Genomic DNA, 69199 nt, shown 5'->3' with positions numbered 1-69199 from the left:
ACCGGTTTGTCTTTTGAATTACTGTCTCTTTCTTGTCTGTTAACCAAAGACCTTTAACATGATGCACTTGTGTATTTTCCTGTCTGAATACTCTTACTCTTGTAGCAGGTAACAGGTTATGAATCAGACTGTGTTAAGATCTCTTTATTGCTAAGTGGAAAACTGGAGAAGAGGAATATTAACTACAAAGTACTTTCTTCTTTAGCTAGTTTTCTATGTTAAGTATGTTGAAATGCAAAGTCGTTCTTGTATTGCAGGCCCAGCATAGAGACACGTTCATTGAAGAGCGCTATGGGAAGTACAACATCAGTGATCCATTAATGGCTTTGCAGAGAGATTTTGAGACCCTGAAAGAGGGGAATCATGGTGAAAAGCAACCAGTATGCTCCAATCCGTTATCTATTTTGAAAGTGGTAATGAAACATTGCAAGAACATGCAGGAAAGAATGTTATCCCAACTAGCTGCTGCAGAAAGCAGGCACAGAAAGGTAAGTTTTGCTTCAAATAAGCTGTGCAGAAGTAAATAGTTGCATTTTGATAATATGTTAACTTCGGCAAAAGCACTTAAATGCCTTGAGTTTTGGTAACTGAAAGAGCTTTGCACCTTTGTTTAAACTTCTCATTCAGTACGACATAGCTGCTAAGCTTATTGTAATTCCAAAATTTGAAATATACGCAAGGTGTTTTTGTTAGGACACACAAAAAAGGAACTAGCTTATTCACAGCTGGGTGGTATAGTGCTTACCAAAATGTAAGAAAGGATTTTTGAAAGATTGAATTCTCAGCAGACTTCTCAAGCAGACATACCACTATTCTGCTTGTGACTTGTTCTGAGTGATTGTTTAAGAGCTGGTACCAGGTACTTATGGGAGTGCACTTCCTTGTGCTTTCTTAAGAAAGTATGGCATGACCAAAACTTTTTCATGCTATTTGGCCTCTTTAATAAAGCACCTATTATTGTTCATATATAGCTTTAATATGTATTGACACCAATGAGGTGCTTGGTCCACATGTCAGACTGTACTTCCACAGAGGTTTGCTCCCTGGCATACCATAGTTTACTAGAGGAATATAAAGCTGTGGACAAATCTGAAAGCAAGAGTCCACAGAACTCTGCTTCTTGGAGTATTGGTACAACATATTCCCTTTATGTAGCTAGTTAGCTTTAAAAAAAACCACATTTACACATTTGTTTTGTCCTGCAGTAAATTTAAACAGGTCAAAATGATTAAAGTATTTGTCCCTGCTGTGTAGTCAGGGCAGAGAATAATTGCCCAAGGGTCCATCACTGGAAGCTGTGACTGGGAGGAGCTCTCTGGAGCATCCCTGCAGTCACCTGCATTGCAGCACTGTATCTTAATGTTTTCACATGCTGCTTTTCCATCTTAAAAAAAAATAGCTGGGATTTTTGCTTTTACTTGCGTCAGTGGCAGACTGCGAGGTGATGCTGTTACACTGATGTCTAGAAGCTATCTTTTACAATGTCAGTTCTAGGTGTACTTTTCGCTAGTGCCTGGGCCAATACCATCCAGTATTTTTTCAGGTATGTCACTCTTGCTTTGATTAAAACTTACTAAATCATGTACAAAGATCTCAAATACAAGTAGTCACATTCTGTTTCTAATCAAAAGGTTTGAAGTTGAAACATCTGTTTCATTGCTCATCAGCATGTGGGTTAGTTTATTTTCCCGTAATCTGTTTTGATGGGGATAAGATAGAGCAAGTTCCTTTCAGCCTGTGAATAATCTGAAGCATTTCTGTTGCAGAAACCTTACTATGACATAAGCAACCAGCCAGCTTGACTTTTACATCACAGCCACTGTGCTTAGGGTGGGCAGCTGGAAGTATCTTCAGCTTTCGGTTTGTCCTCCAAGTCACTCGAAGTAACAGCAAGGCTGTGTGTTTCAGTTTTCAGCCAAGTATCTAGCTAAATCATGCTATTAAAATCAGATTATCTTTTTTTCCCCTTCTCATCTATCCTTCCTGTCTCCTTCTGTAAAAATGTTCCTTGTGTACTTAAAGATAATTAAGCATTGTTTGGAAGCTTAAATTTCAGGAAGACTGAGGAGCTGCTAAATTCATGGTGAGCATGTGTTGGAGAGCCCAGAGTTTTGGTGGTGAGATACAGCAGAGTCTCTTGGGAAGTTTGTATTCTGGCTTTTTTGTTGAGTTAATAGAATTTCAATTATTCATGTAATTCAGCGTTAAAGCTGAAGGAGCTCCTTAACTGGGTCCTTGTGGCAAGCAGTTTCATTTCAAGAGCTCATCTTGTTCTTAAGTGGAAGAACAAATTAATGTTCTTTAAAATAAACTTCGCACTGCAGTCCTTAAATCCCCGTAAGAAACTGGGGGAGAAGCCTGTATGTGAATTACTGCTGAAGCCGTAGCAAGGATCATTTTGCTGTTAGTGCCCCGTGTCTTCTGGATGTGCAGTCTCTGGGGCAGTGCCTCTGCTCCTGCTGGGGTTTATATTAATGGTCCTGCCAGGAAATTCTGATGAGGGCACCATGCAACCAAGGACAGATAACGTGAACTTCTCAAGGCTATTCTGCAGTCTGGAGGAAAAGCATGCAATTTAGCTATTTAATAGTAAAATGAAGATGCATCCAGTGTGAGGTTTTCTTAACTTCTTTTGCAAACTGACTCAACTATACCAATAATGTAGTAATGTAACTTGTCCAAAAGCTACTTTTATGTGATTTTTTTTTTTTCTTTTTTTAGTTGAATTCGGATGTCTGAGGCTGCAGGGGTTGTACTCCTGTGTCATTTGGCTTTGGACCATGTGCAAAGGCAGTGATCTCTCCCTGCTTGTGGGTGTGCCTGGGCATCAAAGTGATGGTTGTTTGTTTGGCAGGTGATACTGGACCTGGAGGAAGAGAGACAGCGGCACGCCCAGGACACGGCAGAGGGGGATGATGTCACCTACATGCTGGAGAAGGAGCGGGAGCGGCTCACCCAGCAGGTATGCTTTGGTAGCTGGTAGTTACCCAACCCACGGAAAGCCTGGGCTCCTGGGTGGTGAACTCGGTAGTGATGTCTCATTGCACCTTCGTGTTGAAAGAGTAGTAGGGACCTCCCTCCTCTGTAAGGCACGCCTAGCTTTTATCATTTTGATATGAAAAACAACCTTAATTTGTCAGTGTGTTTTGGTAGCTGAGCAGTGCTAACAGCTATTAATAGGCAATCAAATGCTTTGAAGTCCTGCTTCAACCCGAAATCGGAGAAGTTCTCAAGAACAGGGCTGCAATTACAAATGATAGGGCTCTCTAGTACTCAAAACACAGAATAAGGCATGAAAGATCTCCTGGGAGCATTATTCAGAGGTGATAATCAATATTTAAGCTACTGTTTTCTGTTACTAAAGCACTGTAGACTTTATTAAACATACATAACACATCAGCATTTTAAAGTCTAAATGCCTTTAAAAGGCAAACCAACAAAGTAGTAAATGAAGTGGAAGGAAGCTTTGCTCCAGATCGCTTCTTCAGTCAGTGCGTGGCAGGCTGGGTGTATATCTCACTAAACATTAATTGAATTTCATACGTGATAAAACTACTAGTAAGTATTAATTCTTAATACGTGCAGCTTGAGTCATACAAGACTGTCTTGCAGATATCTGGGGCAAGAACTTTGTTCTTGGCCATTGCCATCTTTTACCATGTAATTTCTCCAAGATACATAGTAACCCTATTCCCTTTGGGGGCATTATACTTCATTTACTTTCAGGAGGTGTTGTGGTTCATTTACAGTCTTTTTTGTTCTTATCTTCCAGTTGGAGTTTGAAAAATCCCAAGTGAAAAAATTTGAAAAAGAACAGAAGAAGCTGTCAAGCCAGTTGGAGGAGGAAAGGGCACGCCACAAGCAACTGTCTTCCATGCTTGTAGTGGAGTGCAAGAAAGCCACTGCCAAAGCAGCTGAAGAAGGGCAGAAGACAGCAGAATTGAGCTTGAAATTGGAAAAAGAGAAGAGTAAGGTGAGTAAACTGGAAGAGGAGCTGGCATCCAAGAGGAAGCGGGGTTTACAGATGGAAGCACAAGTAGAAAAGCAGCTCTCAGAGTTTGACATTGAAAGAGAACAGCTGAAAGCCAAGCTGAACAGAGAAGAAAACCGTACAAAAGCACTCAAAGAAGAGGTAGAATGTCTGAAGAAAGCCCTGAAAGAGCTGGAGGCTTCTTGCCAGGAGCACAGTCCTACTGAGCCTTTGCAGCCAAGCCCCTCGGTGATGTCCAGAGGTGTTGCAACTGACAGTCCCACAGTGAAGTCTGTGTCTTGCCAGACAGAGTGTCTGCATGCAGACCGAGCAAATCCTGCCAGCACAAGCAAAGCTGTACACACCACGTTTCCCAGCCCTACTACACCTACTCATTCCTATGCAAAATCCAATGGTCATTGTGATACAGACATGCAGATGGGTAGTGAGCTACTGCAGACAAATGCAGCAGAGAACCAAGTTCAAAAAGAGAAATCAGCTGGTGCAGCCTCGGAAAATGCAGTTGAGAATGGAAGTTCTCCTGTAAGAATGGAGTCCCCTGTGCATCTGATGTCCCAGCTCCCTTCTAGTGGGGTCTCCCTGTCTCCCAGCGGCACAGCTGCCTCCTCTCTAACATCTTCTCCCTGTTCCTCACCAGTTCTGACTAAACGCTTAGTGGGAGCTTCAGCAAGCAGCCCCGGTTACCAGTCATCCTACCAGGTGGGGATCAATCAACGTTTCCATGCAGCTCGGCACAAGTTTCAGTCTCAAGCTGAACAGGACCATCAGTCAAGTGGTCTGCAGAGCCCACCGTCACGGGATTTGTCTCCTACTCTAGCAGATAACTCTGCTGCCAAGCAGTTGGCCCGCAATACAGTCACTCAGGTCCTTTCCAGATTTACCAGCCAGCAGGGGCCTATTAAACCTGTCTCCCCTAACAGCTCACCTTTTGGCACGGACTATCGAAATCTGGCAAATGCTGTGAGCCCCAAAAATGAATCTGGTCACTCTCCAAGCCCTGGCAAGGTTTCCAGTCCACTAAGCCCGCTGTCTCCTGGAATTAAGTCACCAACCATTCCTAGAGCAGAAAGAGGGAACCCTCCACCCATTCCTCCAAAGAAACCCGGCCTTGCTCAGTCACCTGCTGCTCCTACTCCACTAACCAAAACCTCTTCCCAGGCATCCTCTCTGGGTGCCCCCATGGACGTGGCAAGTAGCTGCTCTAACAATACTGTAGTGTCAAATGGCAAAGACATTGAGATACTCCTGCCAACTAGCAGCTAGTCTCCAGAAAATGTGAATGTGACATTCCATGGCTTAGCATCCTAGAGCTAAGACACTGTTTTTCCACTCCATGTTATTTATTTCCATAGTAGCAGATTCTGTCTGTATAAAGCATTTAGTATATTTTTTTCTTTTTTGAATAGGTAGGAAAATATTTTTGTTTATGAAGAAACCTTAACTACAGCTATACAGTAGCCTCAAAATGTCTCATGGCAACAGTCAAATCATTAGAGATAACAAGAACCATAATCATGTGGTGGGACCTAACTATCAAACTCTAATGGGACTGGAATGCTACTTTTAAATTATGCAGAAATAACTTTTGCAGACTTTTTACTCCAGATGAACATTTTATAAAAAGTGCCTGAACTAAGCCTGCAATATGAATGTGATTCTCCGAAAAAGGTGAGGAGGGGGACCATCTAGCTGCAGAGACAAATTCTTCTGTGAGTCCTGAATGTTGAAATCAACACTGTTTTTAATTCTTTCCATTTGCTAAAATAAGTTAGCAAATGTGCTTACAAATTCTGTAAGGTGACCACCAGACTGAAGCAGCCAGCCAGACTTTATCCTTTAGGACATAGCTCCTAGCTATTTGAGGAAGCACACATAAGTTTCTTGGGGTAAAATTTAGCTATAATACAATCCAGATTACTTTTCTGTCGGTGTTCATTGTCCATGTAGTTCTTTTTGCTTTCCTGTAACACATTCTGCAGAGATGCCTGTGTGCTTTAAATGGCTAAACTCTGGTTTCTGGTGTGTCACCTTGAATTTTCAAGCTCTTCAAGCATTCTACTGTTGTGTGTAGAACTTCTGAGAAAAGGATCTTGCTATTACTTGACAAAGATCTCGCTATTACTTGAAAAAAAAATCACTAGTCCATATGATACAGGTTTTTTTGCAGCAGTAACATGGGATTTTCTACTATAAACAAAAGCAATAATTTTGTTCGTCATCTCTATCAGTTGTGTGTCTGGCTGACCTGGATTTTACCCACTAGTTAGCTATGGGATCTTGCTGGCTTTCCTTGGCTGCAAATACGGAACCAAATCATCACTGTCGTGTAATTGAGTACATATGTATGTGTAAGTACTTTCACAGACATACATACTGAATACACAATGTATTAGGAAAGTCTTTATCTGTTCTTGATGTTCTGCCTAATATGAAGAAAATGTGGGAATTCATTGAAGTTAAAAAACATCACTTAGTAAGGAATTGCCTGAGTTTGAGGCAAATCACGTGTGAAAAATTATTTGGGCCCAAGAGGGGAGAAGCAACTGACTTCTGTGCAGAAATGTTTGCTGTAAGAAGTGTAGTCCTCGCTGCAGTCGTGCTGCGTGTGCTGCCCATCGTTCAGCAGCACAGCGCGGTTGGTTTTCTGAGTCACTGCGGAGAGAAATAGAAGACAAACACACCACAGAACAGTGGCAGAGGCTGAGAGCACAACCCTGAGTTAATTATCTCAGGTGTTGTGTGTGAACTGATCCTAAATTTAGAAACTGGACTTGCTGCTCGGTGTCAGTCAATGATCAGCATTTCCGTCTGCAGCAGTGTCACATTTACGCAGAGCACAGCTTCCCACTGCCAGAGACGCTTTCTCCTATGTCATTTTTCAATATTTAATTAGACAAAATACATCCACCTTTATTGTCGGAAGGATCCCTGCGGCAGCTGGGAGGATGCACTACTGTACATGACCTGATAGGTTCCTTCTAGCTTTGAGTCTGGTTTTGTAGGACATCAGAGCTCTTGTGCTGCTTTGAAGTGGCTGTTGTCTGAAGTGACCCGGCTGTTCTCTCCTGCACAGCCATGGCAGGTATTTAGACTAGAACAAGAGGTTTTTACAGACCTTTCAGCAGCCTTTTAAATTGTGGTATTATGTGCTATTGTTCCTAATCTGGTGGAACAGGCTGTGTACTAACAGTAGGGAGACAGAGACAGCCTAGAGATAAATGGGCAGTGACTCCTTTGGAAGCACATTTATTACTTTTTTAACTTTTAAGTATCCACAGCAGATTTTTTCCTCTTGATGAGAGTAATTGTAAAAACTGATGGGCAGATGGATTTTTGGCCCAGGTATCACTTCCGATTCAAAAGTGAGGCTTTTGTATACACTGCTTTAATGTGTTTCTTTGCTTTTGCATTAATCTAAATGGTATTATCCCCTTTCTTTATCAATAGCTCTATAGAGAGAGATATACTATGATGAAGTCTATTAGGGAAATGCACTGAGTACTTGTTTCTTCTAAAATATAATATGGGAAGGGGGTATGCAAAAGAATGTATTTTTGCTAGTAGCCTATCTTCTGAGAGAAACTAAGCACAAGATATTAAAATGGATCCAACTGATTCAGTAAGACATTTAGAGTTAGTATTTAACTGTTGATGTAGATTCTGTGTGGAAGCAACTAAGTATTTCTTCTATAACTCACATCTGTTATAAGCAGACATTGTTGCAGAGTTTGTCACTGGCTAATGGAGTATAATGAAGTGCAAAATGTATACACTAGTATTAATTCATTAACACTTGTAAATTTGTAAAGCCAAATGTATCAAGCTGAAGTCTTTAATCATTTTTATAGCTGATGGCATTAAACATGTTAAACATTCATATTATCAATAAAGGATTTTATTTTTAAGATGTGCAAATTGCTTAAGAAAATGTTTGGAGTCAGGACTGTGTGTGGACTGAGGCTGCCTAGCCAGAAACAGTCCAGGTGGTGACAGCTGGGCGTCTGTATTCATGTGGAAACTGAAGCTTTAATGTATGCTCTGAAATGTCAGAAGAAAGCAAATTTCTTTGGAGTACAATAGCTAATGAGCAACTGTGGCTGGCTGCAGTTCGGGCTGTATTGCTTGTCCATCTCCCCCCGCCTGAAACTGGCAGTGCTGCCGCTGGGGAGGTTCCCTGTGAGGCGGCACAGCAAGCTCTGGACAACTGTGGCTTTTAGGTGTTTTTAAATAAAACCAATTTTCCTAGAGTACCTCTTTGCCATACTGTTATGATATTAAACTGGTGATACTTTGGGGGTATTACACTAGTAAACACTTTGGGGTTTGGGGGTCAAGTAGGTGTGCCAGTGCCCTGCTGGTTTTTTTTCAAGCAGGACACAGAATTTCTCATGGAAATTCCCTCAGCAGCATCAGCACTCTTCTGCCACGGAGGAGCATGGCTCAGCGATGTCACAGGGTACAACTGAGAGTGTCCCAGCCCAGTAAAGGCACTGGCTATGGAAAAGTCCCCTTTGTCTGGGAAGCAGCACATCTGTGTGAGGAACCAGTGTGGTTCTTCCCTGGAGAGCTGGGGGCTGCTCCAGGTGCCTGCTATGGAGAAGAGTCCACAGTTGCTTTGTCTCCCTGATAAATACCTCAATAGTGACCTGATTTGCTTATCTTTACATCGGTGCAGTTGAACAGGTTTTGCAACAACCTGGGAAGAAGCTCTCTGTTCATCTCTTCAGGCCTGATGACATTTCGGAGGAGTGCTGTGTGAGTGATGGTACCCGCTTCAGTGTGAGCGCGGTGGCCACCGAACAAGCACTGGTGCCTTCCCATAACCATCCTCCCCGCTGATGCCGGAGCTGAGGAGCCCTGTCCAGGCAGGACTGGGAACCGGTGGGTGTCTCAGCCACGGCCCTGCTCGCTTTTTTTATAGCGGCAGCGGTGGAAGGTCCTTGCCCAAGTCTGGAATGCCTACAACCCCCTTCATAAACACCACCGGGCTGTGTTTCTCCCGCCCTCTGATACGCCGTGGTGCGGACAGTGAGTAAGGGCGTGAATCCGACCTGCAGCTGTGCGTGAGGCTTAAGCCCGTCACTAGTGTGATGAGCTGAACCCGGCCTCGTGTCCCCCCCGCGGCCATTTTCTGCGGCTCAGCTCCTCCAACACAAGGCATCTCCTCACCCCCCCCTCGGCGCTCCCCCCACGCGAGTTCTGCCTTGCCGGGCCCCGGCCGGGGGGGGGGCACGACGCGGGGCTGCGTGTTCGGGGGGGGTGAGAAGAGGGGCCGGAGGTTTGGGGGGGGGGGGGGGTGACCTCTTCCCCTGCGCGCTGCTCCGCGGAGCGCTACCGCCCTGCAGCCCTGACCCGCCCCCCGGCCCCCCAAGCGCCTCCTCGCCCCCCGCCGGCCCCGAGGCTGGGCGGTGCGGGGGGCCGGGTTTGGAGCGGGGGTGGGCGGGCGGCGCCGGACCCTCCGCCCAGGGCCCCGGGGCGGGCGGTGCGCGGCGGAACGGGGCCGCTAGAGGGAAACCTGCGCCCGGGAACGGGCCGGGAGGCGCCGGGAGCCGCTCCCGCCGCCCGGCGCGGCCCCAGCCCGCCGCCGACAGCGGCAGCGCCGTGCCCGGGCGGGGGAAACCGGCTGCGCCTGACCCGCCGCGGGGCATCCCTCATCGCAGGGCACCCTCCGTCGCAGGGGACCCCCACTGCAGGGCACACCCCGCCGCGGGGCATCCCCCATCACAAAGCACCCCCCGCCGCAGGGCATCCCTCATTGGCACCCCCAATCGCAGGGCATCCCCCATGGCAGGGCACCCCCAATCGCAGGGCATCCCCCATCACAAAGCACCCCCCCGCCGCAGGGCATCCCTCATTGCAGGGCACCCCTCATCACAGAGCACCCCCTGTTGCAGGGCATCCCCCATCACAGGGCATCCCTCATTGTAGGGCACCCCCCATCACAGAGCATCCCCTGCCACAGGGCATCCCCCGCTGCAGGGCATCCCCCATGGCAGGTCACCCCCCATCGCAGGGCATCCCCCATGGCAGGGGACACCCACTGCAGGGCACCCCCTATCGCAGGGCATCCCCCATCACAAAGCACCCCCCCGCCGCAGGGCATCCCTCATTGCAGGGCACCCCCCATCACAGGGCATCCCCCGTCGCAGGGCACCCCCCACCACAGGGCATCCCCCATCGCAGGGCACCCCCCACCACAGGGCATCCCCTGCCACAGGGCGTGCTCCATTGCAGGCCATCTCGCCAGGACAGCCACAGATTTACTGTGCTGCCAGGACGCGGCACCTCTTCCCAGTATTCCCAGCTCTCTCGGCAAGAGCTGGCTCCCTGCTCTGTCCCCAGCAGGAGCTCAGCGCTGGAGGAAGACTCTGGCACCCAGCTGCTGTCCCAAGAAAACGTGGCAGCTCCCCAGGGCTGCTCCTGGCTGCACACTGCAAGTCCTGCCAAGGCGCTGGCTTCATGTGTCGCCTCCCATCCCCAGCTGCGAGCTCCTGCAAGCCCAGATGAAACGGCATGGGACAGAGCCCGAAAGCAGTGCCTGCACGGCTGGGGACAGGGGCTGTGGGACCATCATGATGCCAAAGCGCTGGCAGGACCATGGCTGCCCAGTGGGGAGGGCAGGACGGCTTTGGGCTGCTCAGCTGGGAGCAGTGCTGCCTGCTGCGCTGCCAGAGCAGCAGAGCTGCTGTGCGTCGCTGCTGGCCTTGTGCTTGGCAATTTTCCTCCGAGGAAAATGGGCGATCGCTGACCAGCTGATCCCATCAGCACTACTGTTATCAGAATAATCGCAGAAGTGCCAAGAGAAACTGTAACTAAATAGGCTCAGCAAAACCAATCTAGTCCTCCCATCAAGTGCCAGGAGCTTTGGTTTGCTAGATTAATTGGCAAAAGAGGGATGGATTTGTCTGGGGCCAGCTCACACATGCTGGGGGCAGCTCTGCACCCACACCTCTGCCCAGGGCTGGGAGCTCGCGCTGCAGGGTCAGTCAGCAGCCCCAGTGCACAGGCGTGTGCAGTGCCCAGCCACGCTGCTCCAGAGCATCTTATGGGTGAGAAATGCCCAGGGGTGAGCAAAACCCTGGAGAAACAGTGGGGCAACGAACCGCACTGCCGGGGAGAGAGACCGGCCAGGGAGCCTGCCGTGGGGTGTTGGGGGACACAGGGTGCTGGTGAGGCTCTGTCGGGTGGTGGCGAGAGCGGGGCCGGTGCGAGCACATCAGGTAACCGCAGCTCCTGGGAGCATCCCCGGGGAAGCATGTCTGTGCCCCAGATGCTGCCAGGAGAAAGAGCTTTTGCTTTGGTGTGCATTCACCTTGTGGCATCGGCTTCAGGCTGTCGCGGCCATGGTGCCCGCGGCCGCGGTTTGTTTGCACAATCCAGCCCATGAGCTAGACCTGGCTCTCGCGCTCCGCCAGGGCACACGCAGCCAAGGAAGGCTTCAACCGCTGAGTGGTGTTGTGAAAAGTTTTCATGCTACAGGTTTAGCACAAGCAAACATGCCAAGAAGCTGAGGTCTGTTTACCCCACTTTCCTGCCCTGCTATTTCAGCCTCGGCCACCACTGCTGATAACCCCTGGGCGCCGTCCAGGCGCCGCAGTCACCGCCACGGCCTCATCACCCGTCAGCTGCCAGCCACGGGCAGCAACCCACTGCGGCATTTGCAGCAGCAGGTTAAAGGGTCTGGGAAAAATCAGTTTGGGGGCAATCATCTCTTTTGGCATGAGGACAGTGAAAGTAGCAAACACAGGGCTAGATTTGGAGGTCGAAATGCCACGTGCCTGGGTTTCAGTCCTCTGCTTCCCGTTTGTGCATCCTGCTGGTGTGTGTTTCCCGGTGCTGGATCCTCTGCTCGGCCCTGTGTGTCTGTACCTGCTCAGTGGTCACAGGCAGCTCCTGCCCTGTAGCCGCAGGGTTGCAAACTGCCTTCGTAAAATCAGTGTGCATGGCTGCAGCGGTGTTTGTAGAGATGTAATTGCAACACAAACCACATTGGGTTCAGCTAATTAGGAATCAGTGGATGTCCAGCTGAAAACACATTCCCCCGCGGCTGCACGACTCCAGCTCCACTGGGCCACTGTTCCCACGTACTGCGTGCCTCGAGTCTGCTCTTGGCTCTGCCTGAAAGACCCATGGCTGCAAGGGGGTGGCGAGGGGCCAGCTCCATGCCGAGTGAGCCAGCACGGTGGGTCGGGCGGGTTGCTGAGCCCCTTGGAGAGTCATGCTGGATGTACCCGGGTGATGCTCTGGAAGCTGAAGCTGGTGCTGGATCCAGACTGGCTACTCTGGTCCCAGCTCACTCCCAAAGCCAGATGGGTCTCGGGCCACGCAGGGCTCACCCCCGGGGCAGGGGGCTGCGGAGCTCCGGTCCTCTCCGCCGCCCTCCCATGGGGTGAATGGCTCTTGAGTGCTGCACGGAAGAGGGAATCCAGCTGAAGAGCTGATTCTGATGGTTTTCATCCAGCTCTGAAAGCAAGAGGGGAATTTGTTTCCTGTGGAGTCCGAGAGCTGTTTACATGTTAATGAAGCAGCTCCATGTGCTGCTCGGGAAGAGCTGGCGGAGCAGCATGCTCGCTGGGCCTGGGCACAAACTTGCCACGGGCAGAGACCCCCCCCCAGAGCCCCCACGCTGCCCAGCAGTGCCCAGTGCTCCCTCCTGCCCCCCGCCCTGGCCCAGGCATGGATCTGCTGCCGCCAGCATCTGCAGCCAGGTGCCAGAAATGGTGAAACGTTATCCAATGCATGGAGGCCGGCAGGGCTGCAAACCCCAAATAAATCCTGGTGACTTGGAAGATGGAGTATGGGGTCTCCAGGGTGTCCTGGAGCCACAGCTGCCCACAGCCACGTTTTGGGCCAAGCAGGAGCGCAGTGCTCAGGTCATGTAATGCAAGGTGACAAAATGGACCAAGACAGACACACGGCCTGGCCACGAGCGAGCGGGGGGCAGGACTGGCCCCCTCTCTCCCCTACAGCCCACTGCAGCTTCCCAGGCGGGTTTCTTGGAGCCCCTTGGTGTGCAATCTGCCCAGATCCCACTGAGCTTCCCAAAAGCACAGCCCCACCATGGCCCGGGAGCAGCCCCGTCGGGGCAGCGTGGCCAGCGCGGGAGCCTGGCTCTGCCACAGCTGCCTCTCGTCTGCAGGAGCCTCACGGGCAGTACAGCCTCCGCCGGGTGATTAATCTTTTGTCACGGAGGAATAGGGAGAACCAGCGATTAATAAACCCCCAGCTTAGGCAGTAACACGGCTCTGCCGTCCCCGCCGTAAACATCGCCCTTTTACTGACTGTGACTCGGGATGTGCCGACTGCCGGGCACGGGCGCAGCGCAGATGTTTTTGTAGGGGCTGCCCGCGGAGACCAGGGTCAGGGCTGTTTGACGAGGAGGAATCGCCATCGGGAGGATGTTTGTTTTTGTAGCAGCTGGATGTGTCTCGGGGAGGGATGGGAACGTCTTCTGTCACTCGTGGGCCAGGAGGAGGCTGGCAGGGCAGGGATAAAGCTCCTGACAAGTTTGGACTAGCGGGCGAGTTAATTAGCTGAGAGATGAAAATTCACAGCTCTGCTCTTGCAGGGGCCGTGAGCTGCCAGAGATGTGTTTATGCGAGGGGAAAGCACCCCCGTGCACGCTGCCCCGCCGCCCGGCCCCCGCCGGTGCTGAGCCCCAGTGAGCTGCGGCAGCGCGGGACTCGGCAAAGCGCCTTGGGTCAGTAACGGGTCCCCGTTGCAGGGACAGCCTTCACGGCTCCGCAGAGCCACGTCCCCCTGCCGAAGCCATGGGGCAGCGCTGCGGGGCAGTGGGCATCCCCACTTCTCCACAGCCCCGGCGTGTGCTGTAGGAGCAGGTCATTGCCGGCTGCCCGAGCACCGCCGCGGTAGCCTGGACGTGCCCCGTGGCCGTGGGCGTTGGGGTCTGGACACCCGGCGCTGCCTCGGATATTAATGTGCAGCCGAGGGTGGAAAAGAAACCCAGCACGGCGAGAACGGGCCCTTGTCAGCTGAGAGCCCGGGCTGGGCTGTGTCTGATGGTACCGATTACCCAGTGATAGACAGAGATAAATGCATACAGCTGGAGGCAGAATAAATCGATGCTATACATTGTATAATTGTCTTGAAAATAAGGTAATGACTGGCTCTTGGAATGCTTTGATCTTATCAGAAAGACAAGGAATACACTAATGGCTTTAATTAGACTTTGGGGATGAAATGAATTCGGCCTCCTGGGTGAGCTGGTTTCTGGAATTGACCACTGGTGGGGATAGAAAGGCTTTAATCAGATTTAGGCTCTTTAATATCCACAATAGTGTGTGTCTGCATGTGTGATACAGACCTACTGTTATGCCTGTTTGGGGGGGGGGAGGTCTGCAGGCTACGTGTGCTTGGGCTGCCTGTGTGTTTAGGAGTCTTTTTTCAATGTACTTTTCCATTTGCTTTTGAGCTCTGCAGAGTCTACTATTTTTATTTATTTATTGACTTCTAAAGGAAGGTTGAAAACAACTTGTCAAAAGGCAGTGGAGAGCTGGTAATTGTTTAATTTCCCAACAGCAGGGTCATGGCAGCTGCTCCGGCAGCAGGGCAGTGCGCTGGCCACGCTCGAGCATCCAGAGTAGGCAATCGCCAATTACCGCGGCTTAATTATTGCATGTAATGGCTGCAGTCGAAGCAACAGAAAAGCTTCTTATCTCTCTAGGAATGCGTCTTCGTGTTGTCCCCCAGAACATGTAAAATAAGCGTTATTTAATGCGCAGAGGGTGAGCCTGCTCTGACTCAGCGCTGTGACTCACCGGGTGAAGCCGTTGCTCGTCAGCCGGTGGTCACGGTCCAGGCTCTGCGGCGCTGGGTGGGGAGGCGCGGGCGGCCGGAGCGGGCTCTACCCCACGCTCCCCCAGGTCTGCAGCACTGCCGGGGTTCCCAGTCTGCGTCCCGGGGATGCGAACGGGGCTGGGGATGCCACGGCTCTCGGGGGGGTTCTGCCTCTCCTCCCCCCGTGCCCGTGGCGGGACCGTGTCCCGGGGTGGCCCCAGAGGGGCCCCGTGCCGGCATCCCTGGGCACCCGAGGGTTTGGCAGGGGCTGGCAGTTTTCACGGGCTGCACCTGACCTTCCCCTAGTTATTTCCTAGCAAAACTGGACTGCCTTCTAAGCAGCAGCAGCCCAGATGCTGAAGCTAAACATGCAGCAGTTAGTTATTCTTCCTAGGCCGTGTTTATGTCTTCCCTGTTGTAAGTACAGATTTGGATTATTTTGGTAGGTTGACATTAGCTATCGTGTTTCCCTTATGTTAATTTGTTGGGCTTAGATGAGCTCCCGAAAAGGATTTAATAACAAGAGCCATTGCCAATGAAAGCACAACCTTGTTCAACAGTTACTGTACAGCCAAATATTTTTAACGCCAAGCCTCCAGGCGTGGTATGAGCTCCTTGTAAGTAGCTGAGGTTTCGTATAAGTACGGGCGAGAGCGCAGCGAGGTCAGTGCTTGCCCCGCAGGAGCAGGAGGTGGCTCCCAGCCCTGCCGGGGCACGAGCCTCCCAGGACCATCATGATGGGGAAAGCCACGAAGCCGCAGCACCTCGGCCTCAGACGGAGAGCACCGATATTTGGTGATTCTGGCTTAAACAACAGGGCCACAGCAGCAACCCCCAAAACAGTGAGCCAGGCTGAGCCCCCTCCTTTCCCACATCCCCAGTGATGCCCACCCTGTATCCCTCATCCCAGACAGGTTACCCTGCACCAGCACGGCGGCAGGACCCCCCCCCAGGTCCCCAGGGCTGTGGGGCCAGACCATCCCACCATCGCAGGGCCGTGGACGCCCTCGTGGCTGTCCCGCCGCCAACACCGCCCGGGGGGAGAGGAGGATGCGGGGATGCAAGGGGAGGAAGGGCCGAGAGCCCCCGGGGCCGGGCAGCGCCCAGGGACCTGTCTTCCCAAACCGCCCCACCGCCAGAGCCGCCCCACTCGCTGTGTTGCCCCAGGATGTGACAAATCGCCCGTGTGTGTGGGAAAGCTCCTCGCCGCAGCACAAACACACACATGCTTAGTAACATAATCTCTTAAAAGCAAAATCCCAGAAATTCCTTTTTCTTCGTGGAAAATGTTGCCTGGGGGAGAAACTCATAATGAAGGATGAAAGCTTAATCCTTGAGGTAGAGCAGGACTGGGGGGGGCGATTATAAACATGACAGTTGTTGCTCAGTGAGTTGGAAAAAAAAGGTGAAGGGATAAAAGTTGCAGTGGGGCAGGACAGCACAGGCTGCAGGGTCTGGCTGTGAGGAGCCCAGGCAGTGCTTCCTCCCGACTGTGTCACATTTATCATTTCAGTGCTGGCCATGACAAATGCACAGGTTATCCTGGCAATTTCAGGCACAGAAAAATGCTATTGCGCTCTGGTGGGTGAAGATGTGGGGAGAGTAAATTGTGCTCCGTACCTCTGTAATTCACCGGCAGGGACAGCCCTGAGTTACCGGCTATGAGCACCATCAACACTGGGAAGGGGCTTTAATCACGATCAGGCTTTGACCATTATAAAATAAAACACCAGTGTGCCTGCAGATTGATTTTTCACGTTTTCTGGGCCACCAGCACTGATGCTGGCAGGCATGTGACAAAGCTCCGTGTGCAGGCTCCCCAGGCCAGCGGGATGGCGTGGACCTCCCCGAGCGCTGGAGGATCCCGCGGGGGATGCGACAGCGCAGCCCACCCTGCCCACGCGGCGCAGCGTCGGGGACGGCCACGGGGACGGCACCCCAAGGGCGGGCGCTGGCCCTGTGATGGAGGAGCATCCCCACGGCCCCTGATGCACCGGGTGGGGGGAGGCACGCATTGTCCCCAGGCCTGTCCTCAAGTGGTTTTCTCCAGCGCTCGAAGTTCACTTCTGATGAAAGAGAGAGTGACCCAGCGAGCCCGAGGAAGGAGAACAAAGAGAGATCAGAGGATAAAACAGCTCAGAAGAAATGCGTTGAAGGAAGCAGCTTCTTGACAACTCCCTGCCAGCCACTGGTAACCACCACTCTAACTGGCCTTCTTCAAAGCCAGAGAAAAACTCTTTAAATCAAAGGTAAACCCCCGCTGCAGTGCTGCTCTGGTTAAGCCAAACCACCCCGCTGGTGGGCAGCAGGAAAGGCAGCGCGGTGCTGACCCAGGGCAGCAGGAGGAAAACATGGCTCACAGCTGGGTGCTGGGGCCACAGCGGTCTCAGACTGGTGGCTGCGCTCAGGGCGGTGGAAGGATTCGGGCCGATGGTTTGGGGCAGAAATGGGCATTGCTTGTGGCTCCTCCCCAGAGGCAGCTCCCCAACTCCCCAGGGAGCCCCGCATCCCACTCCGGAGCTGTGCGGTGAGCTGGGGGCTCAGCCGGCCGGCCATGCGGTAGGGATGTTGGCGATGGCAGACCCCATCCTGGGCAGATGTCGACCTGGTTCACCAGGCGTTTGCATGGGGCTCCACAGCACAATGCATGTCCTGGCACCGCTGGGACTCACTCTGCCCCAAGCACCCGCCGCAGCCACGCACAGACTGCAGGAGCGGTCCTCAGAGGCCCCTGCAAGCCCAGCAGCCCCGTGCCCCCATGTGCTCCAGAAGGGCGAGGTTTGCCCTGGGCTCCCCTCGGCAGCGGCAGGCACCAGGTCCTCGCCGTCCTTCAGTGCAGGAGGAATTTCGTGGGGGTGGCCACTGATGTGACCACCCCGCGCCACCTCCCCGCTCGGCATCACCGCGCGCCAGGCTGATGCGGTCAGAGAGGCAGAAACTGGATTTGGCCGGGTGGCCGGTAACCTGACACGCTGCAGGTGTCCTCCGGCCCTGGCTACGAGAGGCCAGACCTTCAGTGCCACCGGCGTGTGACCGTGACACCCGGGGGACACTGCAGCCCAGACACCGCCGCTGCCCTCGCGCCGTCCCGGCCGTGCCGCAGGGAGCTGTTTAGTCTCACCTCTGCGCCGGGGCACCTGCGGTGCTGCACAGCATCAGCCGCGCTGACAGACGCCGTGAGCTTGGCCGAGACCCCGGCACGGCTCCCGGGGGCTGGCTCGCTCCAAGCCGCCTGCACCGCATCCTGGAGACCCCGCACGCCCTCGCCCTGGGTACCTGCCCGCCCTGTGGGGTGCTGGGCAGTTCAGGGTGGGGGTCCCCATCTCCTGCCTGTGGATTTGCTCTTCTCAGCTGCCTCTCCGCCATGGAGCGCTGTCCCTGTGCCCACCATGGTGGCTTTTGGGAGCCGTGGGTGCCAGCTCCCTGGCTGTTGGGGAGGCCGCAGTGATCGGCGCCAAGAGGCACTGCTGGACTAAGTGGCTACCTTGTGGGTGCCAGCCAGCCAGGCCAGGTCAGAGCCATCACATGTCCCTGGGGGTTCACAAGACAAAAGCTCCCCAAACAGTCTATGAAATGGGGTTTTGCAGCCCAGGGGTCTTTTCAGCGGGGTGGTGCACTTGGTCCCCACACCGCATCCCCAAGCCTTCAGCATCCAGTCCGAGGGACAAAGAAACAGGCTCCACTTCTCCTATTTATTTTTTAATTCGGAAGAGAAGCTGCGGAGGTGGGGTTACACTCTCCAGAGCACAACCTGCTCTGCCTTTGCTCACTGCGCAGCAACGCTGTTTACGGACTCAGATTCCAAACCTCTCCTCTCTCGAGGCTGTGAAGATGTATTTCCTCTTGTGCCATTTCTCCTTCTGGCAGGCAGGCTCCCAGGTGGGTCTGGAAAATGTCAAAGTGGGAAATAAAGTTGTTCGCTGAAAAAAAAAAAAAAAGAGAGGAAAAAGGGAAAGAAAAAAAGAAAAAAGCCCAAGCAGCGCAGTGCTAGGGCCTGCTGGGAGCCGCTGGCACTCGGGCAGGAGTGGGGTGATTCAGACATGGAGCATCACGACAGCCCCAGCCCCGCACTGTCACTGCCGTGTGCCCAGCGCTGGGCACAATGGCTCTGCCACCGCCAGCACCTGCCCTACACCGCGGCTGAAACCTCTGTGGCTTTTTCGTCCCTTGAGCAGGCTAAAAGCACAGTGCAAGACAAAGTAACAGCAACGCAATATGTGTGTGTCACCCGTGGCCCTTCGTTCTCCTGCTTCGCATCCCGCCCGGGTTCCCGCAGTTTTCCTGCCGGGAGCGTGTGTGCTGCCCCTCCGGACTCATCTCAGATGGCCTCGTAGTGCTGAAACAGATGACTCTATTTATCTGAAGTGACTAATGGGCGAGCGCATTCCTGGCTCTGCCATCATCTGGTTCTCGTAACGTCAGTCGTGATTAGCACTGACAAACACACACCAGCGTTTTTGGGCGGCGATGGGAGGCAGCGAGGTGGAGTGGAGGTGGCGTTTGTTCTCAGTCACACGTATTTTTAAAACCTTTCTGTTTTGCATAACACACACTGACCGGTACCGCCACGCTCCAGCAGCCGGTGGCGTGGGGCCGGCAGAGCTGCCGCCGTGCCGGCACGGGCCGCACAGCCCCATCCATCCAGCACTGGGCCGGTGTGCGGTGGGGCAGGAAGAGCAGCGAAGGCGATGTGCTGTGGAGAAGCGGTGCAGCCGGCACTAGGGGGATGCAGAGCAGCCCCCCCGTCCCACACCACTCCCATGCCGGGGCGGTGGGCCTGGCTGCATGCCGGATCATGGGTGCTTCTGCCTGTGCAGCTCCGAAGGGACCGGGAGCACTGGCCAGACCACCTTGCCCAGGAAACTGATTTCCCAGAGAAAATTAGATGTTGACAAAACAATGGTTTTTTTCACCCAAACAAGTTTGCTCTTTGTGGAAAATATTTGGACTCAATATTTGGCCCTTCACACAAACAGCTGAAAGGAAATGGCCGGTGCAGGAGCAGCCCTCCTGCACTGGAGCTGCCGGCACTGGCAGGAGGGACCCCCAGGCATGCAGGCACCGAGACCCCGGGGAGCCTGCCCGTCCCCTGCTCTGGGACAGTGCAAAACCCACCCTGTCCATCCAGTTTCTTGGTGAAAAAGTTTCCATTTGGCAAATCAAAGAGGTCAGCAGTGGCGAAGCGGCCGTCACCAGGGCTGTCAGGGCTTGATGAGGTGCTGACTGCAGTGCACCGAAACGGTGCTCGCTGCCTGCACCCAGGGTGCTGCAGGGACCTGCACCCACCATCTGCCTCAGGCTCGCTGCCACCTGCGCCCTTCACTTGGGGAAAGTGGACTTAGTGGGAGCAGGAACCCAGCCCTGGTGCTCCTGCTGCCACCACCACGCTCACCGCAACTTGCAACAGGCCAGGACTTCCCACATCACCATTAATTAATGGGGTGCTGATGAATACATAGGCAGGCTGCGTCAGCTCATTTAGCTCATCCTGGCTCCGCATCCAGTGCTGCAAAGTAAAAAAAAAAAAAAAAAACAACCCAAAAGTAATCTCTCTGGCAGGAATTCGAAGCACAGTTAAGGACAGCACACTGCGGGCAGGCACCTGGGTTGTGACGAGCAGCCCTGGTGACGGGATGCCCTGCACCGCTTTCACCCTGGGCGACCATCGCCTTGCCTCCAGCCCCCGGCCAGAGCCCTCGCCCAGGCAGCGGCAGGCGGCGGCGGGAGCCACGTGCGCGGAGGTGACGGGCAGCACCGCAGCAGCTCGAGCACCCGCGGCCGCAGCGCGGCGAGGCTGCCGCTGCCGGTGCCGGTGCCGGTGCCGCCGGCTGAGCTGCCCGGCAAGAGAGTCTCAACCTGCACGTGCCTGCGTGCGTGAGCTCCTGGGAAAGGACACGCCATGACAGCCTGCAGGAGCGCCTGGGCTGGGCACAGATGCTGCAGATTAGAAAATTAGAAGCTGGGAGGTTCTGTTGAAGATATTTTTCCGTTCATGAGGCCATGGGGTGGAGCGGGCGGAGCGGGGGGGCAGCTGCCTGCAGCAACAACAAAAGGCAGAAGGGGGAGAGGAGCACGAGGGAGAGATTTTTGATTCATACTCAAAAATTACCCAAACTTTATTGCCAAAATGTCTACATTTTTATGTGCTTAAGCACAGTGAGTTATGGAAATCTTAAAACAATGGAATGATCTCCTTCATTGCCCTCGATGTGTTCAAAGTCACCACCCCTCCTAACCAAGTGGAATCTCTTTTTCCGTTTTATTGACTTACAAAAATGTCTCTGCTATCAACACCCTCCGTGTGCATCTCATAAATACCAGGGCGGGACACAGGGCTTTTGGTGGGTCTTTTTTATAAACCCATCTCTGCCCCAACCCTTCCTCAAGAAACATTTTTATAGTGTTAGGTTGATTTGGCAAATTTTCTAATAGAACCTGCCTGAACAAGAGGGGCTGCAAATTCCTTGAATCCAGTCCAAGCGTACAGCTTTCTGGTTCCCCCGCTCTCGTCTTTGCTCTGTGGGAGTCCCTTATCTGTCAGCCACGTACTGATCTTATAAATCTTCTGCAGCTCGATGTGAGAGCATTACAGGGTGTGTCTTACACGCTCCATCTGCCAGGTAAGGGACCGCAGGGGCGAAAGCAAGCGCCAGCAATCCAGCTAGAGCACGTGTTTTGCAGCCCTGGACACGCAGAATAAAGTAGGTATATATATTTTTTTTGCATTGTGTCACAGGCCTGGAGCAGACCTGTTCCTTTCTGAGCACAACAGGAGCAGAGAGGGACGGATGCCCTTGCAGGCACCTCCAGTGGGATGCGCGCATCCATCCTCAGACGTTGCACGCAAGGCTCTGAGCCAGCAATGCCCAGAGCAGTGATGCTCAGCTGCAGGGAAAAATCCTTCGTGCAGCAGCCGTAGGAAATGTGCACCGTAACTGACTGTGCAGCAAGGGCCAACAAGAGCAACACCTACCGGAGCAGTTTCCTCTGCTGCGGAGATAATTTCTCCCCACCCCTCCAAAACAACGTCTTCCTCAGCTGCCCTGGCTGTGCAAAGCTTGCCCACATAGGTTTGGGCTCTGATTTACAGCCTGCCATCTGACAGGGCTACAGGCAAAGTGCTGGTCTGGGAGAAAATGAGGACCAGATCGGGGGGAGGAGGGGGGTTTTGCTGGGGAGGTTTCAGAGCCATGCCGGGGGACCGCAGCCCTGGCAAGGAGCCCTCCTGCCCCAGCTGCATACACCAGCCGGGGCGAGTGATGCCCATGGCCGAGGAGCAGGGCAGAGAGCAACTGCAAGAAGAGCTTTGGGAGGAATCGAGGCACCGATGGGAAGCCTTGATGTCTACCCAAACTCCTTCACTAATCCCTTATTTCCCAGGCCCCGGGGTGGATGGCCCAGCCTGGCCATCCTGCTGTGCTCACAGCCCGCCAAGGAGAGGAAAGCTGTGCGAGCCGCGGGAAAACATCTTCAGCCCTACAAACTGACACAGTTGTTTATAATATTCCTAAGTGCCATTGCGTGATGATAGCAATTCTCTGACAGGGAAAATTTACTTTTTTTCCTTCCTTTTTTAAATAAAGTTAGAAAGCTGCAAGTCCCACAAAAGATGTTTTGGCTATTATTCAGGGTTTGTTTGTTTTTCTGCTTCCTATAAGTGACACGCTGAGGGCCATTTGCTGCTGATAATGTTACAGCGTTATTGCAGCACCCTTAGCACAGCACTGTGCTCAGGCTGAACCGGGCAAGCCGTCTCCCTGCCAGCACCCGGCGCCGGCAGCCGAAACTCTGGGGTCGAGGCTTTGGCTGCCCTCGCTCCGGCCGCCCCACCGGCCACGCCGTCTACCCGGGGCAGCCTGCAGGGAGGCCGGCAGCGCAGGGGACATTTGCCGAGCAGAGAGCCAGAGCAGCACCAGAACCAGGCTGCAGCGGCCAGGGGATCCCAGCCCCGCCGGCTGCCCCGACCCTGCAGCCAGCGCGCAGGCAGCCGTGGAGCAGGGAGCAATGGAGCAGCAGGGCAGTGGAGCAGGGAGCAGGAGGACGTGGAGCGTGGAGCATGGGTGGAGTGTGGGGCATGGAGCAGTCTCCCGCAGCTCCTTGGCCAAAGCGCCTGCAGCCTCCTGAGCCACCCGTGGCTGAATTTCCTGGGAAAGTGGCTTGGATTTGAATGGCTGAAAGTTAAAAGTTGTTGACCTTCTGGATAAAACTTATCTGTGCACATTTCACATCCCAAGGAATGAAACCATTACTTTGTCATTACTTTTTGTGTGGAAAAACTCCTCCATACCAGTCAGGCGCTTTGCTGAGGACACTGCAATCTCCAGTTTGCTTATATTGTGCTAAAAACAAACAAACAAACCCTAAAAGGCACTGGAGAGCTGCAGCAATCTGCTAAGCTAAAAAAGGAGTAGGGATTTATCACACCCTCAGTACGAGACACAGCACAAGTTCTGCAAGGCTGCCGAGCTGACTGTCGGGCACCCCTCCAGTGCGCCCATGCCTTCGGGTGTCAGCAGACGCGGCCATTTCCCGTGGTCAGGGATGGGGCTGACATTTCACTGACCTGCCCTTCCATCAGCCGAGGCACAAGGAAGACAGTCACAGCCCGGAGCAGAGACCAGGGCTCATGGAAGTCACAGCTGGACAGACGGGCTGATGGAGATTAGGGCTCCTGTCCCTGAGGGGTGACGAAGCATCACGGACGGCTGCGTTCAGGTGCCCCCGAGGAGCTGCAGCAAAAGCAGCAGCAGGGCTCGAGGCAGGACGAGCTCGGCCAAGGCGAGGAGGGCTTCCTGAGAGCGGTGCTTTTGGAGGACCCCTTGCCCCTCCAACTCACTGTTTGCTGGATCACCTGTCAGCATAAGAAATCAGGCTGCAGGTGAAAGTATCGCCACCTCAGTCCTTGTCCTTGAGGAAAAAATCCGGGAGAAGGTGACAGGGACAATGTTAGCAAAGCAGCTGGATATGATGGTCACTGCCACGGGCTAAGAGAGCCCCTTCTGCCCGGGGGCTTTCCAGCCAAGCCCTCCTCGCAGACGGATGCAGGGCACTGCTCTGCACCGAGGTCCGCAGGACAGCTGCGTTGCTCCATGGGAAGGTTTGTAAAGCTGACAGGACTGAGTCCATGAGCCCTAAAACAGGAATTTCCTGCTCAGAGTCATTTTCAGTGGGTGAGGCTGGGGAAGCGCTCGCCCTCGGCCTGCTGAGCATCCCTCGTGCCACCACACTGCCGGGTTACGGATGCCACAACGGGCTTCTTAAAACCCTCCCAGCAGCACCACTTGGTTGCAATGGTGCTGATGGCTCTGCAGCTCACAGGAGGTTATTTCATCTTGGTCCGTATCTTTGGAAAACAGGAACTTAGACATAGAGGATCTTGTTACTTTCTCATCCAAGCTCTGGAAGCCCCTCCTGCCCCCAGGAAAGCCTGACTCAGCTCCGAGCACAGCAGAGCAGCCCAGGCTTTCCCATGGCCGCAGCCACGGTTGGTGCTGCCCCAGGTACTGCAGTCGCGGCTCCACAGCTGCAGCTCTGCGGGCATTTGCTGTGAGAGCCAGGAAACAAGAGATGGGAAGTTTATAAACACACTGTGGATGGTTTATGGAAAGAGGTTATGAAATGCAATTAAATGTTTTATAAAGTGTCCTGATTGCACTCCTTGGTCACTGGATGATTTTGATCATAAATCAGAAAACGAGCTGGAGCTGGAGAACTGAAGGGAAAGGGCGGGCAATGGAGTGACATGGATATCAGCAGGTTCTCTTCAGCACTTGCTTGTGCCAGGGGTTCTGCAGTAGTGACATTCATGCTTTGAGAAAAGCCCCACAGATAACTAGTGCCGAGTGGGCAGGAATCACGGCCGATGTGCGGGTGCTCCCTGCGGCTCAGCAGCCCCACGCCCGCGCCAGTACCAGCGGTGCTGTCCTGCCCAGTGGTGTACAGCAGAACCAACCCCATTCCCATCTTCTGTGCCAGACCTCCGGCACGATGCTGCTTGTTTAATACACAATGCCATTTTGATGATATGCAGATTATGCAGCAAGGGTGAAGGGGCTGATGGGGGAGCAGGGGCTGCCGGGCTGAGGGTACCCCACTAACATGCCTCCCAGGGCTCTGCACCCTGTGTTTCGGGGGGGACCTTGTGCAGCTCGGAGAGCAGCAGGAATGCACCAAGCCTGGCAGCTCCATCGCCCGCGGCGGCTCCGCAGCTCCGGCACGGTGGTGGCTGGGCGCGCAGGTGTGACAAACCAGCCAGCCGGCCCCTGGCACCTGGGGAGCGGCGGGGGAATGCTGGCCAGAGAAGAGAAGCGAACATCAAGGGATCAAAATGAAACCACATTGAAACGTGTGATTTATGGACTGATTCAGGGCTGCAGCACGCTGCCTCGCAAGGGCTCCCTGGAAGGAGCAGCCGATGGTCGGTGTTTACCAGGGACCGGCGCAGCCGCCACAGAGCTGGCCAAGAACTAATTGCAACAGTCTGGACCGTATCCTCCCAACTGCAGTGGCCACTGGGAAATAGAGGTATAGGGCCTGCCTCCTCACATGCAATGGCATGGCTAGCACTTGGACACTGCCTCTCATCTTACCCTGGAAGTAAAAACTGAACCTCTGTTCTGCTGGAGAGGTGCCTGCAGCCCTGGCACCGGGCGCTGGAGTGGGGAGAGTCTGTCCTTGCCCCCAGGACCACGGACTGGCTGTAAGAGGGAGCTTGTCAGTGATGCAGCCATGACTGATGCACAATCAAACACCTCAAAACTTGGAAAAACTAGTTACCAAACCCCTAAACCCCAAAGCGCCGTACAAGCATCATGTGTCTGACATTTGGCTTCTCATCCCTGAGCTGCTGGTCCAACAGCTCACAAGCCAGAGGTTAAGCTTCCCAGTTCCTCTTTTTGATCTGCATCATTCACATTTTTCCATGTTGTTGGGCACAAAAAAAAAAAAAAAAATCCCTTTGAATTAGCAGGCAGGGCGAGACTCTAATTGCTTTGCCAGCTCCTCCCCGTGTCAGGTCCGGATGGCTGCCCAGGCACCTGCACACCCCAGCTCAGCCCAGGAGCTCGGCAGGTGAGACAAGAACAAGTGCTGCAGTTTGGGGTGGATGAACAGGCTGCGAAACGCATCTGCAAAGGCTCTAATGCGAGCGCACCAGCAGAGAGCTGCCTGAGCACCGTCCCTGCGCCCCGCTCCACAGAGCCCTGGGCAGAGCAGGGGGGATGCTCCCGGCCACGCGTGGCTCCGCGTGCATGGGCCGACTTGGCAGATGTCTTTCTATCCATTACCAGCTAGCTAATGCAATGGAACTGGCTGACAATGGGCTCAGCAGCTGCCAAAATCCAACATGCGGCCTGCAGATGTCCCTGGGACCGGCAAACCCTGCTGGAAGATCCGTGCAGTACGAAAGGTTACCCTCAATTTGCTTCAGATGCTGCTCGCGCCGTTCGACAGCCATGGTTGGAGGAGGGGGCTCCTTCGGAGCGAAAAGCATAAATCCAGCTCTACATCCAGACTGTTATTATCTTCTCTGGTTCAAATTAAGTGACTGGGGTCATTTTTTATATGTTGCAATTTGTCTTTTACCTGAGGGCATTGTGGAAAGGAAAGAAAAAAAGGTGAATCTAGCACGATAGCAGGGAAGGAGGAGAATCTTTAGTAGACAATTAGCTAAACTAACATCAGGTTCTCCCTAAAACATCAAAATGGAGATTAAATGTAGGCAGATGCTGCTAATTCCTTGCCAGTGGGTCTGGCGATAAATCAGCGCCAGCATGGCAGAAGATGGCAGGGAGGCGCGTACAGCCCCTATCCCCGGTGATGTTACAGGACAGGAGTGGGACAGAAAAGACCCCAGCTCCCACCAGCGCCAGCACCGTCAGCCCCATGTCAGCACCCCCCCAATTTGTTTTCTAAAGCCAAGGAGTGAGCTTGGTGCAAACAGCCAGCACAGCAACCAGACAGGGAGGGGATGACGCCAGTGCCACCACCAAAAGCCACCGAGTACGTGTTGTTTCAGGCAACCGAACTATGCGATTCAGAAAACAATGCCTCATTAAAGCATCTGCTCTGTATTTCCACAGCCAGTGACAAAGGGCTTTGTGTGTGCTTTGGTTTGAATGTGGGTTGACTTTGTTCAATGAGTATTTAAAGAAATCGGGTATTTTATCAACTGCTGTATTAAAGGCAACAAACTCCTGGAAGCCCCAGGTTAGTGAACGTCAGCACCATGGGGCATGAGGAGACCTGGCAGGGCTGCCCGCACGGACATATCGCACTACCTGTGGACCTTGTCCCTTTCGGACACTCGCATCAGTCCGGCTCACCCACAGGGAGCTTCGCAGGGGGCTGTGTGTGCACCAAGGGCTGTCCGGCGCTGGCCACAGTGTTAGTGCCCACAAAAGCCCCTCCAGCGGTCTGCGCGCCTCAGCCCTCCCCAGCACCGAGGGCACCTCTTCTCTGGAGCCTGGACCAGACCCAGGAAACCTTCCTACTGTTTCTCTCCACTTTAAACAAAAAAACCTACTTCTTACAGCCCTGCGGAGCCGGCAAAGCCAGCGACCCCGCTGGGCGGAGGTGCACGAGGAGCGTGCTTGACTGGAAATGTTTACTGCGAAGATACACAGAGAGTGCACTGGTAGGGCAAGCCGGGGTGTATTTAGGTTATGGCTTTGGAGGAGGGCACGTCCCTTACGGAGAAACCACTTGGCGGAGAGGAAAAAAAAAAGGGTATCATCTAGTGCTTAAGGCAATGTGATCTGCCTCAAAAGAAGTATTTGCCCTTCCTAAGAGTTTTATAAGCCTGTAGAAATAAGCAAACTTGGATTAGTCCCAAGTTCCCCTTCCAGAAGGCAGGGAGAGGCCAGGCAAGAGGCTGGGAGCCCTTCTGCCCTGCCTGCCCTGCCTGCCCTGCCTGCACCAGGGAGGCAGCCCTGGCCGCGGCCAGGGATGAGGCTGCTCCCGCGCAGCCCTCGCACTCCCCAGGGTCGCACCCCTCTCGCCATCGGTATCAGACGGGACTGGAAGCAATCCCCGTGGTATCAGTCTGCGTTTGTCAGCACCTTTCTCCGGAAGCAAACCCCAGCCTGGGATGCAGCAGAGGAGATTTATTTCTTCTGACAGGCTCCACACATGCCGCTGTTTTTCTTCATTGCTCTTGATACATCTCCTGCCACACTGGGCAAACTTCAGGGTCGGCCCAGAGCCAGTGTCGGGGGGGTAAGATGTAAGCTGTTTTCAGACGGTTTATAAAATTACCATCCCCAAAGGATCCTGCCATTTGTAGAGGTGAAATCGGTGACAGCGCCGTGTTCATTCTGGATGATTTCATCACCGAGTGGCTCCTTACATAGCTTTTCCTTGTCTTTTAAAGCAGGGAGCTTACCACCACCAGCCTGGCCGGGCATCAGGGGTGCCCTCCTGCAGCTGCCCTGCAGGACCAAGCCCCTTGCCAGCACCAGTGCAGCACAGCCCGGCAAGGAGAGAAGCCTTGTTTCCAACAAGGGCTCTGGGGAGTCTGCATCTGCAAAACCACCCAAGCTCCCAAACCCACCTGCACTGCCTTGCTGCAAGTGCCTTGGGGCAACTGAGCTCCCAGTAGAGCCCCACGGTGCTGCAGCCCAGGCATACCCTGCCACGGGGAGAAAAACCATAGCCTTGCCCTGAATTTTCCATATTAAAAAAAAACAATTTCTTCAGTAGAAATTTAGACCTAAAGCCTGTGATCTGTTGTATTTTGGTCAGAGCACAAGCAGCTCTGTCCCAAAGCAGTCTCTTTTCAATACATTTGGTGACTTAATGAAAAATATTTCCTCTTTGCTGAAGGCAAATACATTTCGTGTTTCCACTGAATGAAAATATAAGCTTCTAGAAAAAAACAGTTTCATGAAAACCTGTTAAACCCACCCTGTTTGTAGCACCCACGAGAACTCTATCTCAACACCCAGCATTAGACCTGGCTAACCACAAACCACATGCGTGCTTTGGGTCAGTCTCTTTTTTCCAGCACCCTGATTATTTTTTCTCCTGAGGATGGGGCTGGGAAGGACTCAGCCTTCAGCCCAGTACAAATCCTGCCCTTTCAGTAAAGTGTAATAAACTTCTTCCCCTGACACATAGGAAAATGTTTTAAGGCAAGCCTTTATAGAGAGCATCAATCACTTTGGAGGTGATGGAATTGCTGCAGAATTATAAGCAAGTCTGAAGTGTCTACAGAGGACTCTAAACACTGTCTTCTATTTATTCTCTGTGTCCTTTGTAAATGTAAACTTCAGTGGAGTCCAGAGGCCCTTCCGTCTCCACGCCTTGTCAATCCAGCACCTTTCACCACCACTAAAATCACAATTAAAAAAAAAGGGGGATTACAAAAACAAACACAGAGCTCACGCTCGCGAGTGATGGCTGCGGACTGTTGTGCCGCCGCCGGCCATCTCTTGCCGGGAGCAGCGGTGGGATCCTGCCCCGTGCCTATGGCTTCCCACTGTCAGCGTGCAAGAGCAGGACCTCCAGAGCCACCTCCTCGCCGACCTTCTTCACCGGTGACCATCTGTCACAGCGGGCAGGGGGCAAGGGAGGAGCAGGGGTGAGGCTGGAGGAGGACAAGTGTCCTGGCCACAGCACCCAGTCTTGGGTGCTCACCTGTGTCCTCCTGGAGGGACGGGAGCGGGGAGAGAAAGACCCAAACTAAATCCCGGAGAAGATGGGGACGGAGACTAGGCTGGATGCATGTGCACCCACACGTGCCCTTGCTGCGCATGGGCAGGTTTTTATCTCCTACAGACATTAGACTACCAGTGAGGAACAGTTAACGGTGCACCACTGAATAAACAGAGATTATGGCTCTGAAAGGCTCCAAGAAGATCAAGCAGAGGACAGTGCACTGACAGCGGGATGGAGTTGGGTGTGGGAGAGCCATCCCAGCTGGAACGCCGCTCAGAGGACCGAGCACAAGAGTGGGAAGTGACTTTTGCTTCCACAGAAAGAGAAAAAAAAAGATAAAAGCTTTTTAAAGTTTTGAAGGGAATCTATATTAAAAACTTCTCTTTGCCAAAATAGCTGGAAAAAAGTATTATTTTATACATTGAAATGTCCCACAGCTGCTCTAGCAAAAAAAAAAAAAAGGCCCATTTTGAAAAATACCTTGCACAAGAGACTTGATCTGTCCCTGGAGCATCCTCATCCCAGCTGGGGAACAAAGCCAGCACACTGAAACACAGAGCCCACAGCGGGACAAGCTGCAATGTTTTGTCCCCACCTTTGAAGGGTTCAGGAGACACATATGGAAATAAGACGCTGGGACCCTTCTGGTTATTTGCATTAGCAGATATGTTGGTAGATACAAGCAGCTCCTTTTTCACACAGAACTGTGTACATCTATGAGCATCAACTCTGGGCAGATCTTAGGTTAAACAGAGGAAAATTCCTGCTATAGCTGACAACACAGGTCAAACCATAATCCACTTTACCTGTGGCTGAGGGATAATCCCAGGTCCCGCTCGTTCTGCCACCTTGCTGGGAACTTGCTTTATCAGCCGGTATGTCACTGGCTCTCGCCAGAATCTCTTGTCTCCTCAAAAGCCATTTGCCCCAAAAGACAATTCAGAACACAATTATTTTGACAGTAAAGCAGCATTTTGGGGGCTCCCCCCCAGCTCCTAATATCCCTCCCCAAGTCATGCTAACAAGCCAGAGCTCAGAAAGACAAATGTGGGGCACGCGTGCAGGGGGGTCCCCCGCACCTCCTGATGCTCGCTGTGACCCCGCAGCCCTCCCCCAGGGCTGTGACAACCCCTGGACACACACCCCCCCTGGGCTGTGACCCCCCCCGGGCTGTGACCCACCCCCGGGCTGTGACCCCCCCAGGGCTGTGACACCCCCCCCGCAGCCCCCCCCCCCGGGCTGTGACCCCCCCGGGTTGTGACACCCCCCGGGCTGTGACACCCCCCCGCAGCCCCCCCCCCGGGCTGTGACCCCCCCGGGTTGTGACACCCCCCGCAGCCCCCCCCCGGGCTGTGACCCCCCCCGGACACCCCCCCCTCCCCCGGGCTGCCCCCCGCAGCGCAGCGGCTCCCGGCGGGCTGCGGGGCGGTTGCCAGCAGATAGCGCTGCGGGTCCGTGCCCGGGCCCTGCCGTGTCTCCGCGCCGCCTCCCCCGGAGCCGCCGGCCGGGAACGCCCGAGCGCCGGCACCCTCTTCCCGCCCCCGCCGGGCACCGGCCTCGCAGACGAAGGCACCCCCAGTCGCCCCCCCGGCCCACCGCCGCCACGGGTGAGAAGGAACCTCGGGGCTTCTCCAGCACAACCTTTCCTCGCCAGCTGCAACCCGGAGTCAGGACGCGACCGAGCACGCGGCCCCGCGCCAGATTCCCGCTTCACGCCTCCGGCACGCACCGGCACCCGCCGTCCGTCCGGGGTTCCCAGTGCGAGACGTGCCGGGGAGCCCTGCGGGGATGCGGGTGCGGGGATGCTCCGGCAGCCCGAGACGGACAAGACCAGAGTTAAAGTTTTCCTTTTTGCCAGTGCCGCCAACTGCCAGGCGTGACCCTGGGCGCAAATTCCTGTGTTGCCCCTTCTGCCAAATGGCTCTTGTGACCCCAAGTCCACCCCTCGCTGCTGCCTGCGTTTAACTGCAGAACTGCAAGGAAAGGGTCGGGCCCTCTGTGGGCATTATCCAGCCCTTCCGCCACAGCAGGCCGTCTTGGTGCTATCACAGTAATTAACAATAGCGTTATCGGTGGCACAAGGCAAACCCTTCCTTTCTGCACTGCTTGGTTCTTCCCGTCCGATAACAGAAACAATTTCAGGGATGCCAGGAGACGGCTCCCTGTGATCTCCCTGCCACATGCCTGGACCCGAAGCACAGGGCAGGAGCAGAGCCTCTGACAAGAGCGCTCTCGGCTGCCAGGTGGGTTGTGAAAACAAAATCTGCCTCTTAACGCAACTCCTTAGTGAGCTAAGAATAGCTCAGAAGCGATCTTTCCTCAATTACAGGATCAGATTCCTCCTTTTAATGAATGGACTTGATTTGTCATTAGTTACAAAGTAAAGGAGCAGGGGTGAGAGAAAATCAAGCCTCAAATTCAGACAGGCTCAAATTCAAGTGCTGCTAGCGCCGGCACACACGCAGCTCACCCCTTATGCAGGCTGATGCCAAGCTGCAGACTGGCTCCGACTCCTGTGTGTGCGTTAGTAACACTGGTGCTGGGCAGCACCGTCCTCACAACTGCTGCCATGACTGCCACAGCATGCCGGTGCTTGGCTTCAGGAAAGGTTCAAGGCCCAAAGAGAGGTGGCAAGGAGGACAAGTGCCGCAGAAAGGCTGCGGGGGGAAGAGAGGGCCTGGGACCTTCCAGCCTCTTGTTTCATCCTGCTAAGGAAAAATTTTAAGGCTAGCTTTTCCAACACTGCCCTGGGAGAACAGGTACCACTTCCCAGTGCTGAACCCGGAACTAGGTGTGTTGATCCCATTTGTGACTCCCGCATGGCCTGGGCTGTCCTACGGCCATCAAGATTGAGATCAACCCAGTGACCTTCAGCCTTAGAAGGATGAGCCTCTGCCCTTGTGCTAACAGGAGCGTGATTAAATGCAGCTCCTCGCTGGTGAGCCTCTCCTGGACCAGCTGTTAGTGGGAATGTGATCATGACCCACAGGCAGTTTCAGATCTGCCCACTAATCTGTGTGGAGTCCTGTCTGGACACATGGAAATCTCTGGCCATGGCCAGGGGCGGCAGGATGCAATCATGTGTCCAGGGCAGTGAGACGGGCCAGCAGTGCCTCCCTGGCACGGCAGCCACATGCCCGTGTGTGCACATGGGTATGAACTCACCCTCCCACAGAAGCCGTCTTCTCCAGCAGCTCCCGTGCCCGCAGCAGGCAGCAGCGCGTGTCCCCCTCCGCCAGCACAACCCTCCTGCCTGTGATGGTGGCGGCAGTTCCAACCATGAGTGCTGCCGGCAGATCTGTGCGGACAGGGAAGGGGAATACAGTCACGCTTGCAACAGGTCCTTTTCCCGGCATGCTCCAGAACGCCAAAACATCCCCCTGGCCCCAGCACTCCACGCTGCCTCCACACTGCCTGCGGCTGCGATGCAAACAGCTGATCCCTGTATGATCGCACCCACAGCCTTTCCCAGGGGATGACCCAAAGCACCCCTGCCTCCCCAGCTCCGTGCGTGGCCTCCATCACTTTCTGCAGGCGGTTTGTTTTCACCAAAGAGTTGCTGTAGCAAAAATGCAATACCAGCAAAAGCTGGCAGGGAATCCAGGGGCCAAGTCTGGAGTAAAATTCTGATAATGCTGTGTTTATACCAGGAATTTCTTTGGCAGATTAATCAAGTGAGTGAAGTAACAGATGGGAACTAGCGGGAAACACTAACGGGAATTTCAGCACAGGCCAGGTTGGCGTTCACCCCCCTGGAAACACCGCTGCCGGGGCCACCTTTGCCCAGAAGCAGTGAGGAGCTTAAACAGGGATCAGTGCGCAACCCCACGGCAGAGCAAAGCAGCGCCCGGAGGCGAACTCTCCTCCAGGAGCCAGAAGAGAGGAGCCAGGGCAGTAGCTTGTGTCCTCCAGCACACGCTGGCCTGTGCTTCCAGCCCCACGGCATTCGAGAAATGACAGGTATCGAGAGCATCGCTAAAGGAAAGGTCTCGCACTCCTGCTGCCAGCCTCGGCGGAGGCAGGGTGCAGGCAGCAGCAAGCGTCGAGAGCCCTCACCTTCACCACCCGCTGGTTTTGCCAGCTCTGGACTCAGGTTGCACTTGGAGTTTAAAAACACACAAGGTCAAAATTCCCCAGGGAGCAGACGACTGGCCCAGGCACGGCCACGAGGCTCTGCTGTGTCAATCAATGGGGGGCCAGATGCCAGCCACCATCACGGCTGTGTTTTATTTCCCAGTGGTTGGGATGCCAAACTTCTCCCGGACTGGGGAATTATTCCCGGAGTCAGCCACTCAGGAACATGCCACATGCTTGTTTAAACAGCCGTTTGCCACAGCCCGTAGCCATGCCCGTGAGCCCGGCTGCCCCAGGTGCTGCCCCGAGGAGTGGCTGGCTGCCAAGTCTGGCAAAGGACAAGGGAGGGAACAGATGTGCCGGGAGGTGAGACCACAAAGGAGAGTGTGGGAAACGCTTTGCCGACCACAGAACGCTGTTTGCAAGAGGCAATGGTGTTCCTATTACTTCCTTCTTCATTTGGAGGGGAACAAGATGGATTCTGATCTTTATCTGAATAACTGCAATAAGCCAAAACACACCCTTAGCAGCAACAAGCAAACGGGAAGGCAGCAGCAGTCCAGCCAGTGCTGTGCAAACAAAAGCAACAGGACAAAAGCCTTCCCCTCGTTCAGCCCTGGCATAGCACCGGCAGCAGTAAGCACAGGCTGTGGGAAATTATTCCAGGATGTTCTCTTCATGTTGCAGGTCCTGGAAAGCAACCTGTTCAAGCTATGTGATCGCCTTACAGTGCCTCTGCTCCTCCAGAGAACTGCTGTGCTGCTCCAGCAGCAGGAGCCGGGCACACGGGCTGGCAGCATCCACAGGCAAATATGGGAATGTGCAACCAGGAGCTTGGGTGCCCAGGGAGGACGTGGTCTACACGTGCTTGACTTGGATTTTAGCTGCTCCCTGGGTTCTCATAATATCTCTTGCAATAAAGCTGCACACATTTTTACTAAGCATGATTTGTGAGAGCCAACGGGTTATTTTAACGACACAGCAGCTTGCTGAGGAAACACCGCTTCCCCTGCTGCTTAGTCCTCCCAACAGGCTACAAGAGAGAGCTCCAAGCCAAGGGTATCCATTTGATCATGACAGTCTCTTGCAGAGCGAGAGATCCAGGTTAGCCAGGGTAGATTGAAGACTCTCTGATCTCTTCATAAATCTATCGAATCTGGCTCAGTGCTGCCCGCAGAGCTTGCCAGCGGCACCCGCCCTGCTCCTGATACCCCCGCCGAGGTCTGGACCGCACCAACACGTCCACAGCATGGCTCCGGCAGCCGCAGCGGAGAGGACGCGTGCTCAGGTGTGAGCCCCACATCAGCCGTGGACCGGGAGCCCCTCCACCGACCCTTCCCCGGGACGGGCAGAGCCGGGCATCGGCGCGGTCCTGGGCCCTGCCGCCCGCTCCCCGGAGCCAGGTCCTGGAGCCAGCGAGGCTTCCTGCCCTGGGGCCTGACACCGCACCGAACGAGCCACTCTCTCCTCGGGCTGCAGTGGTGGAACATATGGGACCCGTTAGCTGGAAGCATATAAAATTCAAAGCTGTATTAGTCATCGGCTCCGTCATGTTCATTCCACCGCTGGTAGACACTACTCTTGCAGAAGCGACCGACAACTGCTTGTGTTTCTACTGTCAGCTCCAATAAACAACCGTGTTTAATGCTGCGGGGGGGAGATGGGGCTCCGAAACTCGATCCAAAAATAACAAGTTTTAAGCACGATATCCTTGCCAGCTAAATGGCTCCGTCTCTCCCTCAGTTTGCTGTGCTGCACAAGAGGGAAGCAGGGTCTAAAAGCCGAGATGACCCACCATCAATAAATCACCAACCCCCCGTGTGCTGTCCCAGCAGCCCTCCCACATGAGCCCGCTGCACGGCTGCACATTTTTCAGCACGCAGGACCCCGTGAATCACGCGCCATTAACATTCTCAGAGTGACATCTCCAAAATACTTCAGGGATAAATTGGTTGCTGGCTGATTTGCAAAGCATTTAGGCAAAATTATTAGGAGGTGCGTTGGTGGGGAGCCAAAGGCTGGATCCCAATGGGGGCCGTGCTCTCGCGGGTCGCTCGGGTGGTGCATGCTCACCCCATGGCCCCGGGGAGCTCAGCCCAGGCACCACGGGCACCCAGCCGGGTGCCACCCCGGCAGACAGCATCACGCGCCAGCCGGTAAACACGGCATAAGTCTTGCCCTCATAAAGGGCTTAAGTGCCCTGGCACTGTTGGATAAACAGGACCGTGCTGAATGCATACAGCAACTTGGCAGAAGCTCTTTAGGCATCTCAGCATCTTTGCAAGCCCTTCTGTGCCCTGCGAGTGGCCCCGCCATCAGAGAGGACCCAGAGCCCGGTGCCCACCACCAGCCCATCGCCTGCCCGCAGCCCTGCCACCCACCCTGCGGCACGGCCAGGCACCGGCAGGCAGGGTTCAGCCAGCCAAGGGGAGGATTAGACATCAAAAAGGCGGCAGGCAGGAACACGGAAAACCCCCACCATCTGTTCGGCACAGCCGCAGCTTCACGTACCCCTGCTCTGCCCGTAGATCAAAGCAGCGCCCGATGGCACTGATTAGCATCTTCCTGCCCCGACCCCTGCGCAGCCGTGCGAGGAGGGAGCGGAGGAGCTGGGCTTACCGGGAAGGGGTGCCTGGCTCGCAGAGCCAGCCCTGGGGAGCCTGCGGGAGACAGAAGCACGATCCTGGGAAGGAAGGGGGCATCTGCAGGCAGCCCCTGGCAGAAAAGGAGGAGAGTCCCGTCCACACCACCAGCCTGCAGAAGCACAGCGGGCATTGCCTCATTGCGCAGAGAGAGACCGAGGTTTTGGCAGAGTGCCGAGAAGGTGTCTGCCGGCAGAGCCCGCAGCCTGCCCTCACAAGACCCTGCCTGTCATGAAGAGCAAAGGTTTTCCCAGAGGAAAGCCGGGGCAGGCCTGCCGCCTGCCTTTCTCCCTTCAGCACTCCCCACTGGCTCCCATTAGGAGCTGTCCTGCCCCTGCGGCATGGGGATACTCGCTCCTCGGCACGGGAAAGGGTCCCTCCTGCCATAACCCACCACGAGACCTTCAGGAAAGAAAACCAGCTCTTGGTGCAGCAGGGCTGATCCAGATGTCACCACCTCGGCATTAAGACCTCCATGTAAGGGATTTCCAGCAAAACTGTTAGTGTACTTTCTGAACCAGTAATGGATCTTGTCCCAGATTAATAATAGATAAAAGCAAAAATGCTTTGCCGTGCTGTGGGTTGTGCCCCAAAATGGGGAAGAGTTTTGCAACGGTGTCTCAGGATACCACATTCCCACTAGCATCTTCCCAAGGACATCAGCTAAGGATGGGCAGCAGGATTAGTAACACTATACATATGCTTTATCGCCTTCTCTCATATGTTGCGCTCTCATTTTTCATTGACTCTTCCAGTTTAAGTTGCAGCCCAGCTGTACGCAGACCATGGGTGCCCTCACATCTTGTGTTTGAGCAAAAGAAAAAAATAAAATTAACAAACAGACCACGACCGCTCACGCGCAGCTTCCCTCCCTCCAGCCCGGCTAGGGAAGCCAGTGGAGCTGAGCCGGAGCCATTCCCACCGTTCCTATCTCTCCACGTGGAAACCCAACCCACCTGGCTGAGGAGCCGGGACCAGGGCACGGAGGATGTGGAGCGAGAGTTTCCCGCAGAGCCAAACTGGAAGAGACAAGAAGAAACAAACACATGGCAGCGAGCCGGCAGGCGGGGGTCCCAGGGGCACGCACCCAGCCCACGGCCGAGGGGCAGATCCGGGCGATAATGGGAGCTCCCAGGGAGGAACCCACAGAGCTCAGCGCATCTGTCCCTCATCAACGGCACTGCCAGACCCTGCGGGAGACCCCAGGTGAAAAAAGAGCCAAGGTTACTCATGTTCAGTTAGTTCAAGAAAAAAATGTTTTGCAAGAGTCTCTCTTCATTACATTTTAGAGGTGATATGGAGTTCTGAGCTGTTAGAGGGCTGGGCAGCTGCTGCTGGAAAACCTGAGTTAGGGAGAGAAATGTCACCCCAAATTTATTGTATTTACTTTCTCCAGTGTTTTCAGAATTTTTTACTCTTCGATAGTTTATATTATACACATTTATCAGCTTTCCTTCAGGCTTTTAACCCCAGATTCACTGTCTCAGGTTATAGCAGAGCGTGATGAAATGGGTATTCCTGGGGCTGCTCAGGGGATGGGTTGTGGCCAAAATTTAAATAATCAAATGGCCAAAATGAACCCAAAACAATGGCTGCTGCGCACTGAAATCTTCTGTGCCCCTAGCACCATGAGCTTCCCATGGATCTCCTTGCCTCCTCTCAGATGTGGGACTTCACAGCTGCTGGAAGCACCCACACATTTTATTACTGGCTCTATCGACATATTCCTTATTCATCAGCACTGGGGTTTTTCTTTTTCTTTTTTCAGGGGAGAGAAGAGCAAAACCACATTTTGTCCAAAGAGGTTTGCAACTAAAATGGCCTATTTTGGAGAAATGTGATTTTAAAGAGCATTTACAATCCTCCAAGAAACCAAGGCAGCCACCAGTGAAACAAACCCCACCAGACTGCGTCCTGCCTGTAAGAAGCCAGCAACGGCAGAAGGGTGAAACTCCCCGAGATAAGGGGAAATCACAGAAGTGAAGGGGGGAACGTGAGCAAAAAAAGCATTTAAGCCTGGCAAACATATAGGTAATGAGTAAAATTAACTCCCTGGCTGTGAAACTATTGAGAGCCACAGCCCCAAAAGTGGACAATGGGATCAAAGTTGGGATTTCCCTGCGCTCCGGCCAGCCTCAATGGAGCACTCACCGGGTGCCTGGCTGTGTGCCCACCGTAACGCCCGGGGGCCACAAGCTGCTCAGGAGAGTTCAAAGGAGCCCACACAGCCTTTGCATGGCTCCTGGGGCGGTCCATAATTCCCAGGCTTTCTGGGGGCTCGCTTCCCAAAGGGAGGGGAGCAGGGCCGGCGGCGGGGGCTCCTGGGCTGCCCGCAGGGAGGGTGAAGGGGCCGGAGACACCCACAGTGACCCCAGTGCCTGGAGGGCCCGGAGAACCTCCCCCAGCAATGGGATAATGCACGCTCCTGCTGGCAGGATTAGCCATCTAGCAGGACAGCTGAATCAGACGCTCAGCCCTTAACAGGATTACGCTCTCGGGAACTCCAATGAAAATACAGACACCCTGCCTGCGGTGCGGCTGGGGCAGCTCGGCGCTGCCTCCGCTCCCCTGCAGCCCCCCCCGCTCACAGAGCGTCCCCGCGGGTCCCCGGGGTGTGAGATGTGCTCCTGTTTTGTTTGGAGTGTCATAATAAACTGTTGGGCTGAACTCCTGGTGCATGCACAGAGAACGGGCTCAGCTTTCCGCCAGCCACAGGGGATTTGGGCTCCTCCAGGGTCCATGCTGACCCTGGCTTTCCAGCCGCCCCCAGAGCATCCCACCAGGCAGGACCAGGAGGGTGCTGTGCTCTGGCCATCGGGGTGTCTGGAGCTGATCCTCAACCCTGTGCCACCCCAGCAGCGCACGCTGCCGTCTCAGCCACAACACCGAGACTCTTGCTGAAACCTTGGTGAGCCACAGCCAGCGGGTTACAGAAGGCACAGCATGCGGCAGTGCCCGTGGAGCTGGGATCCCATCCCAGTGTCGCCAGGAGTGGGTCAGAGCCCACTGGGAGCACAGGGGCCATTCCTCGGGGCACGCACACTGCAGGGCGCTGGGCAGGGAAGTGGGTGTACCGTCACACCAGACACCACAACCACACAGCAGACACATGGGAGAGGAGCTGGTTTGATACCCCTGCTATCAAGGGGGGGTCTTTCAATATTCTCTACTAACTCTGGATCAAACGTTCAATTTCCATAGAAACAGAAACCTTCAGGTGTCTTCTCTGCATTCCTTCTGGATGCTTCCTGAGCCCCACTCCTCACCCACCAGGATTAACTGAATAATCAGGTCAAAAGCAAATCACAAATACAGTTCAGTGAGATGCTGCTCTCCTTACATCTCTATTTCCTTGAACAGTGGATTTGCACCAGACCAGACATTTTTAAGGCATAGGGAAGCACCAAGAAAAAGAGAGCTGTACAATTTCCAGGTTAACAATGAACTTCAGCTGCTCCAGCCTGCAATCTCCACAATAGCTCTCGCTGCCTAACACTCGTTCCCGACACAGCAGCACACAGGTTATCAGAGCAAATGCTCTGTTCTTGGCACACTGGGGCTGAAAGCACAGCTTGCTGCCCTGACTCCTTGTTGGATTTCAGAGACTCTGGCAACTGAAAAGCTGATCCAATTTAGCCACAGTTCATTATCCAACATAGCATGACATTGGGACTCTTGCAGACATAATCCAGCTTCCTCCTGCCTTGCAAGATGTATTGACCAAAGGCAAGAAAACAGAGCATTAATAGCTCTCTGCTGTACAGATGAATCCGGGCAGCAGCAATGAGATTCTTTGGGCTATTTCTATCCCATCTCACACAAGAGTAAATCAGAAGCTTCTGCAGACTTCCATTAAATTTCTCTCTATTAATACCAACATAACAGATGAGAATTTGTCCTCTTTTTTTATACTTTTCTGCTATTTAAAAAAATGCTAAAACTCTTCAGCTTCTAGCTGAGCTTAAGATAAAAGTTAACCTTTGAACCATACCAGCATCTTTCATGTAAGGCACAATACAGAGAGGGCTTTTTACAGCAAGTTTAGATCAGTAACATGTATTTCAGCCTGTCTCTATTTGCCCCCATCCTCACCTGACTCCAGGAGCCCGGGTACAAGGGAACCACCAAACTTCACAACACGCTTCAGATGGTGGCAAGAACCATGAATGCCAGCTCTGCCCCTTTGAGCTCGAGGCCAGCCCATGTCACCAGGGGCAAAGGCAGTCACACTGTGCCAACGAGAGTGGTCCCCAGTGAAACCCATGGAAGGAGACTGGCCAGGACTGGGTATAAACAAGAGGAGAAAGAGGCCCCTGTTCCCCCTGCCCCCAAGAATGTCGCTCTCGCAGCAACAAAGAGATATTCATTAATTAAGACTCACAACTCTCATGCTGGAGAGGTTTTAGTACATATGCATTTTTAAAAAATATACGCGCATGTAAGCACACCTACGTGCACACGCACACCAGCTCTCAGGACCCGAACGATCTCTAGCAGTTCTTGTTACACCTAGCAGCCATTTCCACTGTCCATCGGAAGGGGACCTCAACAGTTCAGAAGGGGAATAAAGGGCAATGCTGTCTCCCACGGGGATTTCGGGGAGGGAGGGTGCAGACCCCAGCTGTAGAGTAGTCAGGGCTCCAGAGGTCCCATCCCAGGCCCTGCAGGGAGCTGTGGTTTCGCAGCTCAGAGCAGCCTTGACGCAGGCTGCTCTCTTGCTCACTGCCTGCCTTTGTGGAGCAGCTCTCTGTGTAGGTTGAGTCCGCTCCAGACAGGTCTCGGACAGGAGACAGCCTGGAACAGCCACGCTGGATGCTTGGAAAAGGAAGAGGCTCAAGAAAGCATCGCCTGGCCCTGCGGTGGGCTATGCCAGACCTCCCAGTGCTGCTCTGTGGAGGGTCAGCGGTGCCAGGACTAAAGGACAACTCTGAGCAGGGGACCACACCGTGCCAAGACACCAGCAACCAGATCCCTCCTGAGAGCAGCGTGCGGATGCAAGGGGCTGTGCAGGGCGATGCAGCTGCAGTGAGGCAGTGCAGAAGCCAGGGTCCCCTCCACGGCAGCAGCCTGCCTGCCCGAGCAGAGCTCCTGTCCCTGTCCCGCCAGGGTGTGCAGAGCTGCCACTGCCACCTCCTGCTGCCTCCCTCCCTCCTCCAGCGGGTCAGGGGATGCTCTCAGCCTCCTCTCTGCACACATGAATCTGGGAAGCTGCTGCTGATCCATCCATCAGGCAAGCTGAACCCCCCAGCCCTTTGTTTGACTGCAGCCTTGCCCGTTGGCTCCCGCACACGCACCTCGTGCTGCAGAGCCCATGCACGGGCTGCAGCAGGCTCCAGGAGAGGGGTTATTAATAGCTATGGCCTCACCGGTGCTGCTGCCAGCTCCATGTAATGCCCAGTCCAGAGCGGACAAAGCTTGCGCCCGCTCTTCAGCATCAGCGCAGCGGGACTGAGCCCATTCCGTGTCCTGCCGAGCCCTCCGGGGCTCGGGCACAGAAAGCCCCGACCTGCTGCAGGCGCAGGCACGCACGGCAGCTCTCCCCAGCGGGGCTCTGCCCCGTCCCGTCCCTCGCCCACGTACAGCTCCCGGGAGGGCCCAGCACCTCCCGGCACAGGCTGCCAGAAGCAGGCAGGGATGCTGCCTGTCCTCCTCCGGCTAAGCCTCCACCACGCTCTGCCCATCCGGAACCCCACTTGAGAAACCGTATTTCTTCCCTCCCCACAGGGCTGAGCAGCCCCGGCCGCTGTCCTGGCAGATGCCTTGTGCGAGGCAGCACGCGGGCTTTGTAATAACCTGTTATCTGATCTGGAGTTCTCTGGCCTTTCGTCTCAGGCGGACAGTCCTTCAAGCCCATTCAGGGACTATGAGTCACTGAAGAAGCACTTAAAATCCATCCTCAATGATAAGGTTAGAGCTATGTGCGGTGCATTTCCTGCCCTAGTTTGGAGTTATGCTTGGGCTCTCCGCACTTCCTCGCTTATTCCACCTTCTCTTTCTCCTTCCAAATTCCCCGCCACTCCAAGCTGCAAAACTGTGAGTAGTTCAGCAGAGATTCATCCGGACTCTGTGACTACACTGGGGCTGCAACAGGGAAAGATCAGCCGGGAAAGATCAGGTCTGTGCTGTTCACAGCAGGCCTGGGGAGGCACGGCGTTACCTGCTTTGAAGGTCAGAACAAAAAACGTGGGAACTGTGATCACAAAATCCGCTGCGATGCTGCCACCAGCCCTCGAGCAGCTCCTTCACTCACCCCAGGACCTGGTAGAAGGCTCTGGGGCAGCTTGATCCCGCAGGGCTGCACGCCGCGCTGGCAGCAGAACAGGCTCGCAATGTAAAAGAAAAGGCAACTCACAGCTGCCAAGCCAGCACTGGCCGTGCCGAGTGAGCCAGCCGTGGTGCAATCAGGGATCTGGTCCCGCACGGCGAGCCAGGCTCGCTGTGCAAACGGTGCGCAGCTCCGGGTCAGCAGAGCCGGGGGGTTTCTCACCTCCACCCAGGCGAACGTGAACTCCGTGTTTGAGAGCCCCGGGAGCGGGCGAGTGCCGAGCGCAGGTTCATGACCACAGCAGTAAATCGTCATCACTGTCGGGCACTCGTCCGAACTGCATCCGCGGCTCGGCAGCATCCCCCTCGCTATCAACTGCGTAGGATAAGAAATTTGCCTTACATTAGTGAAATGATTATTCTTAATACTTAGACACCGATCATATTCCTGAGGAAAAGGAAACATAAATCCTTCCTTGCACTGACAGCGACAACCCACATCCCTAGATATGAGAGAACTAATTAAGCCTGGTCATTCCAGCCAAAGCCCAATCAGCGTATTAGTACAAGCTTTGCGGTCAAAGTATGTGCAGGATTTGGCCCTATTTCCCCATTTTTATTAATCACAGGAAAAATTCTCCATTTAGAAACAATGCTAGAGATATACCTGATAGGTTTTTTTCCCCTTGGCCACTTACCACTTGGCAACAGAGATGAAGTTCTGCCTTTGCAAAACATTTTGAAACCTGTTTCTGTTCCAATTCAGAATCACCCACCCCAAAGTTTTCCAGGTTATCTGTAAAAGAAAACCCAGAGAAATGGATGGCTTGAAATGCTTCAACTGATAAACTCTAAATATATTATTTTAACTGTAATTTTGTTTTGCATTCTAAAGTAGAATGAAGATGTTAACAGCCACAGAACAAAAAGTCATTGGACATGGAAAAAGTTGTTTTGAAAATGAAGAAACAGAACATTTTTGTGCCCTGGGGACCACCTTCCCTTCCCCCCAAAGCTTGACAAAGTTTCACAAAACATTTCAAGTTTGATGTGCTGCGTTTTGGGGGGAGCCGAGCTGTCCCTGCTGGGGAGGGCGAGGAAAAACTCCAGGAGCAAAGAAAACAGCTGGAAACCAGGACACGGCACACCAGTGCCACAGTGGTACTGGTCCCTCGAGCTGGACTCTGGTTCTCCCACGCTGGTTTAGGCTTGGCTTTGGCACTCCCGAGCCCCATTTCAGATGCTTCCAGCAGTGTCCGGAGGAGGCGGAGGTGTCCCCGCCGGTGCGGGAAGGCGGCCGCACCAGGGATGTGGGACAGGCACCCCATGCCGCTCCAGTCCCGTAAAAACCCACCTCAAACCCTTGCTTGGTTATAAATAAAGCAGCCACTGACCTCGGAGATTAATCAGTGGGCCGGTGTCTCTGCGCGATGTCACCCCGTGTTTTTCCACAGGCCTGTCAAATTTCAGCCCCATCTGATCTGCCGATGACAGCCGGGGCTTGCGCCTGCCAGACAGCACCGGGACGGCTGCGGTTGGTGGGAGGGAGAAGCCGAGAGCGGAGGCCAGCAGGATTTATGGCCGTTTTCTCCCCGGCATGCTCTCCCGCACTCCCCGCCGCACACACAATACACAGATGCCTCTGGAGGATGACGGAAACCGGGGCTGCTTGGTGCGGCGTGGGTATTTTTAGGTGTTATTGCACCATTTCTGGCCTTCGGTGACTTTTATGACTAACGCAGCTGGATTTGCGGCAATCAATCTGAACCTGGTCGCTCGTGCACACCGAGCTGCGTTTCGCCGGTTGAGACGAGCCCGGCGGGTGGGCGGGCGGGGAAGGGAGGGATGGAGCTGCATCCGGGCTGATGCTGCACAGCAGAATGGGTCCCGCAATGGGAAACTGGCTCTTCCCAGGGCACCGCATCTGGGAAATGCCTCCGGGAAGGCACAAAACCTCCTGGGTGGAAACCTGGGTCTGACATCAGGGAGGGCTTTAATTTCACTATTCAACCTTTACCTCTGCTTGCAGTTGGACCCACTGTCCAAATGCCTTCCCGCATTTATCAGGCACCGGCTTGATTTACCACCTCCGGCTGGGCACCAGCAGGCACGCACTAGAGGGGAGACTGTCCTCACGTTGAGTGTGCCCAGATATCAACGGAGGCCAAAGGGTTACCAACACCACGTGGCTGCAAAGCTGGGCGCGGCATGTCCACACAGTAATTCATCAATTAATCTGAGAAGGAACAAAGCAATTAACAGGGGAACCAGGGGATAGACTAACAAAGCATATGCCGTCACTCTGCTAAAAGGGCTGGCTCGTGCCTGTTTGTTTGGCTCCTGTTTCTATGGTGGTGGAGGCCGTTATGAAGGGTCAATTCATCGTTCTGGTTATTTGTAGCTATCCAAAATGTATTCTTAGCATCTCAGACCTCGGAGAGATAGCCAGGGGCTAACCGGGGACTGCTCAGCCATTGGAAGTTGTCGCTCTTTTGGGGGATAAAAGACCTTCCTTTCATAACTAAGTACTGAAGTTGTCAGGGCTCAGAGCACCCGAGGCTGTGGCTCAGCGCTAACCACAGGGTCTCCTTTACCGAACCAGACAGATGCAGCTTGCAGAGACCACTCGGCTCTCGTGGCTGTTGTGTCCCAGTGCTGTCCCCCAGCAAGGAACCCCTTACCTGCCTCCAGCCAGCCTGGGACTGCTTCTCCCCGAGCATCCTCCGTGGCACAAGCCGGGGGACGCGGGGCCAGCAGCGGAGATCCCAGCACAGAGCAGGACACCTTGCCACAAACACGGCTCTCGTCTGGGGCTCCACTGGTGCTGCTGTGCTGGGCAGTGACGATGTCCAGCACCGTGTCACCGCGGCGCCCAGGCCCTGCTGTGCTGTGGCCGGAGAGGAGACGAGCCCAGCAGAGGCTGTGCCCATTGCACTGCCCCACCGGCACACAGCTCCTCTGCGATCCCTTTTGCACAAGTTCAGGAGCTTGGCTGGGCCGCACTATCCATCCCAAATTAAGTTCCCAATAAATATGTTTATAATGGGGCTTTGTTGCCTCAGACAATAGGTTTCCCATGAGATCAGCAGGCCTGGCACTGAGGGTTATCCCGGGACAGTGATTTTGCCCCTTGGGGTTCCAGGCAGCTGTGATTATGCAAGGCTCCGAGTTATTCCTGGGGCTGCCACATGAAAGGTTAGCTTCCTAGCTGTGCCCAGCACGGGCATTTTGGAGGTGCAGCAATCCCTCTGCAATCTCCGCTAGCTCTGCGCGCTCCTGGCGCAGCCCCAGCACCTGTGCCTGCACAATCAAAGCAGGAATCCAGCGCCGCAGCGGGGGAGACAGCTGGGGAGGGAGAGCGACCCCCCCCGCTCGCACTGCCAGAGCGAGCCTTGCCCACGGGGCAGAGCACCCTCACCCATGGGAAGACGGCACGGGCAGGCAAGACCACCCTGCCTTCGCCTCCATGAAAAGATGGGGAGACTTCTGCAGAGCAGGCATGGATCTGGTACACTTCCCTGGCTGGCAAACCCTGCCCGATGGTGCCCCGAGCATGCCGCAGGCTGGATGCCACCTATGGAGCCTCTCTTTGGGGCAGGGAATGCCACAGACCATCCTCACCCGATCATTTCCTTACCCTGCTTTCCTCCCTAAGGGTAACACCAACCATGGACTGTCCCTCTGCCCCTCGCCGCAGCTCCATGCTGCGCAAGGTGTGACGCCGGGCCCTGCAGCAGCTGCTCCGGCTTCCCGGTGTGAGCAGCCACTACCTTCGGCACCCAGAGCGAGTCTCTGGAGTGACCGACCCACTAAGAAAATAGAGAGCTCGTTCCTTTGAAGTTAATGAATCGTGAAAGCCTTTGAAAGCAGAGCCTTGTTTATTTACTCACCACAGCTCATGTGGACGAAGCACCCAGACATCCTGAGAGCACTGCTAATTTGAATGAAAGATCAAATGCCAGTCTCTGCCTGGCTGAGCCGCAGTTGGAGGAGCGAGGGCTGCCCCGGCCTTCCTTGCTGTTGAATGCAGGCAGACAAGGGAGAGCCTGACATAAACCCGGGGCAGTCCAGGGGACAGCTCGTGGGCTGCCCATTGGGTCTTGTGGAGGAGAGCATCAAAATAAGCAAACAGGTTGACAGAGAAATTCAGCAAGCTGGGTGCAAAGCTTTGTGAAATCTGCCCCAAGCATGCCACTTCAACACCTAAATTCAGCTGTGACCCCCCCCCCCCCCGCAGACACCCGTCGCCCTCCCCTCCCAGGGCTGGTACCGCTGCCTGCACTGCTGCCTGCACTGGCTGCCTCTTGCCCTCATCCTGGAGCTGGTTACAGCCCGACTCAGAGGTCTCCTGCCCAGCACCACATCACAGCTGAAACCTGCACACCCAGACAAACATGGCGCTTGTCACCTTCTCCCCTTCCTTTCCCATCAGAGCAGGATACGGAGAGCTCAGCCTCCTCTCTTTGAATGAAAACAATCCAGTAACAGAGAAAAGCCCATAAAACGGCAACAGCAGAGACCCCAGCACGCTATCCGCTGCGATGGGTCTTCTAAACTAATGCACAGCCTTCCACACGAGTCTATAAATATCGGCCTTTTCAGTGCAATTGCTTTATGAATAAGCTGTAATGCAATATTCCATTTGGGCTCTCTGACAAAAGGAGAGCACCCTACCAGCACCAGCTTTCTGTAGCTGCAGTTTTCCAAAGTATAATTGGATTGTACCCAGGTGCAAGCTTCTAGTCCCCGTTTCCCTCGGGCCGGGGAAGTCGCTCTCTGATCTGCAGCAACAGGAATGGGAAGGAAGGAGCAGAATGAGCTGAGCTGGGAGGAGGGGAGGGGGCGGCTGAGGGCTCCAGCAATGCGAAAAGGACTTTGGTGGATAACGAGGTTTACAATCCCGTTAAATAATTGGCATATTGGGAAGTGCCAGCAATGAAAGGTTACCCATTGCAGCCTAATGCCTGCTGACCTCGAGGGTGTGGAAGGGCCGGCCAGCCAGGGAACACACGGGGAAGCGGGAGCTCCCAGGTAAGGCTGGTCTTCACCGGCCACCAGCCGACAGTTTCAGGGCGATGAAGGAAGGAGAGCTCAGAGCCCAGGGCAGCTCCCTGTCCCGCAGCCACGGACGGCAGAGGCACGGCAGACGTGGGAAACCTCTGGCCAAACTGGCACATAAGCGGGGCAGCTGGTGCTCAGCCGCCGGCGGCGGTCCCAGGGCTGGAAGGCGGTGGCCCTCGCCGGGGACATCCCGGCCCCCGGCAGCGCCTGTCCCAAGAAGAGCGGCTGTGTCCCCCGTCCCCCAGGCCGCTGCCGGCAGGTTCCCCCGACGCCCGCGCCGAGACCCCCACCCCCCCACCCCGCCCGCCCGGCCAGCGCCGGAGCCGCCGGCTCCCCGGCCCGCGGGAGCGCTGCCAGCGGCGGCGGAGGCCCCGCGGGGAGGCGGCGGAGGCGGGCGGGCAGGGCGCGGCCGGCGGCCCCCCAAGCGTGGCGCGCACCCCCCGCGCAGGCCCCGCGGAGCCCCCGCGGAGCGCGGCCGGCCGTTTCCCGCCCTGCAGTGGACACCTGGCGGGGGCGAGCGCGGGAGGAGCCGGCGGCGGCCCCGGCCCCGAGCATCCCGCTGCGCCCCTGGCCCGGGCGGAGCCCGACGGGGCGGGCCGCGGGGCCGGCGGCTCCGCGGCCCCCGCTCCCGGCTCCCCAGGCTCCGCGGGCGCGGCGGCGGCGGCGGCGGGGCGGCGGCAGGGGCAGCCCCGGCGGCGGTGGGCAGGAGCCCGGAGGGGGCTGTCCGACGTGCCCTTGGGGAGGTGGGGGTCGGCCCGGCCGGAGCGGCGGCTCCGCGCCTCTGACTCTGCCCAATGAGAGCCCGCAGCACGGCGGGCGCTGTCAATATTTGGCCACGGCCCCCGCGCTCCCATCCCCAGTGCGTCCTCGCCCTCCGCGCAAGGACCTCTATGGCCCGGCCCGGCCCCGCCGCCCGCCCCGCGCCGCTCGGGGGGCGCCGGCCGCGCTGAGACCCCCCCCCCCCCCTCGGCCCGGGACCCCGCGGGGAGCCCCGCCGCCGCCCGGCCCGGCCCGGCCCGGCCCTGCCGCCCCCCGCGCAGCAGCATGCGCCTGGGAGCGGGGGCCCAGCCGGGGCTCGCTCAGCAGCGCGGAGCCGGCAGCCCCGCCGCGGGGCCGTGACGGGCAGTGCCCCCGAGGGGAGCGCGGGCAGGACCCCCCTCCCCGGTCATTTCTCCGTCTGGACCCCGCCCCGGAGAGATATGCTCAGCCCAAACCGCCTGGAAGCGTCTCCTGGGATTGCCTTGGCCCCCGGGCGTGCGGAGTGCGGAGCCTTCCCTCGGACGGCGGGCGCGGCCCCGCGGCTTTGCCTGCCCCTCGTCCTCCTCCTGCTCGCCCTGACGCCCCGCGCCGACTCCTCGTGGTGGTGAGTCCCCCGCGACGGGTCCGCCGCCCCGACGGTCCCCGGGCCGCCGCCGGCGGGAGCTGCGCCGGGCTCGGCCGCGGGACGGGGACGGGGACGGGGACGGGGCTGGGAAGCCCGGCCCGGGGCTGGGGCAGCGCCGGCGGGAGCGCAGCGAGCCCCGCCGTGCCGGAGCCGGAGCCCGGCGCCCGACGTGCGGCCGTGGGAGCCCCGCGCGGGGCAGCGGGAGCCGGCGGGCACCGGCCGGGGCTTCGCGGTTCCCCCCGCCCCGCCGGGCGCATCGCGGGTCCCGGTCCCAGTGCCGGTCCCGGTCCCGGTCCCGGCCGGGAGCCCCGCGGCAGGACGGGCTCGGGGCTCTCCCCGGCTCCACCTGCGCGGCTCCGGCGGCGGCCCGGGCTCCCGGGGAAGCCGGAGCGGCGGAGGGGGAACGGCCTTCGCCCCCAACCTGCCGCGGGGCCGGGGCTTTCCCCGGGGCGCAGCCGCCGCAGTGCTCCCCGGGCACCCCGCGCCCCGAAAGCGCCGTCGCCGCCCGGTTGTGCCCGGGGGCCGGGACTTGCCGCGGGGACCCCCCCGGCTCCCGCCGCATCTGCCGGGGAGCCGAGCCCCAGGCGCCGTGACCCCCCCGTCAAGCCGTCCCTCCCCGAGCAGCGGCGGGGAGCAGGATTAGCCCCTGGGTACGGTTTAGACCCTCAGCTCCCCCGAGCCCCGCTCTGCAACCCGGCGGTCGCGCCGGAGCTCCCAGCTCCCGACGGGCTGCGGTCTTGCCCCCCGCGCTTGTATTGCAGCTTCTGGTAAGCTGGGAAGTTGCTGTTCTCCCTCATTTGGATAAGATGAGGCTCTGTAACAGATAGACGTGATGCCATAGAAAATACCAGCCTTCTAGAAATTAGTCTCCTCCTGTCCCGATTCCTGTAACAATAAAAATTCATGTATGCAGACTGAGAGTAATTAGGAAAACAAGGACCGTGAAGTTTTCCAAGGGATGCCGTGCTGCTTTGGTAGTTCAGTAACACTGGAGAAAAAAAGCCTTTGCTACAGCAAAGTTCTCCGTGTCCCCCACCCTTAAAAGTCGTTTCTAATCTTGTGGAAAACACTGTTTTCCATGCCAGTCTCACCATCTCATTAGCACATTGCAGTGGATGAAGCAGAACTTAATCAAATTCAACCCATCTGCCACCGAAAGAGAACGGTGGTTTCTGGAATTCCTCAACTACCGTGGAGCATGTTGCAAGGGCCTGGGAGCGCTTAATAGTCATGCCGATAACACAAGTATTCCTAGTGTTTTGAGAGCACATCGGGGCGTGTGGCAGTCGTGGCCACGCTGGCATCCCTGGGAGAGCAATTCCAGGGTGAGGAAGGCGAACGGGAAAGCTGCAGGGCTGGGAGGGAGCGGGGAGCCCAGGGGACGTGCTGCTCGGGCAGCGGGTTGCAACCAGGCACAAAAGGTGGATTGTGTGAGGAGCGACTTCTTCCAGAGAGCAGCACAGGCTTCGGGGGGCACGTATAATGCAAACTAGCAATAGCAATGCCGTTCCCGGCCATGCCCAGAGGAGATCTCCTCCAGCCCGATCAGCCCACGGGGAACTGAAATCACTGGGCGAGAAAATGAGTCACTGTTGGCGAGTATCAGGTTGATACAAGCGCTGGCCTGGCTTCCAGCCGCCAGATCTGCCCCCACCCATCAGGGCAGGCGAAGACAGGACAGCATCTGTGCGGAAGGTGATGTTGCTGATACACTAAAAGCTGAGGAAGGAAGGAAGAGTCTTAGGGCAGTGGAGAGGCTGGATGATTTCTCATCATTATCGAGGAGGCAAGAGAAGGGGAGGCTCGTTAGGGCTTAGGAGTGGGTGCGTGGGGTAAAGTAGCTGGAAAAAGATGAGGTACCAAGTAGTCACGGCATCATCTGCTCCTAGCTGGGCAGTTCTGGTAACACGCTTGGATGCTGGCTGAAGGCTGAAAATTCTTTCTTCGGGGGAGCGTGAAAAACACCTATTTTCCTTGCTGTTGTACCCCACTTCTCCTCACGATGACTCCGCTGTGGTGTCTGCCCTAATTACAAGCGCATGTCTTTTCCCAGCCAGTGGGAAGAAAACCAGCCACATTTTAATCCTCGGTAGCTGTGGCTTATTTGGAGGAAGCTAGATTTAGCTCCCGCAGCAGTTCGTATTCACAGCTTGCAGACCAAGTCCCCGGCTGTCAGCTTCTCGTTCGAGGGAGAAGGGAAAGTGGGGGGCAGCCCCCAGTGTGGCTGGGGCAGGAGCCCAGCCCGGGGTGGCCAGGGCCGGGCAGCTCCCCTGCGCAGCCTGGCTGGCTCCTCAGCTGTGGCACAGCCAGGCACGATTCCTTTGAATATGTTCGCTAAGCAGAATTGGTCTCAGAGACCTTAAGTACGTGACTTAAAAAAAAAAAAAAAAAATTAAAACCCGAACACGTTAAACTCTAAAGTTAACATTTTCAATTGTCCTTTCTCTTCTGTAGACCAAAACATAACTAAGAAAAGCCTTCATTGAAGCGAGCGCTGTTCTGCTGGACGTGTCAGTTCTGATAAAATAGCATGTTTAGATGAAATTGTGTTTTACTGAAAATGGTTTCAACCAGCTGTGGTTTGGGAAAAAGTTATTCAGTGATTTACATAGGTTTCCAAGCACATCCTTAGCACTACTGATATTACAGTAAATACATTTGGTGGTGCATCATCGTTCCTTATTATTATTATTGCCAAATTCTTCTAGGGATTCACACACAATAAACTTGTGGAAATAGAGGAAATGCTTCTCATTTTCAGAGTTGACTTTTAAAGTAGATTAATAGAAAAAAATGGGTCAGTTCTGATCACAGTACATGGAAAGGAAATATCAACCAAATGTTTCTTCTAAACAATTGCAAATTATTAATTTTCAGTGACGTCAGGCACGGCCCGTGCTGCCTCACAAAAATGCCAGGAATTGGTGAACTTTGGTGCTCGAAAAGGTGTCCATGAGTGCATGTGCGTGTGCATGTGCTCCGAGCACGTAGCGGCGAGAAGAGCGTTTGTGCGGGCAGAGATGATGGGCTCGGGCTGGTGCGGTTGCGGCCAGCGGCACTGCCCGGGCTCCGAGGCCGCCATGACTAACAGCAGGACGGCTGTGGCTGTGGGGAGCAGCATCCATGCAGAAATGTTCCCAAACTGTCACGTGTTACTTAGCAACAAAATACCAGCTGAAACACAGACGGAAATTAAGACAGAATGCAACGGGAAAATCCCTAAATCCCGTTTACACTTGAGTGGACTCGGGTAGGGAGAACAGCATCGTCCGGGGGACGGCAGCTCTCCCCGGCGGGCGCCTGCCTGGCAGGGCTGTGCCCCACACGTGCTGCGAGAGGACATTGGGCCCCAAAAGTGGCCTCTGAAATTCCTTCCGAAAGATTTGGAAGATTAAACAAATGTTGCTTATAAACATAAACTGTGCAATAAACAAACTTGGTGTAAATAACTAAGTAGAGTTTACTGGCTATTGAGAGCCCTGCTAGCTGCTCTGGTGTGGAAAGCCATTTTAAATTGAAGGTTTGGTTAAAGAAAAATGTACACAAAGCCATATGCACACACACCACTGCACCCCACCCTCACACATACCCGCTTGCCTGCAAGCCCACGTGAACCTTCCCAGCCCCCCGGCGCACCAAATCCTCGTTAGCTAACTTGTTTATTGCTAACCACAGCCCTTGGAAACTACAAATATTTAATTTCATCTGGCATTGGAACAGATGGGAGGCATCAGGCTCCCAAAAAGATAAAACAAATCTGTGGAAGGAAGACTAGCGCAAGCTTGGGCGCAGGTCGGGGAGCGTGCAGGGGCCTGGCGGCCACGTGGGGCTCCTCAAGGCATCGGCGGGTTACGGGGGCTCCCGGGGAGCCGCTGCACCCCGGGGCACGATGCCCAGACAGGCACTTGTAGGGATGCTCTAGTCCAGATTTAGGCAGCCACCACGCTCCAGCTCCCTTCCTCGGCCAGGGAAGGAGGTGTGTGTGCACGGGCAGGGAAAACGCACCAAGGGCAAATCACGAAGTAGGAGTGCCTGTCGCACCCTCCGTGCTAGAGCAACCTCGGGAGCTGGTGTCAAGCTGTTCCCGAGGGCTTGGCGAGGACATCCCCAGCGCAGGTGGAGAAGGGGACGTTCCCACCGTGATCGGTAGGAAGGAGCAGTGCTCCCACAGCTGTTCCTCTCCGGGGTTTGCCGTGCGTTTCCATCGTGACACCAGTGCTGGGTCCTGGTCCAGGTGCAGTGGATGGGCACAAAGAGCGGTGGAAAAATGGAGCCATGCGTATGTGTGGATATAGGAGCGAGGAGCTCATTTAAACAGGCATCACACTGAGGTGTGTGGGAGGGAAATAGCATCAACAGGAATGTTTGATATTAAGCCAAGGGAAAGACAGCTGCATGGAGCAACTCCACAGCCAGTCGGTGTAACCCTTTGGGGCGCGCGGGGGTGTCGCTGCCCCCCCTCCGTGCCAGTCTCAGCGGGGCAGACCTGCAGCAGCCCCAGGAGGGCTTCGCTAGCAGAGGGGCTAGCAGCTCGCGCGGCGGCTCCGAGGACTGCCTGCCCGTAGCTCCCGCCGATGCCGTCCTGCGCCGTGGGTGAACCGTTCCCTCCCGCGCGAGTGCCCCCGCTGCAGAGCAGCTCCTCGTCCGCCCGGTCTCGGCCGCAGGGCTGTCGGAGGCGAGGGACCAGGAGGGCAACTTGTCATCTCAAAGGGGAGACGACGTGCAGCGCGGCAGCGCTCGGGGGATCCCCCGGGGGTTCGCACCGGCTGTACTACGTTTGTTGTTGCAGAGCGCTTTACGTGGCAATAAAAGCAGGAGGTCAGCGACCAGGAAGTCTTTATCCCGAGGCGTTCCGCAGCTCCGGCTGTCCAGGCAGCCGCGCTTTGAAAAATAAGTTTTAAAGTAACGTCAGACTGATGGAGAATGAACCCTGTGGCCTTTGCAGCAGTCCTGGTGTTCTTGGTTGGGGTGTATCGAACAGATGGGTTCTCTCAGTCACTCGGTGCCTTTATAATAATCCTAATTGTGTTTCTTAGTTCATTTATCATTATGGTCACTTTCACCTATAGGAAATCTTTCTTAGAAAGAAATGCAGAAGAAAAAATCCTTCTGTTCTCCCAAAGTCATTAGCTTTTACTATTGCTAATAGCGATTTCAGCAGTGCCTGCAGCCCACTGTGAGGAGAACTGTGCTGGGCTAGGTCCTGTAGAAACAACGCAGCCTCTGCTCTGAGCAGCTCGCACCCAACACACAAGATATGCCATGGGCAAAAGAATCATCCATCCTACTTTACCACCAGAGATTGTCTTACCTCCCCACCTCTTAGCAAAGTGCTTTGAGATTTTGGGAGAAAAAATTTGGTACTTGAGGATAAAGCATTTTTTTGATGAGCAATTTGCATTGTATTCATACATTGCCAACAATGCCCCTGAGGAATAGCCTTCACCCAGCCCTGAGCGAGATTTTGGCCACTATTGCAAAAGGCACTGGAGTCTTTTTCTCCCTGTGCTTTTATAACCTCCCACCCTCACCCCTCCTCTGGCTCTGCAGCGGCCTGAGCACTCAGGGGCTTTGCTGCTCACCCAATATATATTCTGCGCACACCATATCTTGCCTTTACACCACAGCAAGCAGAGCAGATCTCGATTTCCAGGTCACTCTCGATACAAGATGCCAACAGCAAACCCTCCCACGTCAGCTGAGGGGACAGCAGGGCAGGGCGCTCATTTGGGTGCAGCTCCCTGGGACTGCAGTGTTTCCCGGACAATTCAGTCCTTCCCACAGAAACCGCATCCCACTGACTGCACATAGGTGCAGGAAAACCACAGAGAGGGGACTCCGACAAGGAACCAAAGGCACACAACTGGAAAAAGGGTGATACACAAGAAACAGAAAGATCATGGTGCAGAAAATGAAAAATATGTCCCTTGAATGGCACTGGTAGTGGCTCAGCATTATGATATTAAAAATTATTCAAGTGAGACTAACACTCTCAACGTACAGAGTAGTGGCTCTAAGTGAGGAAATTAGGACTATTAATCATTCCAAGGCGTTAACAATTCCAGCAGGCCAGGATGGCCCTGTTCCCAGTGGGGCTTAATAAAATACTCAGGTTTATAATAATAAAATATTATCTCAAATGTCTATAGCACCTTGCAACCCAAAGTGCTTTGCAGTTGGCTATAAATTGTCTGCCCACGGCCAGGGAGAGCAGAGGAAGGAAAGTACAGCATCCTTGGGAAGTATGCAAAGAACTGGAGGAGGGAAATGCTGCCAGGCGCGTTGGAATTTGCTCTTTATCAGGCAAAGAGGCAGGGATGTTGGATTTGATCCTATCTGCACGAGGTGTCTCCAATAGCTGCCTAGGGCTCTCCAGCCTCCCACCAAAATACAGATTTCGTGTCGACTCAATGGGATGGGAAGAGAACAGAAGCCAACATAGTTTGGCTCCCAAGTTGATCTTTCAGGACTATCAGAGCGGTTACAAGAGCAATGGGGAGGTGAATCAGTTTCCCCAGGGGAAGAACTCCAGCAGCCTCCGATACCACCAAGAAGCCAGACCATGCTCTCACCTCAACCTCAGCAGCTCCTGGAGTACCAGTCGGCAGCGACAAGGCTCTACGCAAAACCAGCTCACAGCCCCAGCCTGTGGGATGGATGGTGCAAGAGGCCGAGCATCTCCCACCTGAGGATACAGGGACCGGGGCTCCGGCAGCTGCGGGGCAGCACTGCCGTCCCCCAGCGCTAGTCCAGGAGAAGAGGCTGGAGATGTCCTCACAGGCACAGGGCTCGGGCACATGTCAGTCGGAAGAGGTACAGCCGGACCATGCTTCACCCAGGCACGGACAAGGGGAACTCTGGGGTTTTCACAGCATTCGGTTTGCAGAAAGACCTAGGGAAACCCCCAATGCCATAAGTGACAGTGGAGCTTAAACCAGTGCCAGGCCACCCCTCCCAGGGCTGGTTTTGGGAGCAGGCAGCATTCACAGTTGACCATGACCAGGACCAAACCCCAGTTACGGCTCGGCTCACGGGTGTCTGGTGGCACTGGAGCTGCGGAGGGGCTCAAAGCTCAGCGTTTCTTCCAAACGGTGCTGAGGTTATTTGCCTGAGTCATATTAGGTGGGAGAGCTACATGTGACAGGCGGTTGGCGGCCATCAGAGGATATTGAGTTGAGAGGCGTGCTTAACGTGGCCAGGAACAACACCTTGGTGCTTTTCTTGCTTCCTTGCTTTTTTGTTTTGTTTTTCTGTGTTGTTTTAAACGTGGCTTGGTCAAGTTTAGAGCCCCTGAGTGCTGCTGTGCACACAGTGTCAGGCTGCCTGCATCTTTTTACTGCCGGTAAGAAAAGCCTGTTAGGAACCCCTGGGAGCAGTTGACACGGCCGGGGGTCCAGCGATTTAAGCAGTCCAGATTGCCTTAACCAAGTTGAGAGCACCCTGCACTTGATGAGAGGCAGTATCAGGAAAGACAAATTCTCAAGCTGAAGACCCATTAGATGGGATGTCGGAGCCAAGCCTGCTGCCTGTGCCGAGAGCCGGCTTCAGGTCGGAGGAGCATCTCCCGACGATTTCAAAGCCATCGCGCTGACAGGGTTCATGGTGCTGCGTCTGGCCAGAGCACCTCCTGCCCCCCCGGCTGCTGCGTCCCTCCCCGCGCTTCTGTTCCCGCCCTGCTCGGCCGCCGAACAAGGAGTTACAAACAGTTGGCAGAGTGTTTTGGGGATCCTCGGGAAGAGGGAAGCCACAGGAAGGAGATGTGTTAACCTGCCGTCGTTTTTCAGCCATGAGCTCTCTCTCTGCATTAACAAGTGACATGAGGAAGCCTCGTGCCCCGGCTCCCCGTGTGCCGCAGCCGGCGGGCGGCACCGGCCGCCCTGGTTGGGGACGTTTGCCCCGCGCCGTGCCGGGGAGCAGCCGGAGGCACCCGGAGCTGCCCCGGCTGAGCTTCCCTGCGCCTGGACTCTGGCTCACTGCATCATCGTAGCTGCTTGCACGGGCATCCTTCTCCCAGTGTAAAGCCAACCTATGACAGTGATTTTAGTTAAGCTCAGCTTGTATTGATCTAATTTTAAATCGTGCCTTCAGTGGTATTGGTGCAGCCCCGATTTGCCCACAGTGGGAATTTCCAACATTTCAGCAGCTGTTTTAATTCTAAAGCAGAGCGCAAAAATTTTAAATATTGACAGGTAAATTTGAAATTTTTGGAATTGCCATTCTCATTTGGCTGAGAATGGCAATTCCAAAAATTTCCCTTTGGAAATCAAGCAGTGCTCAAATACGTTCTTCAGTGCCACACAAATGGTGCAAAATGAAATATTAGATACAGCAGTGTGTCTAATAGAATTTTCACTAGAAACTGAATTAGCGCACTACTGTATTTCTCAGCAACACCTTGGCATTATGGAGAAGCAACAAACAAAAGCAAGTTCCAATTCCACTAAAGTGTACCCATTCCCATGAAATGCTTTCCTTTCTCCAAAACCTCATTTTCCAAGAGACATTTTCCACCCGATACCTACTAGCGAGTCCGGAACAGTGGCGTGACTCCAGCTAAGGCTCTCCCGGTCTCGGATCTCCCAGGTCACCACGATGCGGGAGGCCGCGGAGGCAGCCGATCTGCAAAGCCAGGGCACGTGGCTGGCACGAGAGGAGAGCAGCCGGGCTGTTTGGGAGAGCCGTAACCGGAGCACCCCGCGCCCGCACGCCTGGGCAAAGGCCGGTACCACGCAACGAGGCAAGCCCTGGGCTGGCACCAGGAGGAAACGCAGAGCTTTCCCTGGCCACCGCAGTGACCGCAGCCCCGCAATGGCTGGTATTTCCTCGCAATGCTCGCCCCAGCCCTGCGCAAAGCGAGCGGCAGCCGGGCACGCCGCAGAGGTACGAGGCTTCGCCTCCGCCGGGCTGACTTACCCGCTCCCCGGAGAAACGTCGCTTCGCAGGTGGCTGCTGACGGCCGGAGCTGGGTGTGCACAGGGGCTTCGCTGCCGTTGCCTCTCTGGGACTGGAGAGCTTCCCCCACAAAGCACTGGGTCAGCCAGTAGAGTTTTAGCAATTAAACAAAATTACTGCCAACAGCTCTGAGTTACAAAAAAAATTGGGATGTGCCCCAGGTCTATATTGCTGGGGGCTGTTTATTTATAATGAACGGGAAACTGAATTCCCCTTTGGAGCATCTTCCTACCTTGATCTCTAGAGCGATGGTTCCCTCTGACCGCTGTTTCGCAGAGCACCCCCCAAGCCCCCATAAAAGCAGCATGGTGCTCCTGGGGGCCGGAGAAACCCCTCAGCAGCCCCACAGCCAGTTTGCTTACCTGGCCAGGTGACACGTTTGGGGCAGGCTGGCCTAGGTTGCTGGAGAGGTCTCCTTTCTCCGGCAGTAGAAGTTCCCATCTGCCTGTTGGTAAGGTGCCTTAGGCTCTGGCTACGTTCTCGATCTCCCTGCCACTACACCTGGGCTACGGTGCTTTTCCTGAGTATTTTGGTCTTTCCTATTAAAGAGCTCAGCAACTGGGAAGCTGCGTACACTATGTGGGTGCCAAAAGCACAGTTCATTGATCCAGAAAAAGATTCCAGCACGGCAAAGATGGAGAAGGAACGAGGCGTACTGGGATCTGATCCTTGGGGCAAGATGCAGCAGATCCCAGGAACTCGCAGCCCACATGGCAACTGTGGGGATCCCCTCCTAACCCGCAGGGAACTGCACGTACAGGGAGGAGAGCAGCCGTGGATAGGAAAGCTCTGAGCTGTTCAGACTTTCACCAGAGCAGTCTGAGCTGAGGGCAGAGACCCGACATGGGCAATGCAGTTCTGCGAGAGCAACCTGAGGAGTCTGCAAGTCCTTTGGGAAGCTGGGCGGGCTCTTGTGGGAAGCACGGGAGCAGGACACATACAGCACGGAGGCAAGCCGTGGAAGGGGGTTAGTACAAAATGCATGCTGCCAAGTAAATAGATGCGTCTGCCTCTGATTTGCATGTTTATCTTAGAAGCAATTTAGGTTTCTCCTTGTTTACAAGAGTTGAAGTCAGCAGACTCTTAGAACAAGAACAACAACTGGGAGCCAACATGTGACAGTTCTCTCCTGCTCCCCCAGTGCATCGGAGTGGCCGGCGCTCAGGGGCTGTTGCGAAGGAGCTTGCTTCAGCTGCACCCGTCGATGTGTCCATGCAATGGATTTACTTGCCGGGAGGAGAAAGGCTAGCAGGGAGCGAGGAGCACTTTACCTCCTTTACCTGGCAGGCTCTGAAAACACTTGCCTTTGTAACATGAACTCTCTGGTCTCTGCTGCTGCTGTGCAAGTCGCTCCTTGCAGGGAACGGGGAAGGGAGGGCGGGAGGCAGAGGCCCAGTGCCACGCGTGGTAGCACAGCATTTCCATCAGCACTGCGTCTCACACCCTTCTCCTGGCCGCTGAACTCTAGGAGCAAATGGGAAACACAGCAAGCTTGCAATTGCACACTGCTTTGCAAGAAGTAAATGATGCAGCATCACACAGCCAAAGGCTGTCGGAGGGATCGGTGCCAGCCCCTCTGCCTGAGCTGAGCAAACAGACACTGTGAGAGGACCTCACAGGAGGCAGCATCCCGTGGACCCCTGTTTGACAAGGTGGGGGATCATTATCCCCACGTGCACTTAATTATTAACTCCCTCCCTGCCTCCCAGCTCCTCCTCGCTGCAGGTTGCCCGGCTCTCACAGGCTGCTCCTGCCGGTCTCCGTCTGACCATGCAGAAGCCGAGGCCCAAGCAGCCTCCAGCATCGGGAGCAGTTCCCTCTCACAGACTTTTCTGGACTCAGGGCTTGGGGTTTTTTCCTGCTGTAAAAATGCAGATTCCCCAAGAGTACAGCATTTCACAGAAGCTTGCCACTTCCAGCACAACTTCATTTTTTAAAAATGAAGTTCTGATAAGGCAGCTGGGAACTTCTCAGAACATCCATTGTCTTTCCTATTTCAGTGTTTTTAAAATGTCATATATTTTTAGAAATAAAATCGGAAGGGATGCTTTAATCAATCCAAAACAAATGTTTGGGTTTTTTCCCCTCCCAAAATTCTGCTTGGCAGAATTTTCTGAAGTTCCCCGTCTCACTCCATTTCAGAGTAGCTGAACCCAACTGGAGTATTTCTCACGAAATGGAAGATCTCGGTCTCACTGAGATAACCACAGCCTTTCCAAGACACATGAGGAATTTTCCCCCTTGCTGTGCCATGCCACTCTCCAACACCACAGCAACCATAGGATGGTTTTCAGTACATAATCTCCAATGGAGGCGTGTAGGTACCCCAACAAATATGCTGCTTGATAGCAGCCACAAGCAAAAAGGGAGGTGCAACCACCGAGCCCGGCGGGCGTCTGGGACCCTGCACAGCCAGGTGCTCCCTTGGCGGTCGGTGCCCTTCACCCTGCTCTCCTTCCACTTTCTCCTGCTGATAATGTTTGCTCTGATCTGGGTATTTGGCAGGAGAATTAACGAGAAGTAATTAGCTCACAGTGTGAAAAAGGGAGCGCCTGGTGTTTATCTTGTCTGGAGGGTTTTCCTTGATCTCAGTCTCCCAGGGGATGGTGTTAGTCAGTGCTTTATCTGCCGGCTCTCCCGGCGTGGAGGCAGCTCCTCTGCCAGCGTGTCTCCCCAAAGCCAGCCCTGCTTACAGCCCACCGACGTTACCAAAGACCAGTGCCGCAGCTCAGCAGCGCTGGAGGCGGACAGGGGATGGCGTTCCCGCAAGGTCCCTGGTGAGGCGGCCCATCAAAGAACGTTTTACCTTTTCCAGCTTTCCCAGCATCTCTTTCCTCCAGTGAAGGGGAGCTTTGGCTGCTGCTGCAACCTCCATCCTGCAACACCGCTGCCTCCCAGCAGCCTCGTCCCGGCTCTTGGCAGCGTGGGCAGGGACACGTCAGCCGTCCCCATCCTTGCTGGGACCAGGCAGGCTGGGCAGAACAAATTCAGGGCCAGGGTACCTGGCCATACGCTTCCGCACGGGATCTCTGCAGCCCCACTCGAGACCCCTGGCCTGTGCCATTATCCAGCTGGTGGGATGCTCCTCCGCCCTGCCCTGCTCACCACGGGAAGGAACTGGCCGCTCTCGCAGCCCAGCATGAGCAAGGCAATTAAACGTCTGCAGTCGGCATTGCTCGATGAGCTCCTGTTGGCTTTTCTTTCCTGAACGGTTTCGCCATCTCCCTTGTTCCCCTGCTCTGCAGGATGAAAGGCTGACGAGCAAGCCTGTGAAAATAATGCTCGCTGGCCCTCAGAGTTGGGGCTTGCAAAGCCATGGGGAGCCGGGTCTATTATCCTCAGCTCCAGCCTGAGATGACCTTGTGCTTCTGCCAACGTTTAAACAAAATATTTTAAAAAAGGGAACAGATCCCATTGCTTTCTGCACTCGCAGGGCTTTCCTGAGCCTGCGAGCTCTCTCTGGGGCCGATGATAGAAGTGATAGAACATGGCCAGAGAGAGACAATGAAATATTGCCCGAGCTTACTGCTTTTTATTATTATTAAAGGAAGGTTCTTACTTCCAGTCGGGGGGGGGTTGAAAAATTTGAATCCCACCCAAACCTCATCCCTTCCAGCCAGAATCACAGCTCCACGCTCTGTGGCAAACATCATCCTCCGGCACAGGCAGCCGCTGCCTGGCTGGGGCGAGCGGGCGGCGCAGGCAGGGGCTGAGCGGGATGGAAAATTCCACGTCACCACCATTGTCCGGGCTGGTGCAAGGCTGCGGGGCAGAGCTCGGGGTCCCTCCCCTGTGTCCGTGGAAAGCTGCCCGTGGGGCTCAGCCAGGCTCTACCAGACTGTTGTTTGCACATTGTCTTTCTGCTCCGAGCTCCCGCCCTCTCCCCACCGCTGCAGGCAGGGGACCAGCATGCAGGCAGGGTACAGGCAGGACAGGAGGCACAGCGTAGTAGTTCTCCCGGTTATCCAGCTTCAGGGTGTGATCATAACTGTTCACTGGTGCAAGAGATGCACAGAGAGGACTAGATAGCTGGGGGCTTAACGGTGTGGACGAGGACTGCAGCAACAAGATGTGAAGCAAGCTCCTCTTTCTCCCCCACACAAGCATCACAGCTGTGCCATGGACTGTTGTTCCCCCCGTGTCCCCAGCCAGTGTGCAGGCAGGAGACATTGCAGAGCCTGCACCAGCACCAGCTGCGCTGGTCTCAACTGGGCTCCATCCTGCTGCGCTCAGCAGGGCCGGGCTGCAGAGCGGGGCTGGGATGTAGGGAAGAGGGAGGGAGGGAGGTTTTGCACATCAGCAAGTTCCTCCGCTGCTGCCCCAGGAGCTCACAGAGAGCCCAGGCTCTCAGGGGCATGGGCCCCATCACTTGCAGCACCCATAGCTGGCTGTCTCCTGGGGGAGGTGGGCTCCACAGGGCCCCCTGCTCCCTGCCGCAGCGATGCACGCACAGAGCAGAGCTTCGCCTGCCCCGGGCTGGTGCAACTCAGGATTATTTTGTTAAACACAAAGACCAAAGCTGTGATGGCTCAGCAGTGCCCTGTCCCTGCGTCCTGCCTGTCTGAACAACAGCACAGGGCAGGTCTCGCTGCGCAGCCAAGCAGCATGCTCCGCAGCATCCCTGGCTCGCCCACGCCGAGGGGATGCTGCAAGGAGGGGACACCGCTGTGGGGGGTACACCCTCGGCAGAGCACAGAGCAGCTGTGACACAGCTAGAAAGAAAAAGAGGGAAGAGTGGGCTTCAATATAAGCCCTCTCACCCAGCAGGGTGAGGACCTGGGGAGCCAGAGCCCTGCACCTTCCCCCTCCGTGGGCAGCGTGGTAATGTGGCACCTTTCTCTCTCACAGGTACATCGGGGCGCTGGGCGCGAGGGTGATCTGCGATAACATCCCCGGGCTGGTGAACAAGCAGCGGCAGCTGTGCCAGAGATATCCTGACATCATGCAGTCGGTCGGGGAGGGAGCCAAGGAGTGGATCCGGGAGTGCCAGCACCAGTTCCGGCACCACCGCTGGAACTGCAGCACCCTGGACCGGGACCACACCGTCTTTGGCCGGGTCATGCTGCGAAGTAGGTTCTGCCCCATCCCCTTCCCACTACCGCGTGCCTTGTCTCCCTGGGAGAGTCTCTCCTCTCGCTGGGCTGCCGTGCCCAGTGGCTTGGATTACTCCCTTAGAAGAGCTTTGCCTTTCCCTGTAAATTAATCAAGCAGTAATGGGAGCGGAGCACTACATTCAGAATAGCTGCACCAGATGAGATGGAACAGGGGGAGCACTGGGGGAGAAGGGGGAAGGAGGAGACACCTCCAGAGAACAGGCTCATATGTAAACAGTAATGGGATATATAAATATTTGGAGAGCAGGGTTGGCCAGGACTCAGCAATTCACGTGGGAACTGGCTGTTCCCTTGCCTGGCAAGGGAGGCAAGGCAGAGCCACGGCTCCAGTCCTCGCTTCGGGCTCCAAGGTGGAGGAGGACCACGGCTGCGGGGCAGACATCAGCCCTGCACGAACGGCTGGGCTGGGCGCAGACCCTGCCCGGGAGGGACCTTCCCGCTCCAGGTGAGGGACAGATACAACACAGCAGGGATGTACTCAAGGAGCAAAGAGGAAGGGTGCGATGGGGACAGGGGTGGTTCCAGAGCAGGAGCAGCATCGTGGGCTCCAGCCGCCCCCCGGGAGGGCTCCGGCAGCGAGCGGACCCCGGCAGCCGGCGTGAGCCCCGGTGCAGGCAACGGCACTCTGGGACAGATGCTGCTGCGCCCCGTGATGTGCCGGGGTGCATCCAGCCACGTGGCCTCCAAATCAAAGGCAGCTGGGAAGAGCCTTTCGACTCCAGGAGCAGCTCATATGGAGAACATGTGAGCGTCCGTGGAGGGAGCCGGGGAGCGGGGGGCTTGCTCCCAGCTGGCGGGGGGATGGGGCAGCTGCCCGGCGGGGCGGACAAGCAGCAGAGACTGCAAACCAGACCCCCAGCAAGGAGCTGGCTGGAGGGAAGGGGGCTGCGAGCGCCGGGACGCAGCACTCGCCCTGCCGTGCTGCAGCCTGCATGGTCTCAGCCTCTCCGTCCCCGCGACGGCACCTTTACTCCTGCCCGCATCCTCTCCTGGCAAAGGATGGGGAATGATGAAAGCTCCTCGCCACAGCCCCATCCTGCGAGGCCCAAAGAGAGCTCTGCTGCCTTTGAAGTTGCTTTCAAAGGCTCTCAAAATGAAGACGAACATGGTTTTGATTTGCAGCTTCTTTTACAGCATTATAAAAACAGCTGCGAACTTGAACCAAAGACATAAAATAGCAGGCGGCAAGCTGTGCCACGCAGGGAAAGCCGAGCCGGGCCGGAGCTGGCGCCAGCTCCCGCGCTCAGCATCACCCCAGGAGGGAGGCGGCCCCGGCTGAAGGGTGCTGGCTGGTCCTGCAGTCTCAGCACCAACGGGCACCGCATGGCCCCTGAGCCGCAGGTCAGCGAGGGGGACGGGTCGGGCAGTCCCGAGAGCGGCGCAACACGCTGAGCCTCAACATGAATTTCCCCTTAGTCTGAAAGGTGCCAGGGAAGCCGAGGCTGGACTCGGTGGCTGGCAGAGATGGCCAGGCTTGGCTTACCCGTGTGCGGGACGGTCTTGCCCCCGGCCGCGAAGGTGCTGCTGCACGGTGCCCTGCTCCTTGGTGGGCTGCAGGCGCCTGGCACGGCGCGGCACGCTCACTCCCCATCCCCGTTTCTCTTCCCATGGCAGGCAGCAGGGAGGCCGCCTTCGTCTACGCCATCTCCTCGGCTGGAGTGGTCTACGCCATCACGCGGGCGTGCAGCCAAGGGGACCTGAAGGCCTGCAGCTGCGACCCGCTCAAGAGGGGCCGCTCCAAGGACGAGCGCGGGGAGTTCGACTGGGGCGGCTGCAGCGACAACATCAACTACGGGATCCGGTTTGCCAAAGCCTTCGTGGACGCCAAGGAGAAGAAAGTGAAGGACGCCCGGGCGCTGATGAACCTGCACAACAACCGCTGCGGGAGGATGGTGAGCGCAGCCCCCGCGGCCGAGCCGAGCGCCTGGCCCGCCGTTCCACCGGCACCTCTCGCAGGGGAACGGGCAGCGGGAGCAGCTCGGGCATACGGGCAGGATACGGGCAGGACCCTGGGTGTCCACGGAGGGCAGGTCCTGCTGCAGACGGGGGCAGGATGCTGCCCTCCCTTCCCAGTGCCCTCCTGCACGCTCTGCCCGGGGAGCGGCCCCACGGGGATGGCAGGACCCTGCTTACCTTTCCCCCCAGCACGCATCCTCACTGATGCTGGCATCAGTGACCGTGGGAATGCGCCCTCCGCACGCAGCACCCCTCTCCTGTTAGGAGCCCTGTCCCGCACAGGCAAGGGCTGATAAGCTGCACCAGGAACAAGCAGACCCAGGCGTGATGTCTGATGCCCAGGGTGACCGCTGGTCCTCATGGCATCTCTCTTCCCACAGGCTGTGAAGCGTTTCCTGAAGCTGGAGTGCAAATGCCACGGGGTCAGCGGCTCCTGCACACTAAGGACTTGTTGGCTGGCAATGTCAGATTTTCGAAAAACAGGGGATTACCTAAGGAAGAAATACAATGGGGCCATCCAGGTGACGATGAACCAGGACGGCACTGGCTTCACGGTGGCCAACAAGAACTTCAGGAAGCCCACAAAAACAGATCTGGTGTATTTTGAGAACTCACCTGATTACTGCGTGATGGACAAGTCAGCAGGTAAAAACTAAAGCTCCAGTCATTACCCAAAAGCAGCTCTGCCTCCTCTCCTGACAGGCCAGCAGCTCCCAACTAGCCCAGCCTGGCCAGGATGGTTTGAGACGTCAGCTTCCCCACTGAACCCCAGTCCCCAGCGGGGGGTTACCCAGGCCCTCAGCGGGTGTTGGTGCTCGCTGGAGCACTGGGTCCCCACAGCACCTCACACCTGCACAGACAGGACTAGGTTTGTCCAAAATCCCCAGGCTTTACACCAAAGATCCAAACCCATCAGGCCTCTTGTAATGAACGTAGTGCAGCATTTCCTCAGAGCCTTTCTCCTGCAGAGCAAAGCTCCCTTAAATAGGCAATAAATAGCCCGTTTTGTGCAGCAGGCTGCCGGCTTCTCTGAACACAGCCCAAGGCTGGGATGAGAGTGGGGAAGGCAGTGTCGGCGCTGCTCAGCTCCTGCAGAGAGAAGATCAATGGTTTCTCAGCCTGGAGCATCCCCGGGTCAGGGGTTCGCAGTAGCCACGGGGGCTCAGGAAGGCAGCACGTGCTCCTGCCACCTTTCAGTGAGCCCTTAGCCTGAGCAGAGGGGGCATTTCTAGCTTTGCCAGCTGCAAAGCCCAGCTCGGCAGGCATATGCTGCTCCAGGGCCCCCCCCCGGGCACAGAGGGGCTGCAGAGAGCCCGTCCCCGTCCCTCCCCTCCTCTTGCGCTCTGGGCAGCAGCGGTGCAGGCTCCAGCAGCGGGTGCAGGGAAGGGGCCATGCAGAGGGTCACCGAAGCTGCATCCCTGGCCAGGCTCGCTACCCGTGCTGCAACCCCCGCCCTTAGAGCAAAGCAAGCACAGGCTCCGCAACCTCTTCCCCGCAGCCTGTGCCCAGCCTTCGGAAGCCACGCCGCGGCACCGTGCTGTGGCACGTGCTGTGACAGGTACGAGATTTCACTACTGCTAAGGCAGTCGTACCCGAGGTCTCCGTTGCAGACGGTAGATACCCCATCTTACCGCTGCTAACAATTGCGGGGCCGGGGGGAGGAAGCGTTTGAAGAAGATGGAGAAGGGACACCCTGACCTGCTCTCGCTTCCTTCCCCAGGCTCCCTGGGCACGGCCGGTCGCGTGTGCAACAAGATGTCCCGCGGGACGGACGGCTGCGAGGTGATGTGCTGTGGGCGGGGGTACGACACCACGCGCGTCACTCGCATCACCAAGTGTGAGTGCAAGTTCCACTGGTGCTGCGCTGTGCGCTGCAAGGAGTGCGAGGACACTGTGGACGTGCACACGTGTAAAGCACCAAAACGGGCCGAGTGGTTGGACCAGACCTGAGGAGATGGGAGCACAGAGGGAAGAATCCACTGCCGCCACCCCCCCTTGCAATTTTTTTAAAACCCTGTGCCCTGAGGGCCATGACATTCTGGGAGCTGTAGTTCAACTGCATGGCTTTTATTTAATTAATTCTGCAAAGCACTAAAGAAAGGACTGCATTTCCCAGGAGGTACTGTGGACCCTTCTATTTGCTCAGCAAAACTAATCCCCTACCTAGGAGGAGTCTGCAATCCTTGCTTCAACTGTGAAACTGCTGTTGCCCGTTGTTCTCTTTGCAAAGGGACGGTGCAACCGATACAGACTTGGAGGACCGATCATCGGGATGTGATGGCTGAGGAAACCTGCACCTCCCCACAGAATTTACATTGCGGTAAAGTTTCACCAGCAAAAAACCACTAGTTCAGAATAATCTGCTCTTGCAGAAAGCATCCTTGCTTTTACTTTTTTGCAAGGCCAGAGGAAGAGTGTTGCAAACCTGTAAGGCAGTTCCGTGATCCCTGCATTTTCCTCGAGTGGACCCGGCACACTGCCCCCGGCCACCGCTGACCCCGCTGAGCAAGAGCAACCTCTGCACGAGGCTTCTCCCCATCTCCCCAGCGAAGGTCACAAGCGGAGCTGTAAATTGGAACTGAAACCTGAATGACTGCGCAAAGCCAAGGGCCACCCCTAGATGCTGGCAGACACAGAGGGCTAGAGAAAGCAAACAAAATCTGTGAACTTACTGGTAGGTTCTTAAGTCAACAGATACAACAGCGTCTCTGTAAAATTCACTTGTATGTTGTGTATACTGCTTATTATTTTAAGTCAAAATTCATTATAAACCTATATCAGAAAATTATGTTCTTTGCTTTTTGAACTCCTGCACACCCAGTTGGGTGCTTCCCCCAAGGCAGGAATCAGCCCGCAGCATTTCTTTTACCTGCTTGCCTGCAGCTCCCGCCCCGGGAGTTATTTTGTTTCCCACAAAGCAGAGCCATGGAATCCAGCGTGCACAGCCCCAGGGGAGTCCTTCATGAGCAGCAGCACGGTCCAGGACATCTAACAACATAGCGCTGGGTCAAACAGGAGATGCTAGATTAGCTTCCAAACCTTTCCCATAAAAAAAGCCCCAAACACCTGAAACTTAAACTATCAACTAAAATTGAAGCTGATGAGAGGAGGGGCAGGCAGCTGCAGACCTGCCAGTAGATACATTACAGACATCAACCCCTCTCATCGCTGGCAATTTCCTCAACTCTTTTGTCCCCACAACTTGGGCAAGCAGTGATTACAAAGGTGCTTTATTTAGTGCACAGGTATTTTACAGAGTCTGGTCAAAAGGTACCAATCCACACAAACAGACTTAATATACAAGAAAGACAGCTGAACCTGCAAACTACATTGATCCAGGTAAAAGAAAAAAAATTACCTTAATCAATTCCTGAGCATATGTTGAAGCTGATAGGGTTGCTTCTGCACTTCCCTCCCACAGCTCAGCTGCTTGTTGCCCTGGGCGGGCTGTGCTTTCTCCTTGACCCAGGAAAAATGTTGTTAGTTTTCCTAATGTTGATCATCATCATGCTGATGGGCAGGTAAGGATGTTTCACACACTCAGAGCAAGTTTTGATGGAAGTTACAAGCTTACAACAACAATGGGAAAGGACAAGTCAACAGTAACATTCACCTGTAAATACTTTTAACTAGGATCTGCTTTCACACTGCTATTGCTGCTAGAGGGGCTGTTGAAGCTCTCCAAGGAGTCAGGGTTCTCTCCCAGCAGCAGCAAGGTGTGTGGGCAGAGGGAGCTGAGCAGGCTACAACGGCGATGTCTGAAGGAAGGTCAAAGTAGCAGGATGGGATTAAGGCAAAGAAGATTATTTTGGTCCTAAGCCACCCATCGGCTACTGCATGAAGAGCATCTCTGAACAGGGATTTTACCCAGTGGCCCTAGGAAATACTAGTTTAAGTGGTGACGGAAAACCTCTTTGAAAACTGTTTTGATAGGAACTGCTCAAAGAATTTTAGAGTCTGCCATGGGCCAGATTAGAGCACCTGACTCCATGCCAGACCACCGAGATTGCTCATACAGAAAAACGACCTTCAGAAGAGCTGCTGCAGAGCCACAGACAAGCAAAAAGGTGATGTTTCAACAGAGCTCTTAAAACAGTTACAGGAATCCCACCTCCCTGCTGCCTAGCCTGTTTCTTACAGGAATAAACCATCTCCCTTTTGAATCCCATACTGACAGTGCGAGAGGGCTGAGCAGCACCTTTCGCCCTCTCTGCTCTTGCAGAACTTGCCCTCAAGCTGGTGTTTACCTGGGAGGCTCCCAGGTCTTACCCCAGGCCCTTCAAAGCCCTCTGAATTTAGAGGAGAGGCA

At 55.3% G+C, this 69199-nt stretch overlaps 2 protein-coding genes and 3 long non-coding RNA genes across 13 annotated transcripts in view; 2 read left to right on the top strand and 3 right to left on the bottom strand.

Annotated features, from left to right (window-relative positions):
- Nucleotides 1-7896, top strand: part of CTTNBP2NL (CTTNBP2 N-terminal like) — a 23765-nt gene extending 15869 nt beyond the window's left edge. For all 7 annotated transcript variants that reach the window (XM_030000670.2, XM_030000672.2, XM_030000676.2 and 4 more), the window contains 3 exons: nt 258-488; nt 2855-2962; nt 3773-7896. In XM_030000670.2, the coding sequence (XP_029856530.1) occupies nt 258-488; nt 2855-2962; nt 3773-5254 (1821 nt within the window). In that variant the 3' untranslated portion in view covers nt 5255-7896. The remainder of the gene's footprint in view (nt 1-257; nt 489-2854; nt 2963-3772) is intronic.
- A 10580-nt stretch (nt 7897-18476) lies between these two features.
- Nucleotides 18477-30546, bottom strand: LOC115335473. The gene is made up of 2 exons (XR_003921440.1): nt 30250-30546; nt 18477-18673 (listed from the first exon to the last, which is right to left on the bottom strand). It is a non-coding gene; the product is annotated as an uncharacterized LOC115335473 (long non-coding RNA).
- Nucleotides 30547-31078: 532 nt separating this feature from the next.
- Nucleotides 31079-68885, bottom strand: LOC115335434. 2 transcript variants are annotated; one of them, XR_003921428.1, is made up of 3 exons: nt 68249-68885; nt 32609-32741; nt 31079-32151 (listed from the first exon to the last, which is right to left on the bottom strand). It is a non-coding gene; the product is annotated as an uncharacterized LOC115335434 (long non-coding RNA). The 2 variants fall into 2 exon arrangements; XR_003921429.1 differs by having other exon boundaries at nt 31079-32148.
- WNT2B (Wnt family member 2B) lies at nt 48648-67058 on the top strand. The gene is made up of 5 exons (XM_030001122.2): nt 48648-48847; nt 62669-62889; nt 64549-64826; nt 65271-65535; nt 66611-67058. Exons 1-5 carry the CDS (start codon nt 48684-48686, stop codon nt 66838-66840), a joined length of 1158 nt encoding a protein of 385 aa, XP_029856982.1. The 5' UTR covers nt 48648-48683; the 3' UTR covers nt 66841-67058.
- On the bottom strand, nt 64694-67167 carry LOC115335435. Of its 2 annotated transcripts, none has more exons than XR_003921431.1 (5): nt 67054-67167; nt 66483-66836; nt 65382-65512; nt 65068-65291; nt 64694-64799 (listed from the first exon to the last, which is right to left on the bottom strand). It is a non-coding gene; the product is annotated as an uncharacterized LOC115335435 (long non-coding RNA). The 2 variants fall into 2 exon arrangements; XR_003921430.1 differs by having other exon boundaries at nt 64699-64813.
- Nucleotides 68886-69199: the final 314 nt, after the last annotated feature.

Source organism: Aquila chrysaetos, chromosome 24 (genome assembly GCF_900496995.4).
Source record: "Aquila chrysaetos chrysaetos chromosome 24, bAquChr1.4, whole genome shotgun sequence".
Classification (NCBI taxonomy): Eukaryota; Metazoa; Chordata; class Aves; order Accipitriformes; family Accipitridae; genus Aquila; species Aquila chrysaetos.
Note: the sequence above shows the minus strand (reverse complement) of the source record. Positions and strands in the feature narration are given on the sequence as shown.

Coding starts and splice junctions, on each gene's coding strand:
- WNT2B (XM_030001122.2), top strand. CDS start 48,684: ATGCTCAGCCCAAACCGCCTGGAAGCGTCTCCTGGGATTGCCTTGGCC. Junction 62,890..64,548: donor TGGCCGGGTCATGCTGCGAA/GTAGGTTCTGCC, acceptor TTCCCATGGCAG/GCAGCAGGGAGGCCGCCTTC. Junction 64,827..65,270: donor ACAACCGCTGCGGGAGGATG/GTGAGCGCAGCC, acceptor CTCTTCCCACAG/GCTGTGAAGCGTTTCCTGAA.